At 38.6% G+C, this 72,089-nt stretch overlaps 1 protein-coding gene across 1 annotated transcript; it reads right to left on the reverse strand.

Moving 5' to 3' along the window:
- Window positions 1–4,523: 4,523 nt before the first annotated feature.
- LOC114296166 (WD-40 repeat family protein / notchless protein) lies at window positions 4,524–43,477 on the reverse strand. Its single transcript, XM_028240445.2, has 13 exons — window positions 43,069–43,477; window positions 41,547–41,628; window positions 41,325–41,414; window positions 39,273–39,398; window positions 33,262–33,389; window positions 26,579–26,778; window positions 24,461–24,524; window positions 14,890–15,000; window positions 8,830–8,967; window positions 5,529–5,671; window positions 5,373–5,427; window positions 5,003–5,059; window positions 4,524–4,880 (listed from the first exon to the last, which is right to left on the reverse strand). The coding sequence occupies exons 1-13, from the start codon at window positions 43,246–43,248 to the stop codon at window positions 4,797–4,799; spliced, it is 1,458 nt and encodes a 485-aa protein (XP_028096246.2). The 5' UTR covers window positions 43,249–43,477; the 3' UTR covers window positions 4,524–4,796.
- Between the last annotated feature and the right edge of the window lie 28,612 nt (window positions 43,478–72,089).

Consider the following 72,089-nt stretch of genomic DNA (forward strand, 5'->3'; position numbering starts at 1 on the left):
TAAATCATCTTCTATGGGATGGGATTGGATGGGCTGGGTAGTCAAGGGGGCTGGGATGAGTCATGGGACGAGTTGGACGAGTTGGGTAATACTAGATTTTTTGTCTGCGAGCCATTTGATGATCCCTAGTTCAAAGTTTACTTCTTGTTGCTGCCATTCAAAAATGGACATTATTTTAGATGGATGTCAAAAATGCCTTCTTGAATGGTTATTTTCAAGAGGAAGTCTATATACAACCACCTCCAAGATATCCTTACTTGCCTAATCAGATCTGTAAACTTCGAAAGACACTCTATGGACTCAAACAAGCTTCTCGTGCATGGTTTTCAAAGTTTAGTTCCACCATCCAGGCCCTTGGTTTCTCTTCCAGCTCTTATGATTCTGCTCTCTTTATCCGCAAATCTCAGCATGGTATTGTTCCTCTTCTTCTCTATGTAGATGATATGATTCTTGCCAGTAATGACGTTCACGAAATTTCTGTGCTCAAAAAGTCTCTTAGTGAACACTTTGAGATGAAGGATCTAGGTATTCTCAAATATTTCTTGGACCTTGAGATCTCCTCTAGCTCCGATTGCTATTATCTCTCTCAAGCCAAGTATGCTTTTGATCCTCTAGGAAAAGCTGGCCTCACTGATAACAAAACTGTCTCCCCTCCTCTCGAGCCTAATAGTTGCCTATCACCCCTAGATGGCACACCTCTTCCCAATGCCACCTTGTATCGACAGTTAGTGGGCAGTCTTGTTTATCTCACTATTACTCGACCTGACATTGCATATGTTGTCCACCCTGTTAGTCGAGTTTTGTCAGCTCCTTGATCTACACATTATGCTATTGTGCTCCGAATTCTTCGCTGTGTCAAAGGATCTTCATTTCATGGTCTCCAATACTCCTCTAGTTCTACACTCTCATTGCGTGCCTATTCAGATGCTGATTGGTCTGGTGATCTGACAGATCTTCACTGTACCACAAGATTCTGTTTCTTCTTGTGTCACTCTCTCATATGTTGGCGTAGCAAGAAACAAACCTTGGTCTCTCGCTCCAACACCAAATCCAAATATCGTGCTCTTGTTGATAACGCTTAGGAGCTCATTTAGCTTTGCTGGTTACTTTTAGATATAAGTGTTACTTCTTCCATTGCCACTTCTCTATACTATGACAATCGTAGTCCTATCCAAATTGCTCATAATGATATTTTCCATGATCAAACCAAACACATTGAGGTTGATTGTCATTTTGTTCGTCAACATGTTACTCAAGGCACTATTCATCTTCTTCCTATTTCTTTTGTTGATCAAATTGCTGACATCTTCAGCAAAACCCATCCACTAGGACGTTTTCAAAATTTGGTTTCCAAACTCAAGGCATTATTCTCTGTAAATATTCTATTGTATCTCTTTCATATTTAGATTATAGACTCCTCTCTATTAGGTATATTCAATCTTTACCTTTTTCTTCCCTTGCCCAACACTCGTACATAGCAAACATAGTTGTATATATACCCATAGTTTTGTGTTGTTAGTACATCAATTGAATACAATTCTCACTTTTCTCTTTCTCTTATTTTATCATATCATTATTCTGTTTTCACTTCCAGTAATTAGTCTCCTAATCTATCTACTTTATAATGATGCTCTTCTCTGCTTTTTTATAATCCAAATTAGAATGGATATTTCAAACACTACAAGCACTCGTTATGAGCACAAAACTATGCACACTATGGAAACAATTTCCAAGAGCATTTGAACCAAATGAGCCCAAACTAATACAGGGCCACTCCCATTCCATGGCTTGAATTCATTCAGTGTGCTAATCATAGTTTCAAGCAACATAAATTCATGAAGCAAGCAATGCCCAAATCGCAACTTTTTTCTACTACTTTCTAGAAATCAAGCAGGAAATAATAGAAAACAGTAGCTCCAAGTCTCACTCCACGGAGCCCGTTACTTTCATGTGTTTTTTCACCAATCCTGCTACGGACGCCCCTTAAAACCCCAATTTGACTACACTCGTGCTTTGCGGAGTGTCTCTAATCTTTTTGTTTTTTTCCACATATTGACTATATACTCTCTCCTTTTGGTCATACATGTAAATTCTAAAAGCAACACGGTCGTGCATTTACATCTATTCTATTATATAAAGTGTACAACTCAAGTTAGTGTAAATTGTCACTTTTTTCCATTCCCAAATTGCCCATATACAACTACCTCTATATAACTACCACAAAATTTGATTCTAATTGTCAAATCAAGATCAACCAGGACAAAAATAAATCATTTGGTCCAACTCTTCCCACAATCTATGCCACCATTTGAAAAGTGTGAACTTGATCTTTCACATGAGTTGCTATGGAACAAAAAGACCAAGCACAGACTAATTAGTTGGCCAGCCATTTGGCTTAAATAGTTGTCCTAAATCGTAGAAAGGATAGAGGTCTTGACCATCCTCCAGAAAATGACAGACTGTTGCCCGAGGGCCGGCAGCCCACCAACAGCAGAGACAATTTCAGGATTGGAAAAGATGATGCTAGAAATAAAGATTATTTATTGAGTTTGATGACAACTTTAGGTGAAATAAATAAATAATAAAAATAATAAAACCAACTGGTAACAAATATTATTTCCGTTTTCAAGTAACATGTGATGAGCCATCTTTCCAATGGAAAAGGACTTGGTAGTTCAAGAATTGAAGTTTAAAATACGCCTTGTAAGAGGGGATTGAAACTTAGCAAACCTCACCCACAGATTAAAATGCTATGCATCATTTCTGTAATGCCAACAATGGTAAATTAAATTGATAAAAAAATATTAATAAATAAAGGTGTAGCGCAAAATAATAGTGAATAACATAGATTTAAGGGTAAATTATACTGAACTCTCCTGAGATCTATAATAATTACAGAAACCTCTCTTGAAGTTTTTGAAATGACAATAACCTTCCTTGAGGTTCACTTTTCTATTTCACTTTCCCCCTTTTGTTTGTTGTCTGTTAATGATGCTAATAGAAGTTGCTAAGGTTAGCAAATATTTCCATTTCATTTCCTATTTTGCCCTTTTTTAATGTAGTGCAAATCAGAATAAAGAAGTTTAATACATCATAATTACAAAGGAATGCAAATCAGAATTACAAAGGAATGCAAGTGCAAAATGGATTTCAAGATTAGAGGCATCATAAGTCCAGCACGACAAAGATTTCAATGCTTGTCAAACATCAATCTGCATCCATCACAGCTAATTTGGATGTGAACTGCCTAATATGGTCTTCAGCTAATTTGGGTATGAACTACAAGCTCATCATGCCCATCACTGCATATCTTTCTGCTAATACAGTTTGCTCCAGCAGTAATCCTCAGCCACTGTTGCCACTACAATTGCAAACCACCACCATCTAATCACCCCCCAGAACTCCACTCTCTTCTCTCCATCTCCATAGGTGTTCGACAAAATGCCCCTATAGTGGCTGGACATTAGAAAAAAAAAATACAGAAAATGCCCAACCTCCTCCAAACTCTACCCCTCTCCACTGCGCACCATCACCTTCACACCAACATACCCATCTTGCACCACCACTATTACCACCAAAATCCAGCATCCACTACCAAAAATCTCACGCAACCCCACCACTCCAACCCTCACAATTACACCACCATAAGACCACCGCTGCAAATCCACCATCACAGATCCATAATCAATCTACAGTAAGCCCTCACAAATCCGTCAGACGTAGATGCACTGCAAATCGTGTGTGAGAGAGAGAGAGAGAGAGAGAGAAGTGAGATAGATCCGAAGCAACAGAGTTGCCACCAGCATAGTCATCATAGTCGATCGACCCATCACATTGCAACTATCACCGCCCACAGCCACCAATTCCCCTGTTTCTCTGTTTTCTTTCGATTTCTATAGTCTCAATCTCTTCCCAGTTCTTTGATTTCTACCATTTCTTCATAGGGGTTGATTGGTATAGAAAGGGATGGAGTGAAAAAAGGCAAAGATGAGCACATTGAGAAGAGATGAATACAGTGGGTGGAAAGAGTGACGAGTATGTGTAACAGTGTGAGAGGGTGGAGGGATACAGTCCTAGGGTCAAAAATGTAAAAAGACCTTTGTTAACGTTGGTTAGCTGACATCACTGACAAGGGAGGTCAGTGTTATTTCAAAAACCTCAAGGGAGGTTTTCATAATTATTATAAACCTCAGGAGAGGTCAGTGTAATTACCCTATTTAATAAAAGAAAATAATCTGGGAACAATCAATTTTACAGAAGGGATAATCTTATTTTGGATGCTTGACTTCCATCCTAATTGATCAGCCAAGCACACGAGTCTGGAAATATATTTCGACTTCATTTCTAAGATCTAAGAAAACTATGGTCTAATATGAACCTGCATTCATACGAGTTTTATGCAAATGATCACAAATGCAAAATCAAGCTCAAACCACCGACAAAAATACACCAAACAATGCCTCAATATCTAAAATAATAAATAATATACCAAGCCTGCTGGTTATTTAAAACAAAAGTTGCACTTGGCAGGGAAACGTTTAGTTGAAAACAATAATAAAAAATTTGAAAATTTCCTCAATGTGTAGACGTGCAAAAACTATTTTTACTCTTTCCGGCCAACTACCAAACAAAATTCCGGGCCTTTCATGCTATACTTGCATGTTTATCAAATATTGCTATGGGCAATTCAAACAGTCAAAATCATGATATAACATAACCAATTGTTACAAAACTACACTGGCAATCTCTGAAATGTCTTTTTCATGCATATACAAATCTGTTTCTGCTGATGTATTCTAACCCATCCATAACTTCAAAACTCTATCCCTTCCACCAGAGGCTACCTTCTCACCATCTGGACTCCAATCAACAGCAAAAACCTTTAAAAACAAAAAAAAAAACACAAAACCAAAACCAAAAAGTAAAATGATTAATTATAATCTTAATCTGAAAAAAAAAAAAGAATTTATTTGACTGAATAGTTTTTGCTGAGAAAATGTACCTCATCTGCATGGCCTGGCAGGTCTTGTTTCAACTTCTGTGTCCGGATGTCCCAAACCTGGAGAATAGACAGTTTTAATTTAAGTCAATTGCGTGTAGATATGTTCAAAGTAAATATATATATATACACACACTTGACAATGCACAGTTAATCCAATATAAGACAGCACAAAGACTCAAAAGGTTAAGGATCGAATGCATAGAATATTTCTTGACCATTAAAGGAAAAAAAAACAAATGCCATAAATTTTCAAATGAAATGTTTTTGATACAACAAATCAGATGAGGGCTTTGTTATTCTTAACAACAATATAACCTAACCCCAATAGAACGTGCAGAAACACATCAAATCAAACACCCCTTAACATTACCTTCAGTGTCGAGTCTTTGCTCCCACTTAAAAGAAGCCTACTGTCAGCAGACCAGCTACAGCACAACAGGAAATACAAGAATTAGCTGTTCAGAAATAGGATGGCATAAAGACACATAATAAAGACAATTCAAAACACAATAAAACCAATTCAAACCTTATTTGATAAACAGGCCCTACATGGCCACGAAAAGCAGCAACAAATTTTCCTGTAATACCATTCCATAACTTGACAGACTTATCAAATGACGCACTTGCTACCCATTGCCCATCAGGGGAAAAGTAAACATGGTTCACAAGCTGTAGAATGCACAAGTTGTGGTCAACTGCTGATCTTGAGGAAAAATACAGTGAAAATAGATATGTGACAAGTTTCAATGATCTCTTTATAAGATGTATGGTAGATACAACAGAGCAGATAGCTTTAATTTAAGAAATAATGCATTCTTGCAACAAGAAGTTGCCTTCAACATTCTATTCGTAATTCCTAAAACATGTGCAGGCCAAATTGTTTACATGAGACAGAGAGAGAGAGCGAGAGCGAGAGCGAGCGAGAGAGATGCTAAAAACATGCAGAGCAAGCAACTGATTGATCTGTCAGGAAGAAGGTTTCCACCTTAGCCACTAGTGTGCTAGCTATGTTTGAGCTCAGTATATGAGGCTAATTTGGAATAAAGACATCTATTTGTAAACAAGAAAGTAGCAGTAACCATCTTAAACAGGTCTGGATGTCAAGATCTAGGTTAGTTGGAAAGTTGACCTCATACAAAAACAATAGACACTCACCCATCTCATTCAATTTTAAATAGGTGAGGTTGAATCATTCTTTATATATTTTCAATTGCTATGCTCTAAGAAGTATGGATACAGACAGGAGAGATGGATAGGATACGATCCAAACATGTCAATACAGATATCTTCAAAAGCTTAGTACACAACATTCTCAAGGGCATGGACACTTTCCCTTTTTCTTTCTTTCTTTTTTTTTTTTTTTTTTTTTTTTTTTTTTTTTTTGGTAAGGCAGTTTTTAGAATAGAGGCATCAAAAGGAATGTTGTCCATGTTACAAATAGTGACATATTTTGATGTTAGATAGAATTTACATGAAACAAAAAATATATATATATTCTACATAATATACATGAAAATGTTCAACAATTTATTAATTTTTTATGTTACAAATACATCTACATTTTATTCTATCAAATTATAAAGAATTGATTTTCCAGATTCCATATATTAAAAAAAGTGTGGAGAAAGTCCTAATGTCATTTTGTGAAAGCTGTGTTCATAAAAAAGTTGGAACATTGTTTTTAGAAATCCTAAAATTAAAAAAAGCCTAAAGGAGGAAGGGTTAATGTGTATAAATCGATATTGTTTGATTTCAGCACGGCTCCCAAGTTAGTTTCTTCAATTAAAAGCAAGAGGAATAATTAAAAAGTATAAATCCATATTGTTTGGATTTCGATCATTGGGCCCCAAGTTATTTTCTTCAAACTCGTGATGAGTTTCATGTACATCTGAATGATAGAAGTGTGTCTCCACGTGTCCTAAATGAGTCCAGTTCTAAAAAATTTAAAAACTAATATGCTATGTTTGGATGCATGTCTAACAAGTGTCAAGGAGTGTCCAACACATGTTAGACATGGACACAGCATCTTCTTAGAATTGTCTAAGATTCTTAGGTTATGCTAGTGCCCATAATCTTAAGTTAATTTATTTTGAAGTATACACTAGCTCCAATATTATAATCTATAATTCTATATACAAAAATATGCTGTAATGCATAAACAATTGCTCAATCATATTTTGGAAGCAAAAACTAAGGTCCCAGCCACCTATATCTACCCCAGGATCACTATTCTAGTTGCTGCTTCAACCCCCCCCCCCCCCCCCCTCCTCCTCCTCTTCTCTAACTGATGCTCTGTGTGTGTGTGTGTGTGTGTGGTCTCTCTTTTTTTGTATGTTCACAGTGTTTCCTTTTAAGATTTTGCTTTAGCACCCATGTCCCTGTGTCTCTCTTCTCTCTCTTCTTTCTTTCCCCCTCTTTTTTTGTGTGTGTTCTACAGTGTTTCCTTTTAAGATTTTGCTTTAACACCCATGCTCCTGTCTCTCTCTTCTCAATTTATCGCTTGTCTTTATCTCCCCTCTGTGTTTCAGTGTATTCATATGAATGTGTATGTTGATTCAATCTGTCATAGATTGAAGTAATTATGAAGAAATCACAAATCTGAAACTCTCCTAGCCTCCTCTTCTGCATATGCTAATCACCAATGACCAAACCCTTTACTTCTATCTTATTTAAATTTTTTCCAACAATTTTTGGGGAAGTGTGCATGTGGGAGATTTTTTAGGTGGTCCAGTTATTATGATTTTTGTTTCTCAAAGAACTAGTTCATGGAAAATCAACCTGATTTCAACATGTTTCTTTGATCTTTGTCTTCTCTTTTATCTCCTATTATTCTTCTCATGGTTATTCTTCTTATTACGGTTCTTATAACTTATTAACAATAAACACTGTTTGCTGTCTCCAGCCTTTAAATATACTTTAAATAGCCCACAGAAATCCTGATTCTCTTCCTTATCCTACTCTATCAAAACCTCAACCATCTCCAACCAATTTATTTTCGAGCCCTAACCCTAATTTTCCACGCTGAATTTGGAAATTTCTGCATGACTTTCACAATACCAAGTCCTTCTCATCAATTTCTAGAGTAAGGAAGTATTACTGTAATCAAGCCAGGTTCTCAAATAATTTCAAGAAGTCAGACCAACACCATAGCTATGAGCCAGACTGAACAGGTGACTGGACCTTTCCTAGAGGTAAAGCAATTTCTAGCGAGTAGGAACACCACATGCTGCTTTAATAGGTGAAATGATGGCAGAATTTAGCTCTCTCATCAATCTTACCTATTCAACGGATGGGATCAGAATATAAATAATTTACCCATAGATGCTACTAGTGCAGCCAGTTAACCGACAGTAAAAAGGATAAGAGTTTTAAAATTCAGATATTGTATCTTCAACTAAAAGAATATATATATATATATAGATGTAACATCTGAAAGGGAGAAACATATGAAGGGCAGGTGGGAGGGGGAGAAGAATGCACAGCAGTGGGATTGGAAATCGGCCAGAGAAGAGGTGATGATATGTTATAAATGAAGAGAGAACAAAAGTCACATACTGTTATTGGCACAGAGTATGTATCTTCAACTAAAAGAACATATATATATGTGTGTGTAACATCTGAAAAGGAGCAACATATGAAGGGCAGGTGGGAGGGGGAGAAGAATGCACAGCAGTGGGATTGGAAATCGGCCAGAGAAGACGCAATGATATGTTATAAATGAAGAGAGAACAAAAATTACACACTGTTATTGGCAGACAGTGATGAACCACTGGGTGTGCAACTAGAGATGCAAACTAGCATAACGATCAATTATCAAATACTTGTACCTGCTGATGACCTGTCATACGAGTTTTGGGGTGTTTGCTAACAGCAGGTTCCCAAAGGAACATGGTGAAGTCATCAGACCCAGAAACCAATCTTTCAGGGGCGTTGCCTTTCATTTTGTTGTACCTTTCCAGAGCCACCTGTTGCACCAACAAGAGGCCATATAATCAGTCACAGAGAAAAATGAATTGTCAACTTTATAACAATGGTTGGATCACAGGACAACTTGAGCGGAGAGAACATCAAACCCATCCAGGTCAACTAATCCAACTTAGCTACACCCTCCAAATTTTGTATGCCGAGGATGTGTAATCTCTAGAGAGAAACTACAGAAGTCGAGACAATGACACCTCCTTGCCCCCTCCATTCTTCAGTTTTTGTGGTGTCCTATTAGAGCTTTTCAGATCGATTTGCTAGGGTTTCTAGTTTCTGGCTTACCTATTTGGCTTCCTTCAATTTGAAACATCAAAGTAGAATCTTTCATACTGTACAAAGGGAATCTCCCTCCTTCCAAGGATAAGTCCACGAAAACATCAATGAAATCAGGAAAAACCTGCGTAGCTAGAGATGGCAATTAGGGTCTGTGACACCCGACTGACCCGAACCCTATTAAAATTTGTTCCCCGCTCCCCGATCCGAAACCAAATGGGGACCACTGTGAACCCCTAAAACCCTACCCGAGCGGGGAACGGTTTTCGCAGCCCGAACCCAATCCCCGCTTTCCCATTATTTAAAGAATGCCCCCGACCCAATTCCTAGCCCCGATTCTCTTTTTCATTTTTTGCAATTCCATTTAGAAACAATTGAAAACTTTTTGAATAAAATATATAGAAAAATTAAGTTTGAAAGTATAAATTTGTAAACTTTTTCTATAAAATATATATTTATAAAAATTAAGCTTGACTATCAAATTACAAACAAATAATCCACTAAATATATATTTTAAACTTGACTATCAAAATAAATCATGCGCACTAATCCATTTGCTTATTTCTCAAATATATTCAAAATAAAATAACTCATCTATATCTAATGTTGTTGTTATGCAAGTATAACCTTATTCTTGTCCAACATCATCAAACAACAAAAATAAAATCCATCAATTGTCCAACTACATCACAAAGTTTCATAGTCTACCAAAAAAATAAAATTCAATAAGTGTCTAACCGCATCACAAGTTCCATAGTCCACCAAAACAAAACTAGATCTTAAATGAAAAAATGAAGTAGCAATAACAAAACTAGATTAACAAATAACATCATGCATTGCAGTCCAACAACCTACAAGCTCCAACAAGAAGTAGCAATTGTCCAACGACAACAAGTTCCAAAAGTAAGCAAGAAACTAAGCAAATACATGTGATGTCAACAAATGGGCAAAATGTTAATCCTCAAAATAACTTGTATTTATTAAAACAATTAAAAAACACATTTAACAGAATTATTAATATAAAATTCAATGTCACTCATCCATTTCATCATCGACTGTTGCAAAACCAATTGATTTTTTGGACTCCATTAACACCTCCTCTTTAAACCTATTAGAAGAATTATAAAAAATGGAGTGTAAATTTAGTGACAGTAGCAATGAAAGCAGAGGAGAAGTGAGAATTGAGAACCAAGAACTGTCTAAAAGTGAACATTTACGTTATTTAGGGTCGATTATCACAACAGCGGGGGAGATTGATGCGGATGTGGCCCATAGGATTAAGGTGGGACGGTGTAAATGGAGAAGTGCATCTACGGTACTGTGCGATAAACGAATACCCACTAGACTAAAAGGTATGTTCTATAGAACGACTGTTAGACTAGCAATGTTGTATGGGACGGAGTGTTGGGCAACCAAGAAACAACATATAAATAAGATGAGTGTGACTGAGATGAAGATGTTAAGGTAGATGTGTGGCAAGACTAGACAAGACATAATTAGGAATGAGTGTATTCGAAAATAGGTAGGAATAGCACCGATAGAAGATAAGTTGAGAGAGAATCGATTGAGATGGTTTGGTCATATTCAACGGAGACTAACAGAGACAGTAGTGAAGAGATGCGATACTGTAACGGTAGATGGAAGTGTTAGGGGATGGGGTAGGCCTAGATTAACGTTGGCTAACGTTGTAAATAGAGATATGGATCTACTTAATTTGACTAACGAAATGGCCTTTGATAGCGCCGCATGAAAAAAAATGATTCATGTAACCGATCTCATTTTATGGGACTTAAGGCTTGGCCTGGTTTAGTTTGGTTTGGTTTGGAAGACAAAACCAAATAAACAAATCAATTACACCATAACCAACTTTGAGCACACATCAAAGCTTCCAATGTCTTGGGATGAAGCCTACTACATTGTGGACTCACCACTCTACCGCTAGTCCTAAAAGCGGACTCTGAAGCAACCGTGGATACCGGTATATCTAACACATCCCTCGCTATGGCTTGCAAAGTTGGGTACTTGTCTCCATTTGACTTCCACCATGCCAAGATATCAAAATCTTGATTTCTTCGTAAGACATCCTCCTCCAAATAATTATCCATCTTCAATTTCACATCCAAAGTATTACGCCTCGTTTTGCGAGAAACAAATAAATCGAACCCTGAGAGATCATCTTGAGCACTAGAACCCAAGTCAAAATGGCTTGAACAATCACCAATATGACCAAGCTTAGATTGATAATTCTTAAGCAAGTCGTAACAAAATTGCTTAAACCTCTCAACCTCAAAATCATAGTTATCCCCATAAAATTCTTCAAAATAATATTTTATCAAATTCTATTTGTACCTTGGGTCCAACACTACTGCAACTCCTAAAATGTGAAGAATAACTGATCAATACTTGTCATATTTTTCAACCCTATGCAATGCCATAGTCTTTACCACATCGTCCGAACACACAATCCACTAAGATAATACAATTTTAATCTCACAAACCTTTCGGAGTCGCACTAAACAACTCAATGATGTCCTAAGATATTTTCAATTTCTCACTAACTTTCCTAGCAAAACACCCAATCACTCTCTTTTATTGAAATTTTATATTGGGAGTCACTGGTATTCAAACGGAATATAACATCTTTTGCATTCTATGGCAGTTTGAAGCATAAAAAAGGTAAGAGTTCCACCTTGTGACACAATCCAAACACAATTTCTTAGAACAAGAGATGCACAGATGTTGGGTTGTTTCTATAAATTTCTCCTCTCTATCTTTTTTATGCTTCAAACTTTCATAGAATACAAAACATGTTTTCTTCCGTTTGAATACCCGTAACTCCCAATAAAGATTTCAATAAAAGCGAGTGATTGGGTGTTTGTTACAAAAGTTTTGAGAAATTAAAAATATTTTAGGACATCACTGAGTTGTTTAGTGCAACTAAGTATCCAACTTCAAATTTGACTTCCCCAAAGGTTTGTGAGATTAAAATTGTATTATCTCAATGGATTGTGTTTTCGGACGAGGTGGTAAAAACAATGGCATTAAATATGTTTGAAAAATACGATAAGTATTGGTTAGTTATTCATCACATTTTAGGAGTTGTAGCAGTGTTGGATCCAAGATACAAACTGAATTTGATAGAACATTATCTTGAAAAAATTATGGGTACCTCTGATTTTAAGGTTGGGAGGATTAAGCAAATTTGTTATGACTTGCTTAAGCATTATCAATCTAACCTTGGCCATATTAGTGATTGTTCAAGCCATTTTGACTTGGGTTCTAGTGCTGAAGATGATCTCTCATACTTTGATTTATTGGTTTCTCACAAAAATAGGCGTAAAACTTTGGATGTAAAATCGGAGATGGATAATTATTTAGAGGAGGATGTCTGACGAAGAAATCAAGATGTTGATATCTTGGCATGGTAGAAGTCAAATGGAGACAAGTACCCAACTTTGCAAGCCATAGCAAGGGATGTGTTGCTTCAGAGTCCGCTTTTAGCACTAGCGGTAGTGTGGTGAGTCCACAACATAGTAGGCTTCATACCAAGACGTTGAAAGTTTTGATCTGTGCTCAAAGTTGGTTATGGTCTATTGAGAATGAAGGTAATTGATTTGTTTATTTGGTGTTGTCTTCCATTTTTTATAATTCTTCTAATAAGTTGAAATATTTTTGTTTTGTTTATTTTTATTTTTCTGATTTTTTTCTTTAAAGAGGAGGCATTAATGGAGTTCAAAAAATCAATTGATTTTGCAAGAGTCAATGATGAAATGGATGATGGTGGTGAGTCCACTTCAAGTGTTGATCACACAATAAGTGACATTAAATTTTATATTAACAATTATGTTAAATTTTTTTTAAATTTTTTTTTTTTAATAAATACAAGTTATTTTGAGGATTAACATTTTGCCCATTTGTTGACATCACAGGTACTTGCTTAGTTTCTTGCTTACTTTGGAACTTCTTGTCACTGGACAATGGCTACTTCTTGTTGGAGTTTGTAGGTTGATGGACTACAATGCATGATGTTATTTGGAAATCTAGTTTTGTTATTGCTACTTCATTTTTTTGGTGAACCATGGAACTTGTGATGCAGTTGGTAGATTATGAAACTTGTGATGTAGTTGGACAATTGATGGATTTTATTTTTGTTGTTTGATGATGTTGGACAAGAATAAGGTTATTTTGAACGTATTTGAACATATTTGAGAAATAAGCAAATGGATTAGTGCACATGATTTATTTTGATAGTCCAGTTTAAAATTTATATTTTGGAGATTATTTGTTTGTAATTTGATAGTCAAGCTTAATTTTTACAAATATATATTTTATAGAAAAAGTTTTCAAATTTATACTTTCAACCTTAATTTTTCCATATATTTTATACAAAAAGTTTTCAATTGTTTCTAAATGGAATTGCAAAAAATGAAAAAGAGAACCGGGGCTAGGAATCAGGTCGGGGGCATTCTTTAAACAATGGAAAAGCGGGGATCGGGATCGGGTTCGCGGTGTTGGAACCGTTTCCCGTTAGGGTCGGGTTTCGGGAGTTCATAACGGTACCCATCCATATTCGAATCGCAAAGCGGGGAACAAAATTCAATCGGGTTCAGGTCAGTTTGGGTGTCATAGACCCTAACTGCCATCTCTACGTATAGCCTTGTGACCAGAATGAACTATTAGTGAGTTTGGAGGAGGAGTGCTAAAATCATGTTTGTTTGCAAATTGGAGCTTAGGATTTGTAGTCCCTTGGGACTAGCATGAGCCTTGAAGGAGAGGATTAGCAAAGGCCTCCAAGGGTTAGGTTTCAAACTAGTGAGGGGATTAGCTTGGAAAAAGACTCTTTTGCCCATTTTGTATGTTTGTGTGTGGTTTTTCTCTTTTTTGGTATTACATCATTATATATATATATATATAAATAATATGGTACAAAAAAATATTTATAAAATATAATTTTTAATATTAAAATATATCAAAAAAAACCAAAGGGTATTTATGGTATTTGATATAGTTAATCCCCTCACTAAAATAGATCACAAACAAACACAATTTTTCTTAGTCCCCTCACTAACAATCCTCACACTAACAATCCCACCCAACCTAAATCTGAAAACAAACAGGCCCCAAGGGAGTTCCCAACTAGCTTGCGCCTAAGCCAACTCCTCCCAAAACTACAACTACATTTGTGTGCTCCCCCTATAAAGCCGTACACGCCTTTGACAGCCCATACAAAACCATCTTCTAAGTTCTTTATGTTGCACAAGACAGAAGAGTTCCCACTCCATATTTTCATGGGTTTTAGTTAAGATTTGCATACACCGTGTATAGAGGTTGTGCCCCTTTTGGCGCTTTTAGTGGATCTCTTTATCTACAAAATTGCTATATTAATTTGAAGAATATTTTTAAGGCTTTATTAAAAACATAGAAATGGCCTGATAAATTTCAGATTTTAGAACCCAATGTCCATGTGCACGAGCCAGGCTCTCAGGACTTCCTTGAGTTAATAAACCCGTAAATGTATACTTGCAGAAAACATAAGGGGCTTCAAAATACAGGGAAATGTAATAAATGTCCATTAAAATCAGATAAGAGATGTTCTTTTAACAGATTGAGGCACGTCAAACAAGCAACAGTACCTCTTTCACTTCCTCTGGAGAGGAATATTGCTTTCCAGTATGATCAAAAGCTCCAGTGCGAAGAACGTATTCAGTGCTCAATGCAAGGGAATTAACCCAATGACCATGCCCCTAAAATCATAAAAGAACATACAAAGAAAGGTTATAAAGGAAGTCAAATAGAAAAGGAAAAAATCATGCATCAACAATTGGAATTCATAGAAAAGAGTGTAATCATTAAAAGGGAATGAAAATCACGAGTCGGGACCAGTGCCTTCAATAGCCAAAGAAGAAGAATGATGAATCAAAAGTGAATTGACAGGCAAAATACAGAATATGATTCTACACTGTCATTTCAGCAGATGTAATCTGCAGATTCAACATAGCTTTCTTTTAGAAAGAAAACATAAGGAAATCCACAATAGGTCACTTTTATATATTCACCTTGACAATTGCATTACTTGCACAACCTAAAACTTAATACACTCCAACTTGGACAACATTACACAATTAAGGGATAAGAAAATTCGATAGCATCCATCATGATCAACATTAGAAAAAATCAAACAGACCATTTAGATATTCCATTACGCACATCAGTCGACTGTGAATTACATTAGTACAACACACAAGTTGACAGTGTAGTATGCAGGTGTTAGAACCTTGATATTTGGGAACTGGCGGCCTGACACTTGGTGGCACCTTGCTCCTATGTTAGACCTGGACCATGACATGAGGGAGGCATGCCAAAACAAGAAGGTGGGCAATCAGCTATGCCATTCAGCTGCGGCACTCAACCCTTGGCCAAAGTATGGGCAGCATGGCACATGAAGGCATTAATATGACCTTAATGCTGAGTTGCCGTATACTTGTGGGTTTAACACAATCAGATGGCTTGACTTGGCTAGATAGCAAGGTGTGGTGCACACTTGGCTGGTTAGCAAGGCGGATGGGCTTGACCAAGACCAACAGATGGCACTTAGGGCTCTATTTGGTTGGTGGCTTGAGCAATTCGAATTGTCTAAGGCAAGACAAAAGCTTCCTAAAACATAGGGGCGGTTATGGGCGGTTATGCACAGAACAAGACATGCTAGCGAGGAACAAGGAAGGCTGAAATAAAGGAGCATTTAGTGGCAGTTATTTCTGTACATGTGTCCCTTATGTTTAGTTGCCTGTTTGAATTTCAAATGTTCTGATTGTAGCCTATATATAGGCATGGCCATGCAAACTCGACATTATTAAGTGTTTAGGAGTTCGGCATTTGGTTTCCCTTTGCAATAGTCGGTGCAATAATAAAGGTTGGATTTTCCTGTAATTGTTGTGTTGCTTATCTTGTATGCTTGACGAAATTTAGTTGTGTGTATGAGTTGCCTACATTGGCTGAGACCCAGTATTAGGCCTTAGTGCCATTGCAAGAAAATTTTATAGTCTGAAAACTAGCCCTATGACAGCAGGCATGGCCACAGTGAACAAATGTAAAATTTGTTAACGTTATTTATTTAAATTCTAAAGCAATTTTGTCATATTAAGTCACAAACAAAAAAAATTATAACTCAATTCAACAAGCCTTTGTCCCAATTACTTGAGGTCTGCTACATGGATCCTTTTCCTCCAATTGGTCTCATCCGCAGCCGCAGCCACAATTAAATTTAAATAGTCAGGTTCTTTCTAATCACTTCAACCCATGTTCTCCTAGGCCTTCCTCTATATCTGTCACTACCCTCTTGTGGATCAAATCACTACTCCTAACTTGTGCAGTAATTAGTCAACGATGGGCATGACCTTATGATCTCAAAAGACACTCCATTTTATCTTCATGTTGTGCCACTTCTAACTTTTTCCTAATGGATTCATTTCTTATTTTATCTATCTTTGTACCACCACTAATCTATCTCAACATTCTCATTTCGGCCACACTCATAACATATTTTTTCGTAACCGCCTAACATTCATTACCATACATGATGATAAGTCTTATACCAGTCATATAATATTTCATTTAAGTTAGTAGGAATCCTCAATACTCCTGAAGCACTCTTCCATTATATCCATCCCGCCATAATTCTATAGGTCAAGCCCTCAATCTCTCCATCTTTATCAATAATTGACCCAATATATAAAAAATTATCTCTCTTAGGTATCTCATGCCCATCAAATTTTACTATATCTTCATCCCTATTTCTAGTTTTGCTAAAATTACACTCCATATATTTTGTCTTACTACTACTTAACTTAATCCCTTTAGATTCTTAAGTACATTCTAGCTCAAAATTTACCCATACTTTGTTAACTATAATCAACAAAATAACATACACCCAGAGATATCCTCTTCAATGGTTCTAGTAAGCTCAACAATAACTAATGCAAAAAGGTAAGCACTAAATGTCAATCCTTGATGTAAACCTATTTTTACTAGAAATTCACTAGTTTGTCGCATAATGTTCTCAATTTAGTCACAGCTCCAATAATGTCTTTAATTATACAAGTATATCTCACTAAAACTGTCCATATTGTATCTCTAGGAACCATATCATATGATTTTCCGAGTCAATAAACAAAAAAGTCAATAAACACTGTTAGAATTTTCCATCTTTACCTTCACCTACTCCACTACACACTCCACTTCACCTACCTCTACTCCACTACACACTCCACTTCACCTAACCCACTATCACCTCCACTACACCTACTACCACATTACCTTCACCTACTCCACTACACACTCCACTTCACCTACCTCTACTCCACTACACACTCCACTTCACCTAACCCACTATCACCTCCACTACACCTACTACCACATTTTCTTCTATATATAGATTGTATAGGAATTGTAATTAATGCATCTTGTAATCTATCAATCAAGACATCAATCAATAATACATAAATTCTTACATGGTATCAGAGCAAGGTTAAGAATTTAATATTTTTTCGCTTCACCGGCGGGCGGCAACCTCGCCTTGGCCGCCCGCCGGACCTCAACCTAGTCCGCTAGAATTGTCTACTACATACCTACCTCCTCATCATATCTTCATAACATCTCATTCTCTCTCGGCATCATAGTAGCCGTGATACTGCTCATACTTCTGGACAGCGGAGAGAACATCGTCTTTCTCGATCTTTCCGCCGACGCCGGTGGCGAGATCCAAGGCTCCGGCTTTCGACATCACTCTCCCCAAATAGTCCATAGCAGCTTTTCCGAACATCGTCTTTCTCGATCTTTCCGCCGACGCCGGTGGCGAGATCCAAGGCTCCGGCTTTCGACATCACTCTCCCCAAATAGTCCATAGCAGCTTCTCCACCGGAAAGATACTCCTAACAGCAGCGGAAAAAAGGTGTTTCCCTCAGCCAAACAAGGCTCAATAGCTGTGGTCCTCATCAAAATACGTGTAATTGCTACTCCTGAAATAGTCGGCTTTCGACATCACTCTCCCCAAATAGTCCATAGCAGCTTTTCCGAACATCGTCTTTCTCGATCTTTCCGCCGACGCCGGTGGCGAGATCCAAGGCTCCGGCTTTCGACATCACTCTCCCCAAATAGTCCATAGCAGCTTCTCCACCGGAAAGATACTCCTAACAGCAGCGGAAAAAAGGTGTTTCCCTCAGCCAAACAAGGCTCAATAGCTGTGGTCCTCATCAAAATACGTGTAATTGCTACTCCTGAACTTGGTTTCCCTATCCTTGCTAACAAGCTTCTCAAATGCTTCCGGGCCATGTTCTTCTATGTACTTCTCAGCAGCAGTTAGAATGTCATCTGGCTTACTGAAGATGTCCTTCTTCCTTGGGACATACTAGACGTTAACAGTCTGCTGTGGGTTAAGAAAGAAAGGCCTCAAATAATGCTCATAAACATATGCAGCACCACTGATACTCTTTATGATGGTGGATATTTCAATGCCATTACAACACAGCACCTTGAAATTTATTTTATTTTATTTTCTTATCTCTCTTTCTGACCATTACAACACAGCACCAGCACACTTGTTCCCACCTTTCATCATGGTCTCCACTTTCTTTTTCTTTTTTTATATTTATTTTAATCCATCTTTTTTGAAAACAAAACCAATATCACTTTTTTTAATTCCTTAATTTATTTTAATAACATGAGTGGCCTCTCTTTTCCACCATCTCCCTCTTTTTCTACACAATATTTTTGTACCACCGCCCACTCCATGATTTCCATATTAATATTATTATTATTATTATTATTATTATTTTCACAAAAAAAATAAAATAAAATAAAATAAAATAAAATAAAATTCATTCCAGTTGATTTTTCTGCCTTACCACACCTACCATTCGAGTTTGCCAAACACACTTATTTTATTCATGTCAGGATCAACCCCGATCATAATTTTACACGAGAAAAAAAAAAAAAAAAAAAAAAAAAAAAAAAAAAAACCACCATAACACACCCAACACCCACAGTGGGATTTTTCTTCTCTACTCTGCTGCAGATCTCTTCTTCTTTCCTCCGTCCTGGGCGGCCCTTGACGGTGCTGCCTCCGTGTTTCCTACGCCGCCGAGCACGTTCACTCCTCCATACTCCTCCACTGCAGCATACGGCGGACCTCCAAATCGGAACATCACAGTGGCCTTCCGCTTCAGCTCCTTATTTTCTGCTTTCAGCACACTTATCTCTGCTCGCGCATCCTTATACATGCGTTGGAGCAGAGCCAGCTGGGAATTTAAATGCTGCACCTCATTTGTCCTACTCTGCAGCCGGTTCGACAAATTTGTGACCGCCGTCATGGTTTCCACGCATGACTTCAGAGTATACTGATTAGCCTCAATATCAGTTTGCATCGCCATTTTTTGCTCCACCGACCGCATCGGAAAGTTCAATGGAGCAAAACCAGAGGTGTTTGGTTGCGGTTCGCTGGCCACCGCACCAGTTATTTCTCTTGTGGGCTCGTTCAGTTCTGGAAAGAGCGTGAGCAGGTTCTGGGTAACTGGACGGGAAGAAGAGGCCATGTTTTTGAGTTGCTAGGTGTTTCAGAGAAGGGTTGGTTTCCGGGTGTTTCAAGATTTGCAGAGACAAGCTCTCCGAGCGTTCAGAGGTTTCAGACTCGTATGCACAGCCTTCGCCTCAACCTTGTTTTAAATAGCCAGGGCCAGCCACGCGCATCGCGCGCCTCTTGCCGCCCGACAAACTGGCACGCCTTTTCATGGCACATCTTTTGATAAAGTGGACACGCCTTTTGATGGCACGCCTTTTGATGAATTGGGCACGCCTTTTGATGGCACGCCTTTTGACAAAATTGGGCACACCTTTTGAGGGTGCAACTTTTTAAGAGTCCGACAAGACTCTGTAAACTGTCCCGACATTGATTCCGGTTAGCTCCTTTATGGGTCCGACAAGACTCTGTAAACTGTCCCGACATTGATTCCGGTTAGCTCCTTTATGGGTCCGACAAGACTCTGTAAACTGTCCCGACATTGATTCCGGTTAGTTTCTACAAGGGTCCAGCAAGACTCCGTAAACTGTCACAACATTGTCTTCTACAACGGTCCGACATGACCCCATAAACTGTCTTCTACATCGGTCTGACACCACCATACAGTGTCCTCTACAACGTTATGACACCCCATACAGTGTCTTCACCAACGGTCTGACACGACCATACAGTGTCTCCTATCCTTTTTTATTTTTATGTATTTTCTTGTTTTGTTACTCTCTCCAAACTCAAGTTGGTTAGTTTCTCTCCTCCTTGAGTTTGCGGGGGGCTGTTAGAATTTTCCATCTTTACCTTCACCTACTCCACTACACACTCCACTTCACCTACCTCTACTCCACTACACACTCCACTTCACCTAACCCACTATCACCTCCACTACACCTACTACCACATTACCTTCACCTACTCCACTACACACTCCACTTCACCTACCTCTACTCCACTACACACTCCACTTCACCTAACCCACTATCACCTCCACTACACCTACTACCACATTTTCTTCTATATATAGATTGTATAGGAATTGTAATTAATGCATCTTGTAATCTATCAATCAAGACATCAATCAATAATACATAAATTCTTACAAACACCATATGGACCTCCTTGTTCTTTCCCCTATATTTACCCATTATTCGCTTAAGTAGACAAAATAGTTCCCATTGTAGATCTCCCAAGCATAAAACCAAATTGATTTTGTAAAAGTATCTCATCTCTTAATCTCTGTTCAATTACTCTCCTAAAGTTGCATTATATGACTCATATAAGTTTACTACAAGGGTTAATTTCACTTTCTACTCTAGAACTATTGCCAAATTGTCTACTTGATCCCTCAACTATCGATTGAGTCTACTTGACCCCTAAAACATATAATCAAAGTCTACTTAAACTATTGACTGAATCTATTACGTCTCTAAAGTATTTAATCTCAACCTAGTTAGTCCTTGAAAGAATTACAAAAATAAAATACAAGCCCACAAGTATTATAAAGGGTTAATTTCACTTTTACCCCCTAAAGTATCACAACTTTGTCTACTCCATACCTAAAGTTTTAATTTGATCCGAGTGGTCCTTAAACTTTTGAATTTCAGTCCAAGTTGTCCAATTCTAAACAGCCATTTGGAACAAGTAAAGGCAACCACTCCACATGACTTGCACATGGTGGGCAGCACATAACAACATGTCCAAAAATGGACATTTCACAACAGGATCACGGTTGTTAAATCGTGAATCAAATCCTTAAAAAAAAATGAATCGTGAATCAAATCGAATCGAATCGAATCGTGAAGTAAGATTCACTTTATTTAATATATTATTTATATATAATATTACATATATTTTATAATTTTTTTTTGATAATATTTTATATAAAAAAAATCATAATATATATAATTTTATATATTATATAATATAGTTTTAATCTGCATAAAATATATATATAAATAATATGTATTAAAGTGCAAGTGTGCAAGTGCAACAGGATATACATACATAAATAATATAAGATGTATTAAAGTGCAAGTGTGCAAGTGCAACAGCACAGCAAACGAAGAGACAAAAAAGACTCAGAAGGCTCTCTTTAATGCTCTTCTCAGCAACTGAAGAGACACACGAAGACCAACAGGCTCTCGCATCTAACGAAGAGACCCACACAAAGGGATTCAAATACTTACAAACAGCTGGTAAGAGAGAAGAATAGGAAACCCATGAGAAGCAACAATAGGAAGAAGACAAGATTCATCAAATAAACTGTACATACCTTCAGATTTTGGGTAAAAAAAGCAATATTGTTGCTTAATCTCTTGGGACTAGTTTGCTCCACTACTGGTATGTATTGATTTCCTTTTTTTTTTTCGTTTTAAGACTCCAAACGATCGCTGGGAGGGTAAAAACAGCACACGAACTGAATCGTTCGACTCGTGTGTATCGTTGATTCAAAGAGATTCACACGATTCAAAATATGAATCAAACGATTCCTTCGAATTTACGATTCCAAGTCGCAATTTGAATCGTGGTGTGCAAAAATCGTATCGCGAATCGTACGATTCAAACAACCATGAACAGGACTAGTAGGATAAAACTTTCCTGCCAATGGCCATTACATACAGCTATATATCTATAACATTTACAGGGTAAAACAGAGCCCCAGGGAGAGAGAGAGAGAGAGAGGAAAAAGAAGGTATCACATGGCTTCAACTCACTGTTCAAAGCAAGTTATTCCAGGGCTGCTATGAAAAATCAGTAAGATGGAGGAACACGTTTCAAAATGTAGAGTGAAGGAAAGGATGTTATAGAATTGTTTGTTTGTCTTGGGTCATTATTTTGGTTTTATTGTTGTACTAGAGGGAGAGGAAATGAGGAGCAGGTTGTGTTTTATGTGTGTTATTATGTTGTTTTTGGGTCACTATAGTTAGTTTGTGTGTGGTTATGTTGCTTTTGTAATGGCAGAAAATTGTATGAAGTCTCGAAGGCAAAAAAATGTATGAAGCATTGTGTTGATTTTATACTAAAACCTGTTCTGTTATGAAGTTAAACATTCTGAAATTTGTCCAATATGAAACTTGTTTAGTATTATAAATTGATCAAATGCTAGTAATTATCTAGTGCTATAAAAAGGAATTTGACAGTTATCTTTTAACAAAAAATCAGTAACTGTCTGTTATGTTGCTATCATGAAACCAGGAAAAATATGTATAAAGAAAATATATTCCAAGGCAGCAAACATTCTCAACAAACCCACCCCAAAAAAAAAAAAAAAAAAAAAAAAAAACATTCTCAACAAGACCCTAATGTTGGGATTACACCAAAGGCATAAGATCCTCAATAGAAATAGGGCCTCTAATTGTTCATACTCTCTGTCCCTACAATGGCAATGACCTTAAGCAGTAAACATAACATCTGTTGCCAAAAGCTCTATCATTCTTTATAATCCTGATTAAAATTCACTGATCAGAAAAACAATCAAACATAAGGAAGCAAACATCCAGGGCTCTGTTTTACCCTGTATATTTTATACATATATAGCTGTATGTAATGGCCATTGGCAGGAAAGTTTCATCCCACTAGTCCTGTTGTGAAATGTCCATTTTGGACATGTTGTTATATGCTGCCCACCATGTGCAAGTCACGTGGAGTGGTTGCCATTACTTGTTCCAAACAGTTGTGAAGAATTGTACAACTTGGACTGAAATTCAAAAACCACCATTGATATGATATTGGGGTGATTTTCCTTAAATTGCCTTGTGAATTCTTACATAAAGATGAAAAAAGCACCAACATGCTTTTCAGGTAAACATTTTGCTCCAGGAGTAGTCTTCTCCATCCCAATGGAAGACAACACCTCATAACTACCTTCAATTTCTTCAGAAGTTAACTCATTCATTAAATAGCTTTTCAAAACAACACCACCATTCCTTAATTCCATTTTCTTTAACTAACACTTATGTCATTTTCACCTTTATATCTCTACATTTTTTTACTCTTAGCTTGGCAAGTTTATATATATTTCTTTCTCCATCCTTAGAATTTCACTCAAGATAAAGATTATCATAAGTCTTCAACTTAAGCTCCCTCTCTGCTCTTTTAGCTTCGGTTTTTAGATTCTTTATCAAAAAATTTTGCTATTCTTACAGCTACAAAAAAATATATATAAATAAATAAATTGAGACAGTCTCTTTCTGTTTTGATTGCTTTTTGAACCTCTTCATTCCACCACCAAGTTTCTTTAGATGGTGGCCCACTTCCATTAAATTTACTAAGTTCCCGTTTTGGTAATTTTTTAATAAAACTGGCCATCTCACACCACATAGAATTGGTGTCCTCAATTGAAGTCCATTATCCTTCCTCAATCACTGTATCCCTTGGGAAGCCCCAACTAAAGTATAAAAGTTCAAACAACACAAGTTACACTATTACATCTCCCCCACTACTCCATGATTTCTCAAGCCCACTTAAAAATGATTTCATTTGAATCAGATACCTAGTCCATTACTTGAAATGTGCAGATGGATCCTAATGTTGGACAGATAATCGTAATAATGAAAACAGTACACATATAGCAGCTACCAGCAAGCATGCAAAAAAAGTGAGACCCAATAAAACCACAAGTTCCGAAAGATGTATTTATTTACCTTCAGTTCACGAATTAGCTTCCCCTGTGAAGTTTCCCAGACTTTGATTGTACAATCTTGAGAGCTGCAGTATGAGTGGAAGGACCATAAAAAATCTGAAGCATACTGACAAGCTTCATTATTCACTATAAAACTGCTAAAATTGAAGTCAGATATAATCCATAACAATTCAGAGAAACCAGTTCACAAATATACATGCCATATTGTGCATGTTTATTTGTTTGCTTTTCTACAAGACCCAAAAGAGGCTAAGAAAAAGGGGCAAGAAGGATGAGCTACCCTTTTCAGCAACCAAAAAGAGAAGGCTTATCAACACAACTAAAAGAGAAGGCTTATCAACACTAAGCTAAAGTTAGCCTGAAAAAACGACACGTGCGAAACTAGAGGAACCAAAGTAGAATTGGAAAAAATTATAAGGACCACCGGTGTAATTTATTCATTTTTCTTTCTGGGGCAGGAATTGCCAAATTGCCCATGTGAGTTGCACATGGCTTTATTCCGTCCAAAATGCTGACGGCAACTGAATGAGGGACCACATTGACACGCAATTGAAAGTGTGGCGTTTAAATTGATAAAACCTCACTCAAACTAGAGGGACCAACAGTGTAATTTATCCATAAAGCTATGTCAGACAATTTGCCAAACTTCTCAAATACTCCTAAGCACAACCCAAAGCACCCAACGTTTATTAATTTCCTATGAAACACATATAGCACTAGTATAGATATAGGATAACAGCACAATACAACACAGATATGACAAAATCTTAAAGAACAGTTTATGGATACAGTTAGGATACATAATAAATATAGAGCAAATTGCATCAGTGATCTATGTAGTTTGCACTTTGTGTCAATTTAGTCCATGTAGTTTACTACATCAATTTTGCCTCAACTTCTAATTTGTGTCATTTGGTCTGATCAATAAAGGTTGTTAGTATTTTTAACAGAAAATGGTCATGAGCCGCACACGTGACCACTACAAAGGAGTATTTTAGACATTATGCTCCTTGCTCCTCAATCTAAATAGACATAGATATATTCTGTCTATCTCCATAGAAGTAGTAGTTGTAGGATGTGGTTCGTGGTGGTGTTGGAGTTGGGTTTGGATGGTGATGGTGATGGTGGGGTTGGGGCTGGGTTTCGGAGCTTGGTTTGGATGGCGAGGGTGGGGGTGGGGGTGGGGGTCAAGACCACACAAACTCACCATCACTCACACAAGGTTGAAACCTCTATGAGACATGATCTAGAAAGTATTAAGAGTGTTTAGGAACACTAGAAGTTATTTATCATCAAAAAATACCAAGTGGAGGACCCTTGGTATTTAAAGATTACCAAATAACGACTAGCCTTTTGAAAAACTGTCTTCATGGGCCGACCCATGGTCAGCCCGCAGACTCAAGAAAATCTTAACATGAGATCTGAGTGGGTCAGCCCATTCTCACTATAGTGTTCCACACTCTTGATCTCAACATGGGTTGGCTCATACTATTTGCATGGTCAGCTAACACATAGAATCTTGTCAGACAGCCAAAATATTTGGATCTAGTTGGTCAACCAACCTATTTAGCTTGTTGCCAGTGAACTAACAACCCTGGTCAACAAACCTCCGATGTTGGTCGACCAATATAACCAAATGCGCAGTCTTTTTCATTCTTCAAAGTCTTCCTGGTTCTAACCGTCTCCAAAGAAAATTTGAGGTTGTTGAAGCTCTGCCACACATCTTCCATACTGATGAAATTCTCTCATGGCATCCATGCTTCCGAGGCTTTAAGCCTTGTCCAATGTGCAATCCAAAGTGGTAGTGGCTTGGGCTCTACCAAAGGTGCACATTACATAGTCATAAAATTACTACCTATGCAGCTATGCTAGTCCGCTAGCAAGCTAGCGCTAACAAAAAATTTATTTCCATTATAAATGAACAACGATTTATGGAAAAATTCATTTCCAAAGAGATAGATGGTCTGGTTATTAATCAGAGAATATCTTTGCTGACCTGGATGTTGCATATTGACATTTAAATAGTCTGAGATAGCATATTCAAATAGTAAAGCTTATTAACTTTCTCCCTAGATCAAAGAAATACTTAAATAAAATCAGAACTTAAAGCAATGTATACCCTGTATATATCACTCCATCTCCACCCCATTTCACACAAGTTACAGCTAGTGTGTGGCCACTAAGACAAATAACACATTTCCTTGTTGAAACGTCCCATATTCGTGCATCACCATCTTTACTAGAACTTACAAAGCGGCGACATGGAGCTTTTAGGTGTACTGGTTCCCAAGATATACCAGTAATCCATTTCTTGTGCCCCTGAAACATGATAAATTTCAACCATTAGTCCCAGGTTATTTTTTTGGATAGACTAACTAAAAGAGTATTTCAGTTATTATGAATTTATTACAACTTTCAAGTAGGAGACATGCCAAAAAAAAATAATATTCTAAATGCAACTCACTACAGCAAATAACGCAAAGCTTTAGAAATTATTTAATAAACATTATCAACTCAAACAATTGCATAATAGTGAGCTCCTACTATCTAGGAAGAAAGAATTTTTCGTAGTTATGTTACTAAGAAGTTCTCCAAACACTTACATGGCGAGAAGAAAACCAAGACAAAGCAAGCAAATAGCACAGACATCCCACCAAAATATATAACCAGTGACAGTATGATGTTTATTGAGTAAAAGTTCATGGACAAAAGTGAGTGTGAGATATTTAAGGGACACCAAGAAGCAACCAAGCATACAAGTACAACAAATAAATCTATTTTTTATAAACAAAAATAAGACATACCAAAGGGGTGCAGCCTCTATACAACAAAATATATCATAACTATACATCAAAAACCTATTCAAAGGCATCTACAAAGTCCATAAATTGGTTCAATGATGGGTTAACCACCCTCAAAAACCAAACTATACAAAAAGACAAAACCAAGGGGACCAAACATCAAACCTTCCTCTTCTTTCTACCAACTGTAGCTACGCTCCAAGAAAAAAGCAATTCCCCAATCGTCCTAAGGAACACATATGAAACACCAAACAAGAAAATAGACAAAAACCATGACTCCCTTGTCACCTCAAAATGCATAAGATGGCTCATCGACAGAGTCTTTCTCGCACATGCAGCACTAGTTAACATGCACTTGCCTTCTTTCAATCAAATTATCAACTATAAAGATCTAACCATTGGCTGCACACCACACAAAAAAATCCACTTTAGAGGTTGCCTTTTTATGTCACACCCCTTTCCAAGGAAAAAGACCCCATAAGACCCATAAGAGCCTCATAGAAAGGCTTAACAGTAAAAATGCCAAAAGTGGATTGAGACGTGTCACCTCCATCCCCAGCACACACAGAATATAAGCAACCAAGAAGGACCACCAACTCTCAATCATTCAAGTCTCACTGGAAGGCAATGTCCCACAGAGCTTGATCACCAAAGTGCAGATAATTACCAACTGCTGATACCCTATTCAGCACAATGAAAGCAACATTAGGACAAGTGACCTCCAACTTGTCATCACCACACCATCTATGGCTTCAAAATCTCACCCATTCCCAACCACAAACTGAATATGATAGGCGAAAGAATCTCATTTGTTCCTAATACCCTTCCACAAACTTAAACCTTCAAGAAAACCATGCTGCACTGCCTTCTTAATCATTCTGCTAAAAACCACCATAGTCAAGATAAAAGTAACAGAGATAGAGGGTCTCCTTAATGCAAGTCCCTCGAAGTTTGAAAAAACCAGTTGGTGAGCCATTAACCAAAACCGACATCCTGATAGTAGAGATCCAACAACAAATCCAACCCCTCTATTTCTACCTAAACCCTATCTGTTCCAAACAATAGAATGAAATCCCAATGCACATCGTAGGCATTCTCAATGTGAAGCTTACAAATAACCTCAGGTCAACCATTTCTACCCCCCATTAGCCACCAAAACCATATCCAAAATTTGTCTACCACCTACACAAGAGTTCTAAGACTTGATCACCCCCTAGGCATCACATACTTACGGTAAATGGCAAGAACTATGGCCAAAAGTTTATATGCCACCCTACCAATCAAACTAATAGTCCTAAAGTCTCCAACATCCTCCACCCTTCTTTCTTAGGGAACAAGGCAAGGAAGGTAACATTAAAAAGCTTCTCTCGAATTAGCACAATGGAAGTTTGTGACCATCCACAAGATATCATTCCTCGGCACATTCCAACCCTTTTGAAAAAAGGCAATAGCCATCTCATTTAGCCCTAACATCGTGTCCATCCAAAGATTATAAGGTCGTGACAATCTCCTCTAAGAAATGCTGCTCCAGCCAACCTCCTCATCTCTTGAAATCTAAGAAAGCTCCAAACTTTCAAACTTGGGCATCCGACTAGTATCCACTAAATGGAGATGTTCATAGAACCCCACAATTCCTTGATCTCATCATATGAGCATTAGTCATATCTAATGAAAGAAACGAGCACACCTATCACCTTCCTTAAGCCACAATTGCCCTTGATTTTGTCCCCAATTAATTTCTTCCGTCTTAGCAATCTTCCCAAATTTCACTTTCAATTGGAATCTAAGAAAAGAGGTTTCAACCATCAAACGTACAACCCCTCTTTTTCATCCAACATGTGGATCTCCCCCAACACTCGCCTTTTGAACCCCCAAATCCAAACATCCGCCTATTCTATGTCCTCAAATCCTCCTTAAATTTAAGTTTCTTTGCCACCACGAAACTTGAGATCCCAACTACACAATAGCTACTCCACCGGCACTACCCCAAAAATTGCAGCCATATGCAATGTTTTAAAAACCGGACCGGTGAGCGAACCGGAAAAGGGATCGGGTGGACGGGTCACCGGTTCAACCGTCGGGTTGAACCGGAATCAAACCGTGACGTAATAAATATATTAAAATTATATTTAAATAAAAATATATGTAATAAAATTATAAATTAAAAATATTAAAAATATTAAATTATCTTAAATATTTGTCCTAATATTTTTTTTACTGAAAAATATAATAATATATTTTAAAATATTATTAATTTTAATTTTGGAAGATGAAATCAAATATTTAATATTCCCTCCATATGATTTTAATTCAAATAGTTTGATTGAAAGGAGAGCAAAAATTTTGGAGGGACATCAAAATTTCAATATTCCATCCAATACATTTGATTGAATCCCACATGGATTTTTTGAGTCTTTTTGAAAGAATTTTTTTCTTATAAATAAGTGAAGACTTTCACAATAATTTCATCAAGGTTTTAATGGGATTGCTCACAAGAGGAGACCCTTGAAAAAGAGTTTCAAATTAAAATTTTCTTATATTCTTATATTATATTATATATATATATATATATATATAATAAGAAAGAAAGAAAGAAAGAAAGAAAATAAAAAAAAAAAAGAAAGAAAAACTATAAAAAATAAAAAAACGAGCCAGACAACGGCGAACCGGCTCCGGGTCAACCGGTTCGCCGGTTCAACCGCCGGTTTTTCTGGTTCTCATTAAATACGCCAATTTTGAGTTTTGGCCGGTTCAGAGGGTATGTCCGGACCGGAACCCCGACCGGTCGACAGTTCAACCGATCGAACCGGCCGGTCCGGTCCGGTCCGGTTTTCAAAACCTTGGCCATATGTTTTCAAATCTAAAAAGGCCCCTCCCCCTCCTAATAGCTCAACAATCCAAACAAGATAGGGCAAAGATCTGGCACAAACCTCAGAAGAACGGACTACATTACCTCCAGAAAGGTTCATCCCAATCCGCTGAAACCAAAAAATCTATTAATACGAAACAAAGAGGTCTCCACATTACCACAAGACTAGGGAAAGTGACCTCCCAAAAGGAGCAAATCTATAAGGTCCAACTCATCAATAAAATATGAGAAATCTCTCATCAACCTGAAAAGATTACTACAATTCAACCTTTTAGCCAAGAACCATACAATGTTAAAAAAAAAACCCTCTAATACACTAGGGACCATCACATCTACAAGGAATGTCCACTAGCTGAATCCACATACCCTTCCCTAACCATACCATCCGATGGGCCAACTAACCCCATAAAGGTCCATCTACAATCCTACTCCACACACCTAAAGATGCAAAAAATGGAAAAACTCTATTTCGCTATCAACCCGGCTCCAAGACCCTATTTTCCACACTAACAAGATACCACCAGAACTACCCACAACTCCTAAAAAATCTCAATCCACAAACCGACCACCCCATAAGGTCCTAGCCACCATCATCTCTATATCTTCCATCTTTGTTTCTTGAAAGCAAATTAAATCTAGCTTCCACACCTTAAAAAAAACCTTCAACACCTTTCTATAATCAATGGTGTCAAGCCCCTTCTCATTCCAACTAATGATTTTAACTTCATTAACAATTGCAACAATTCTTTGCCCTTTCCTTTCTCACCCCCATCTCCCTCCTTTGCCTTCCCTTCGTAGTTAACGAACCACTCCAATTTTTATAACTCCCTATCTAGCGTTCTTCTTTGGATTCCTTTTTTCCAAAGACCTTTGTTATGAGTCAAACTATGTCGTCTTGCTTTAATCAATTCAAATAATCACGTTATCTCTTCCTCAACACCCATAATCCACAAAAGCCCTCAATTTTCTTTAAACCCATTCAAAGACTTTGCTATGATCAACTCCAATCCCCCTCATCCGCAGGCAAAACAACTACAGGTGGACAAACCAAAGTCATTCCCAAAACATCCTCTACCCCACCCCCACCACCACACCCTTTGATCATCCAGTTGAACTAAATCACAGTCCACAACCAAGCACTATCATAAGTGGGCAAGCAACACATCCAGACTCTCCTTCAACACAATCACCAACAAATTGGAGCAGCCATCTATCTCCTTGAAAGAGTCAACATCGATGCTAAAGGCCAACCATCCTACCAACGAGTAAACCTAAAAATATTAAACTAAACAAGAAAGAGAAGCTGACAATGCAAACATGCTAAAAAAGAAAAAAGAGAATTAACCCTTGACAGCTCCATGATTTGCTTGATGGGGCTTGTGTTGCTTCCCTCAAGGGAGGTTAGTGCAATTGAAGTAAACTATAGGAGTCTAAAAGGGTGCAATTTTTGTACAAAAAAGCTCTATGAACGTATAGAAGCTCGACACCAAAATTGAGCTCTCATATAAAATATACAAGAGCATAAGAGGATTCACAAAAATTCCCGTAACATCAAAAATGGAAACTATAAATAAACACATCCTTAACTTTTGCTTCACCATCTCAATATCTTTACAATTTCCCTCCACAAGCACCACATGACACAAGCATCACCCTCCAAGATTTCTTCTTCCTCTCCAACTGACACCCATCCAACAACTAGAGAATGGAAGCTGACATCACCCACTAAACATAAAAAGAGTCAAAAATGAAGAACACAATTCCTTAGCAACAAAACCCAAGTTACCTTCTGGTTATAATTCTTCAAAACTCAAACAAGTATCACACAAAGCAAACAAATTCCAACCTAACTATAACTAGAAACAAATGACCCGCCATCAGAACAAAATTAATTTCAACCTTTCTCAACTAGAAATCTTGAAACTTTCATCCACTATTCTAGACCACATGCTTTTACAACCAATCATAAAACCAATATCGACAGAAATATATTGAGTATTCCCATGCCGTTCAACATAAGGTTGAGTTGAAACAAGAAAGGTTAGAAGCTCTGGGTGACAAATACATTCAAAAGATTGGAGCCCTTTGGCCATAAAAGCGAAGCCTTTATTTCCTTGGGTAGGACTGTAAATGCAGTCAGAAAACTGAAACCTGAAACTTCATCTTTGGTGCAAGGGCAACAACAAAACTCTGCTGCAAGAGAAATCTATGCCCATCTAAACAGTGCATGAAAAGGGGGAAAAAAAAAAGGACAAAATTGACCTTCTAACTCTTATAAAGCCTGAGTTATCCACAAATGATTAGCTTTAGCCTATGTTAACAGAAGTACATACAGCTAACAGACTAGAGGATAAATTACAAACAATTTTACAGATTGCTGCTCCCTACTTGAAGTTTTAGAGGCACCTAAAAACTCTAAGCTGATTATTTTATCAATAAATCTTGGACCTCTGAAATTTTCATGCCACTTGATCAACAAGGCTGGCCCCATAAAGAAAATTTGAAGGATAAATAAATATTGATCGTAATATTACGAGAACCACACTAGCAACAGTGCAAAAACAATCTCAAAAAATTCCTCTACGTGTACCAGTAGGCAGTAGATTTGTAGCCAATAATACGTAAGCTGATGCAGCGGCATCAAGATGATAAAAACTTCACAGAAATTAAAAATGCATTGTACTGCACAGTGGCTTTTGTTCCCAGCGCACATGCTTCAGTCAGTGGCTGCCACAAAGACACATGTAATGGCTATGAATTACAGGAGACAAAATTTGATTGCATTCCCTATTCCACATGTTATATTCTCCTAATGATGGACAAAGCAGCAGCAGCATACAGCACAGTGCCAAATCAGGGAAAGCAAAGGTTTTTATAGGAGTTGAGATTTCAATCAAATGTAAGTAGAATCATTTGAGCATGAATGCAGCCAAAAGAGGCCACTCAAGAGAGGCAAAACACACACACATCCAAATCAAGCACAAGGAATTATGATATGAAATGCTCGAGGTCCATATGACAAGGGCACCAAGATCGGATTTCTTAGTTTTCCAAAAGCACATTGTAGTAAGCATTTAAAGCAACAAAGAATGATAATATACAACGGAAGGCATTTGAATGCGAAGACATTACAATAAGTGGATTGCCAGATGGCTTTCCTGTTTGAGGGTCCCAGCATTGAAGCTCTCCAGCCTTACTTCCACTGACAAGATGCTTACCGTCAGGTGACCACGCAATACAAAGAACCCAATTCTTGTGACCTGATAACATGAAAAAATAGTGGTCCTATTAGGACTCTTTCTATATATTAAAACCCAGAATTAAAAAGAGAGGGGGGAGGGAGGGGAAGCAATACGCTACCAAAAACATCATCCTAAAATCTCCTATGCCACACTTAAATCACTACCAATTCAAATCTAAGAAATAAAAAAATTTAAATTGTTCTCTATTCAAGAGGGGAAAAGGCAAACATAAAATTTTTAAGGCAATAACCATATTAAAATGAAAAAACAACAAAGAAAAAGAAAAATATGGTAACCACATTAACTAATATCAAGCATGGATACGTATACAAGATAAGGATACGATATTAATACGACGATACTCCAAAATCTAAAAAAAAAATAGGATAACGGGCATAGCTAGGATACGTTTGTTAAAAAATAGATTTTTTTTTTTAAAAAAATAGATTTTTTTTTAAAAAAAAATTATTAGTAGTGAGTTACATAGAAGCTAAAGAATGTTGAGAAATCACACTATAATTTTATCATGCAAAATACTAACCTTTAAGAATTAGGTATTTATTGTTTATCTTTTAAATTTTTAATAGGTCTTGTAAATATTTCATTTCAATATCGACTCTAATATGTTTATATTTTATTAATAGAACAATCACAACTTGTCCTTTCGCCTTTTCCTTTAGCACTAATAAAAAATGTTGTATTCAAGTTTACTTGTTTATTTATTTATTGATATTTAATTATTTTGCCTTTTCCTTATTGTTTCATGAATGTCCCCTATAATAAATTCAATTACTTTAACTCACTATGTTCTTCTTATCAAAAAACTAAACAAAGTATTAGAAAAAAAATTCGCGTATTTATCCTTGCATTTATATTATATTACAATGCTATGCAAGAAATACTATCATTCTAATTTTGTAAAAAAATAAAAACTTGACTTGGAGTATCCGATACTTCAAAATTAAGTATCCGATACTCCAAAATTAATGAAAAATTACTTAAGAAGTATCCGATATGTATCCGCGAGTATCGAAGGAGTATCGGTATCTAATACGGATATGATATGGATACGTCACCCTCTTTGAAGTATCCGTGCTTCATATCAGATGTCTAACGAATTCTGTTAACATAATTAAAATCTATTGTATAAGTAAAATAAAAATATAAAAAAAGGGTAATAACCAAAACAAAGCATGTCAGACTGCTGAAGAATACTGCAGTTTTGCAACATTTTTAATCATCACACCCTTGAGTTCACAGATATTCTGTAGCAGGTGATGACAATTAATCAATAAAACAAACTCCTTTTATGGATTTAAAAACGAAAAGAGGCCAAAGAAATATAGACAAGCAAGAGATGTATCCTCCTACAACAATTCAGATATCATACAGGTAGCTCTAAGTAGAGACCTAAATCCCTGAAAATTAGTAAACACTAATTAGCATATTTCATCTGCAACCCCTCTCACACGCACATAAATAGAGACTAAATTGGGTTTCAAGTTTCTAATGAGAGGATGAATGTCATTATACTCGAGTCAAGGTCAGAGAGGAATGTTCCCTCTCTGTCTGCTGTTAGCAGCTAGAAACACTAAATCAGGAAGCCTTCCTTCGAACCTAGATGACAGAATTCCCCTACTTTTCAGGGTATCACAAACAGAAGATTGAACGAAATATGCCTTCAGTAAAAGGCAGTATAACATGGTATGCACCAGGCATGTAGTTTTCAAAAATGGGATCTAATGTTCCATGCTACTCATTTTCATAACCACAAAGAGAATCTTTTAGTACTAATTGACATTCTATCTGGTATACCATCAACATAAATGATATAACAAATAAATATTAGGGTGAATTCAGACAGGTGAAGGACTTCAAAAGCTTGAAATTAAAATTTATAAACATTTTTTAATTTAATTTATGATTCGGTCACAACCACTTTTCCAAAATTGCAATTTAGTCAAGATTCACAAATGTACCGGTCACATATTTGGGAATTATATAGTTGCAACAACCTCCCATTGCGGAGTGCAAATTCACTTCAGAACAGCAGTTCCACACCTCAAAGTAAGAATCACATTACAACCTCGCTCTCATCAGAAAGAACCGCACTCCCAACTGGGATGGAACCTCTTAAAAGTATAAATCACAACAAAAAGACAAAACAATAGCTACCAAGCAAGAGAAAGTCTGTAGTGGGCACAAGATCTGTAATGACCCCGGTCTTTAAAATCCATTTATTATAAATTATTAAAGTCACTCTAGTATCTTATTAACATGTGGTTGAATTTTGTTGGTTGTGGGTTGACCATTTCAACTCCTCGCCAATTTATTTTGAGTTCCGAAAATGTATCCAGAGTTACTGTTGTTGAGTTTTGAATATAGGTGTTGATACAATTTTTGGTGAGGGTTAACCTTGGAAACTACTCCAGCAGTGGTGATGCTGCTCGAGCCATCTTTTCATACTCCCGGTATCTCAGGCCTAAAGCAAAGATCTTGGAAGCTTGCATTCACTGATCAAGAAGTGAAATGTTCACTCAAGCAGTCATGTCGAGACAGACTGCTCGTTTCACATGATCTAAGAGCAAACAGCTACTTATGTGCACTACAAACTTTCTCGTGTGTGTGATTAAGTTTGTGGTTGTGATATGAATTTTATCTAAATAGAGTTTGAGAAAATCAGGAAGTTGGTTTATTTCTTCTAAAGGCATAGTGGTCGGGTTTCAAAGATAGTAAGTGAAAATTTTATCTTTGCTATACAAAAATGTTGTTTCAAATTATATACTTGAATTTTTTGCCCATGATCACTCGCACGTCACCATAGAAATGAATAGGATTGTAAGATGTTTCCATGTAGTCAGTTGATCTGTTTCCTACCAAATAGACGGCTTAATTTGACTATTCAACAATTTTCTAATCACCCACATGGCTAAATCGAATAACATGTTCATTTAAACTATTATTCCAAAAACCCTAGGTGTGACAAGATCGTAGGAAAACATTAACTCTAATTTATTCTAGTACTTCATATTTACATAGTATTGATTCATAATTATAAAAATAAAAAATTGCAATTGATGATAATCTCAAGTGAGTGGTACATTTTGTAACACTTGAATAACACATTCCTTTTTTCAAAAGTGAATAGAATTTGTATTAAAAGTGTGCCAAGCAGGCACCAACAAATACATTCAAGGAAATAAAAAGGCAAACAAACAAAGGAAACGAAACGAAAATCCTCTTCAACAACCCACAATAGCTAGATTCTCATTATCTTTCCTGTAGTTATAATTGATCAAGAACTGCAGGCCTTTTAACTCCTCTCCTTCCAAGATGCAAAGGAGCCCCTACCCTTGCACTTCCTGTTAGCTTCTTGCATCCACCTCTTTTATCAATATCCTCCTTTAGTCGAAGACCTTCTTTCTCAAAACCTCCAAATTATATCCCCAACAAATCACAAACTCCATTCATTCATCCAAGTGTTCCATTCCTCCTTAGCCTTCAAAACCTCCTCAATCACGACCTCCTCAACTCTAAAGGTAAAGCAACCAATGAAGGACAAGGCATATATAACCCACTTTCATCAATATTGCCCAACACTCCCACAGCCTTTCTTTGCTTTAGGAGCAGATACGTTTGACAGAAATTATCATCAAACCACAACTCTTCGAACTCCACCTCACTATTTAACTGAAGTACCATATAACCCTCCCGTCTCCAAGACCTTACCCTCTTGCAAAACCTCAATTCCCACATCACCCTTGACTTACACCACCACCACCACCACCACCACCACCCCACTCCAATCCACCCTTGCCTTCTTGCTTGGCTTCAACTAAGGCCCACCACTTTTTTTATCAGTAACAATAGAACTCAAGTTCACCATTTGTTACTACTAAAATTTTGGTTCAAACCCTCGTTAACAAATTGTTGTGAAGAGGTCAGAGATTTCGATGACCCTTAAACCACCCTTCTATCTCAAGAAGTTGCAGGCCACCTTCTCCTCTGACTATGCTTCTCCCTCCTTACCTTCCTTTATCAATGGGCTTTTTAACTTTACCCAACTAAAACCAACCTGCTTAGAAAGAACCCAACTCTAAACCGCCAAGGCCCAAATAGAAATTAGGCCTCCCATCTTTAGAGTCATCAAAGCACCTCTCAAAGACATAAGGCCTAAGAGAAGACGTTGACCAAGACCATGGAAAACCAAACTCGACCCAATTGCATGAATTTCCCAAACCCAATTCCTCATATCTACACCACGTGGCCTCCTCCCATCTACATCCCATGTCAAACACCCATCTATAAACCACTCCTTCACATTTCAAATCTCACCTCCACATTTCCCATAACCCAAATGTCATGAACATGTGCCTTCAACAAATGAGCTACAAACACCATTGCCACTCATTCGACCAATCATGAAACCCTTCCTCATCCTTCATTACAAAGTTGTCGATTCTAAACCACACTACCACCAGTCCCCTCGTGCTCGCCCTTCACTTAAGAGGTAGGACCCTCCATCTTCTCAAGTTTCGTCGATGTCGCCAATCCTGCACCAAACCAAACTACGGCCCCCATAACAACCTTATCCAACCAATCCCAGATTACCCTAGCCTTCTTCACTAACAAAATGAACTCCTTGGAGCGAACCATCAAACACAAGGCAAAGCACTTGATAGCTAAATTGTCAAAGTAACCTCCTCAGCTTCTACTACCCTAATGTCAAGTCTACAACCTCTTTGTGGCTCCTCTTCAAAGCCATGGTCATCTAGAAATTAGGTCTCAACACACACACACACACACACACACCCCCTCCCCCCCCCAAAAAAAAAAAAAAAAAAAAAAAAAAAAAAAAAAAATATCCCCATTTGAAACTCCATAAAAACCTCCCTCCTTGGAGACCGATGTGATGCATCCTTCAATTTCTTACCCAACCAGACCACTCATAGCCCAGCCACTACAGAGTTTTGGGAAAAACCTCTTCCTCGCTCTACCACAACCAAAGTTCTCACCAGCCCCCTCCTCATCCTACAACCATGGGTATCATCACCATTGATTTTAGGATAAATAGTGACTAATGTGTTCCTTACTATTGGATAACTTGATATAGGGGGTGTTTGGGATGGGCTAAAATAGCCAATAAAACAAAACACCCCATCACATCACTCTCTCTACTTTTTTACACATATTTTCGTAAAAAGCCAAATAGCCAACTAAAATAGCCTATTCCCAAACAGGGCCATAAATTGATAGGCCTATTTCCTAAAAACTTAAGCTTTTGAGAGGATTAGTATCTTAACACAATATCAAAACTAGGTTTTAGGAAGTTTTAGGTTCAACTGTTGGCATCTGTCCCCATTTGCATTATGCTTTCTCTCTACGTATGTATGTTTGCGTCTTCAAATACATGAGGGGGTTGCGCATGAAGGAAAGTGTTGGATAGCTTAATAGATATACATTATTGGACTCATTTCCATATAACTTAAGCTTTTAGGACAATTAGGTTCCTTAACACCAACAAGTGGTTGGCACATTTGTGATCGTGACTAAATCGTAGTAAAAAAAAAATTCATAAATTTTCAATTTCAAGCTTTCCCATGTTCTAAACATAAATTCTCCCTCACAATATACCTAGCCACACCCAAATCGATTATATTATGTTCTCAAAAGCCTACTCTCTTTAGTGTAAATGTTCTCTGTGTCATATTAGCTTTTCTGCCTAACTAAAATCCACGTGAAATACATGAACATAAGCTCCTACAATGATGTACTTTTAGCCACTTTGTAATCCGTTAGAAATGTTCTCTAACATTACATTGTTTTCAAGGATGACAATGCTGTTAGGTAACAAGTTAACAAAAACAAGGTAGGACTTTATTACAAATATGAGCCTCTAACCTGTACATGTAAACATCGGTGTTTGGGTGGTCAAGTCCCACAATCGGACAGTGGTGTCACCTGAACCACTTGCCAAATGTCTACCATCAGGACTAAATGCAACTGAAAGTACAGCTTCCGTGTGACCTGCAGTGACAAAACTATTAGTAAAAAGGAGAAAAGACAATGGACAGAACTGTTATATAGTTAGCATAAGAATAGAACTAAACTATCATCACATATTAAATTTGGTAAACCAGAATATTCATAACATTAGAATAAAAAATATTGATATGGAAGATTAAGCATAGTAAAGCGGTTTTATGATAAAATCCTCAAGGGGACACCCCACAGCTATGGATTGGTCACTCCCCAAGTAAAAGCCTCAGGTTTAAGTCCTCTTAACAATGTAAAAGTATATTTCCACGAGGCATATAACAAGACACCTTTTTGAATAAGTTGTATTCAAATCAATATTTACACCCAAAAAAAAAAAAAAAATACTGCAGTAGATCCACATTGCCTGAAAGAACAGAAAATATTTTCTCACTATTGCAGAACTTTCGTAAAGAAACACTCTTTTTTTCCTTTGTGAATGCTAAGTTGTCCAACTGCAAAGCAATAAAGGCTGCAAACAAAATGGAACTCTTCCAACAAAATTTTCTATCCACCTTTTAGCTAGTGCAATGCCAATGATGACTCGTAGTTCTTTTTGTCTGTAAAACTTTCTACATAATAGATAAATAGATAGAATATTCTAGCCCCTCCCTATTTGCACACAAATTCTAGTTACTGTTTTGCCTAACCCTTTTGGAACTGCTCTTGGCTTGAGTAGGTATGATACTCATGTTTGGGCTTCGGTAAGCTTTGTAGTTAGTCATGATATACTTGTGGATTTGTCGAGTCCTACAAATCACGGAAACGGACACGTGACACAACACGGACATGCCGACATGAAAATTTTCAAAAATGTAAGACACGACACATGGCCAACACATGGAAAATATAAAATTGTATATATCCATATTATTTTTTTTGGTGACATAGATTTATAATATCATATATATAAGGATAAATAATAATTATGTCATATATATGAATATTAAAGTCAAAGATAATAATTTTTTGAAGTTTAAAGAAGAAAAATGAGTATATTTTCTTCTTTATCATGGGATTCCAAGTTAGTTTATTCCTTAGTAGCAAGAATCATGGAAGGGACTCACATTTCTAGGGAAGAAGCGCAATTTTGCGCTTCTGAGGAAGAATCGTATAAGAATTGCACTTCTGATGCAAGAGAAACATGATCTCAATATCTCGATCTCTCTGTCTCTCTCGATCTTCTTCTCTCTCACAATCTCTATCTCAATCTCCTCTCTCTCAATCTCTCTGTCTCTCGATCGTGTTGTACGTGTGTAAGAGAAGAGAATAGAGTCTCCATCGTGTTGTGCTGTGTTACAGAGAGGAGAAGAGTGAGAGTTTGACTGACTGGTTTGTACACTAAACCCTAATGGGCTGGACCCAAATAAATAAATAAAAAGTTTGGACCTATATATAAACTTTGTTCAACAATAAAAATTTAGGCCTTTTAGTTGGGATAACTTTTTCTATATATATTAAAAATATTATCAATAAAAATAATACATAAGCACTCCCAACCCAACCTACGACTCTTCTAAGTAGCCACGCTCCCGCTCCCGCTCCCGCTTCATGCAACTAAACTTGTAAACTTGCAATATGTTTCATGTTTGTATAGTCTTGGGAAGTGTTTGACGAGTGTCGTGTCCTGTCGTGTCAATGTCCGACACGACGTGTTACTTTCTTAGATTGTCCGTGCTTCACATGTCCATGGTTTTTCTCATTAGATTTTTCCTCAAATATTGTTGTCTCTCTCTCTCTCTCTGTGTGACTAGTATTTCCTCGTTTATTTTATTGGGAAATCTTCTTTTTTTTTAATTAATCTAAAGATTCATGTTCAGCTTTGAAATTGATGAAGTACAAAGGCTACTAGTCTCTACATACTCTAGTTGAAAACTTGTTTTCTTAAATTTTCCACCTCTCGAACAAAAAAATTACCTGCAATTGTTGCAGTACAACGACTAACTGGACGAATTCGAAAAACAGCTTGAGGTTGATAAACTATTGTCAGTACCTTCTCCACAGAAACTGCATAAATAGTCAGTAAAAAAATTAATAAAACCTCATATTAAGCATGTAGGAGTCCAAAATTAATTAAAATTTATGACCACATCATTGTAGATGCTAGAAAGTCACCATTTTTAATTTATTTCACTAAACCTTGGTTTTCCTGTAAATATGATCCAAGTTGCACAACAAGCTCTTGGTCTGATACATAGAAAGCATAAGGTAACTTTTCCTCCTGAACAAACCAAAAGCTAAAAGTTTATTACTGGTTAGTTCATAGAAAGCATAATCATCTCCACAATCCTCAAATACAAGGCAAAACATTATTCCTAATAAATCCGTTTAAAAATCCCTGAAAACCAAATTGTTCATTTGGTACAAACTTCTAAAGATGAACCTTTTGATGACACTTACAAGAATCAAATCCATCTCCAAAAATGGGCTGTTTAGAGTAAATGGGAGTTGTCACTACTACTTATGGCAGAGGATCATATCTAAAAATTTGCCAATTGATGTAGTATTATCATTTAATTGTCATGTAAGGCAGCCAATTTCGGTAATGAAAGATTTCTCAATAATTAATTTGCATCAGTGACACGAAGAAACAAATAAATAAATAAATAATTGAAACAATCAAGTTCCACACGTCAACCAAACAAGTACTTCATTCAGCATATATTTTCCAACCCACCACTTCAACAAACTATAATATATTTTGGAACCTGCATCTATATGAACAAACTAGAATGATCTCATCATGCTTATTTTTGCTCTGTTTGTGTCCACACTAGGATCATGGTTTGCAGTCAAACTTGGAAATGAATTCACTAATGAAATCAAATCAGAGTATATTCCACCACATATTGACAAAATTCAACCAAAATAAGGGAAAATCTACATTCGTAATTTCAAACGACAATTTCCCCTCTTTTTTTTTTTGGGGGGGGGGGGGGGGGGGTGTAATTGGCGAAACTTTGGTCAAAATAGCTCATGAATCCAATGTAATTTAACCAATTATATTTTCAAAAATAAAAATAATGAGCTAAGTTAACCGATTTCACATTTCCGACCCAATAAAAAAAAATACAGAAATAGCTTTCAAAAGCAATAAAAGCACTTCTCGCATCAATTAAGGGCCCATTTGCAGTCCCAAAAAATGCACACACACACACAAAATGATAATTCAAAAAAAAAATTGCCTGCATCTTTTTAGCCATTGTAATGGTTCAAATTAGCAAATTTTGAATTAGTTAATCCAAACAAAATAATTCAATATGCCCATAAAAAATCAAAAAAAAAAATTAAAAATTAAAAAGTACCCGACTATCATCAGCCCCGTTCGGCATTGCTTGTTTAAGCTAAAAGTAAAAAATTTACTAAAAAAAAACTAAAAAGCCTGTAACATATACCAAAAAGTAAAAATTCTATTTTTTCTCTACTTTTTGCATATATTTTCGGAAAAAATAAAAAACTCATCCCAACCTTACTAATTTTTTTTAGCTCATATTTTAGCCAAAAACTAAAAAATTACTAGAAAAATCTGTTCGCAAAGGAGGCTTAATAAGTAGTTTTTCTAATTTTCTGCTCAGAAGCGAAATTTTAAACCCAAAAAAAAAAAATTTACTTATGTGAAAGCAAAAACACTTGTTGTAGAGTAGAAAAAAAGAGAGCTTACGTTGTTGAGGAGCTTATTGACCATTATTTGAAGCTCTTTACGACCGGCACTCTGAGGAAGGTACATGGCAACGCCCAATGGATTTCCCTCTGGGTCCGTCAATTGGCACATCACGTTGCTGCTGCTGTTGTTGCTGTTCATCTCTCCCTGTTCTTCCTCGACTACCTCCGTTGCTGCCATCTCCCTACACGATCTGGTAACCTAAAACAGCACTTGTCGGGGGGCTTCACGCCCTCAACTTCTGCAAATGTGCAAGCAAATAAACGATTAGGGGTTCTAGGGTTTTAGTAGGGGATTTGGGTTTCGATCTTCTGTGTCGCTAGAACACGCCCATTATTTATTCCAAATTAAATGACTGAATGCTTTTTAAACAAATGTTAGGAATGGGTCAAAACGCTGCAAGTGTTACGGCGCGGTTGGGTAACTTAGGTTTTCAGTTTTTTATTTATATTTATAAAAATTTAAAATTTTAAATAAAAATTTATTTGATAAAATTTTTAATTTATTAATTAATGGTCTCAGTTCATAAATTTGGTTAAAAAATAAAAACACAAAAAATATATTTCCGTTTTAAGTTTTGAGTTTTTTTTTTACCACCCAACGCTAGTCACCACCCGTTACCATTTTTCACCACTGTCTTCCGTCACCACTACCCACCCCACCACCACCACTCACTACCCACCAGCCACCCCCCGCCACCACCACCCACCTGCCACTCACTTGCCACCACCACCCACCTATCAACCACCCGCCACCTGCCGCCGCCGCCACCACCCGCCACTTACTTGCCACCACCACTTACCACCCACCTGCCACCACCATCCACAACCTGCTACCACTAGCCACCCACCACCACCAGCCACCTGCCACCCATCCGCCACCACCACCACCTACCAGCCACCACTACCACCATCACCCACCACCCACCCTCCACCCACCTGCGACCACCACCCACCACTTACCATCACCACCATCATCACCCACTCGCTACCACTTACCACTCGCCACCATCACCAACCCACCACCACCACCCACCCGTCACCTACCTGCCACCACCCGCCATCCGCCGCCCACCTGCCGCCGCCATCCACCACCCGCCACTGCCACCACCACCACCCACTCGCTACCACCCTGCCACCATCACCCACCTGCCGCCACCACCACCGCCACCCACTCACTACCACCGACCCACCCACCCACCACCCGCCACCACCACCACCACCACCACCACCACCCACCCGCCACCACCCACCACCACCACCAGCTACCCACCACCTATCGTCACCACTTTCCACCACCGTAGTCCGCCACCACTTGCCATTTCTCACTGTTTTTTATATTTTTAAAATTTTTTAAACATTTTGTCAATTACCAAACACGTTTGTAGTTTATGTTTTTCTAAAAATAAACAAAAAATAAACAAAAACCAGTTTATAAAATTTTTGTAAATATGAATTGAAAACGTAAACGTGACCAAACACATCCTACACTTTAGGTTGTTGGGGAAGTTGGACATTAGTACCATTTTTTATTTCTTTTATTTTTTTTATTATTATTATTATTTTTTTTTTTTGTAAAAAGTGAAAAATTATATTTATTTAGTATTTTTAAAAAAAAAATTAATACTCTCCACATTTTATTATTGTTACTTTCTGTTAATAAAAATTTAGTTTAAACCCAATCGACAGTAATTGATCGACAAACTTAAACAAATTTTTGAATAAACATAAAAAATCAGGCTTTGTGGTTAAGTTTTATGCCTAAAACAAATTAAAGACTTTCTTGGAGGGAATTAAATAAAAAAGCAATGGAATATAACAGAATATCTATTTATTCAATTAAATTGTCACTGGTTACTAGTTATAGGAACTTAAATAAGAACAAAGAAATGGAAAAATATAGCAATTGACAGAAAGAATAAAAATTGGGGTTGGAAAACTATTACTTAATCTATTCCTAAAATGGCAAACTTAAACTATTCCTAAATAATTCTTCACAATTTGTGAGTGGTTGCTGGATTATTTTCTTGGAATCTCTCTTGGCCTATTTATAGGCTTTACTACATGAGAAAACAAGATAACCTAAGCCCATGATTTCCTCAACAATTCCATGATTTCTACAACATTATTCATATCATGTGTTTCATAGGAACCATTTTGTAGATTTGGTGCTTGATTTGATCTTGTCTCCTTGATCTTAGCAACTAACTTTCAAATTACTGCAATAACTAACTTTTTAACCCTTCATTTAACATATCATCATGCAATGTCCTTAACACATCTGTCATACCACGTTACTATGCATGTCGATAGAAATAATAATAATAATAATAAATGTGGTCAAAATTATTCTTTAAAAATAGTTTATGATTTCAAACAGACCATAATCAAAACTTAACCATAATTAATAAGCCACAATCGGGGGGAAAAAACAAAAAATGTGGTGCAAACACTTTCAAAACAATTTTTTTTTTAATAGAAACAAACTTTCAACATATATTTTTTAAACAAACTTTCAACACAAGTTTTTTTTTTATTATTATTATTTTTAAATAGAAATTTCAACATAAATTTTTTTACATTGAAAAAGACACTTTGAAAAAAAAAATTAAAGCATGTTTTTTTTAATAGAAAATGTTTTTACTTTTTGCTTTTTATTATTTTAATAAAATTTGCGTTATGTTTTTAAAAAAATTATGTTGAATTTTATATTTAAAAATAAAAATAAAAAAACTTGTGACGAAACCTGTTTAGAAAAATTATGTTGAAACCTTCTATTTAAACAAATATTTCTGTTGAAAGTAATGATAATAAAATGTTAAAAACATTAAAAAAAAAAAATAAGTTGAAAGCGTATTTACAAAGCACGTTTTTATTAGGAAAAATTAGTCTAAGATCTCTCTCCCATTTTTAATAATGGAAGAAATTCACGATATTATTTTATGATGTCTAAGATCTCTCAACCCCCGACACCTATATATCACAGAGAAATTTGGTTCCCTCAAATTAAACTGCCTCTCCCTCTCTTCCTCTCTTTCTTTGCTCTTCTCTCTCCGACGAACTCCACCTCCATCGCCAGAGTTCATCGTCATCGTCATCGTCGTCTTCTCTAACTCTCTCTCCTTCGTCAAGCGAAGCTCAAAGCATCTTTATCCATGGACGATTTCACCGATATCAGAATCGAAACGTACTGCGATGAGAAGACAACCCAATGGTGGGAGTGAACAATGATATCATCACCATCAAGGCCGATGATGGAAGTGATGCTATCACTTTCATGTTCGAAAAGCCCTAATAAGCTTCTCTTAGTTGTTTCTCATCCGGCTTCATCCTCTACTGGTCTTGGAACAAAGTCTCCATCTCTCACAACTCATGCACACGCAAACATCTATATATATAGCATGAAGTTAAGTTGTTCGACAAAATGCTTCTTAGAACTCCAAAACACATAACTGTGAAATTTGATTTAACAAAACTCTTCTTAGAACTGTAAAACATATGGTTGTGAGCTTTGAAGCTAACCTATTTGATAAAATGCTTTTTAGAAAAACAATCATAGAGAAAAACAATCATAATTTTCTCTGGTTTGTTCAAAACACAGAGAAAATTATGATTGTTTTTGGTTTATAAGTAGCCCAATTTTCTCTAGTTTGGTTTGACTTTGAATAACCAATAATAAAGGAGTTTAGATAACCAAGAAATCTTTCATGGTAGGTAACCAAAGAAATTCTTTGATTTTGAGATTTTGAATGACCAATAATAGCTGTGAGAAATTTGGAGAATCAGAAGTTTCTTCTGTAACCATACATCCAAAGACAAAAAATATTAGAGAGAGAGAGAGTTTAGGCCAAGCTAAGACTTGAACTTACTTTGACTAGAGAAATTTAGAGAGAATTTCTCTGGAGAGTTGGAGGTTTAGAGAAATTTGGAAAGAAGTCCGGAAAAATTTGGAGAGAATTTCTCTGGACAATGGGATGTCCAGAGAGATTTGGAGAAAAGTCCAAGGAAATTTGGAGAGAATTTCTCTGGACAATGGGAAGTCTAGAGAAATTTGGAGAGAAATTCAGAGAGAATTTCTTTGGGGATTGAAATCTCTCTAGATTGATGTGTGTTGGACCTTAGACATTATGAAAATATTTGATGTCATTTATGCTATAAAATCTTAATATCATGGATCCTGAGAGGGTAATTTTTGGTAAAAACTGGGCCGAGCTATGTGATGGGCTTTGTGGCCCAAATTGCCAAGGGCTAGGTAAAAAAGGCTGCAATGTTACTCCAGCCCAGGAGAAGTGTAGTGACTCCGGCTCAAGAAGGGATAGTTGCTTCGGCCCAAGGAAGAGTAAAGCTACTCCGGTCCGGAGGCAACTTGGAGTTAGGCCGGTCTCAGAGTTAGTCCGGTCGCAGTATGTTCTGGTTAGGCCGGTTTCAGAACTAGTCCGGTGGCAGTTTGAAGTAAGTCCGACCTTGCATCTAGTCCGGTCGTGACGTACTATGGTTAGGTCGGTCAGAACTTGCTACTTGGAAGTTTGATCTAAACATACCAAGGTTGAACAAGGGCAGCCGAGGTAAGGAGTTAGAGGAGAAGACCGAGCTAAGGAGAGTTCGGCCCTCTGTGGCTCGGCATAGCCAATTTTACTTCGGTCACATGGAAGTTCGGCCATGGAGAAAACCATCCCACTTGGTTTAAGCAGTGGGGGAGGGTGTAAAAGGATAAGCATTATCCTTTGGAGTATGAATCCTAGGAGGACTCTGTGTGGAGAAATACAAGTCCTACCAGGATTGTGCCACGGGAAACTTATAAAAGCCCACAAACATCACCTTGGAGGAGGTAATTGAACACAACCTTCCTGAGAACTTAGAGCTTTTTGTCAAGTTTTCTGACTTAGGCATCAGAGAGGTTTCCGGCACACACCCGCCGGCTAGCTCACGTTTGTGTTTTCAGGTGATAAAGCGACGTCGTACGGAGGAGCGTGGACTTGGTCAACAGGATTATACGAGGAGAATTATTTCCTCCCCGTACAATTGGCGCCGTCTGTGGGAAGAACAGACAAGAACAAAAACCTCTTGACTAAGCTTCTCATTTCTCTCAAGTCAATGGCACACATTGAAGAACTACCACAGTCCGCCGTCGACGGACTAACTCCAGATGGGGGCGCAAGGCGAGAAGGATTACCCTCTGTCCCTCCTATGGCAGATCTGGAGCCCCAACAACATAACTTCAGGAGGAGTGGCAGGGGAAGGCGGAATAGCAGCCCTCGTCACTCTCAAAGTCCTGACAGGCAAAGGAGGAGGATTGATCCTCAGGCCCTGGAAGACCGCGTGAAGGAGCAAGATGAACTAATTCGGAAGATGGCGGCGGACATGGAAGCATTAAAACGCTAGATGAAGACTAAAGATGTGGCGACAGGAGAGGGGCGCAAGCACAAGACGCCCCATCGCCACTCAGAGAATCGAAGTAGGAATACTACACCCTCCCAAGGAGAGAGCAGAAGCCTCAGGACAGGCGACACTCATTCCTTATCTTCCAGAACTCGTCACTCCAGGTCTGAGAGGACGAGATCCGAAAGATCCTACACTGAAGGAAGCACGTATTGGCCTTCACATTCACACCAAACCAGATCTAGACAAACAGAGCTGCCCAGGTCATCCGACTTACGAACCGTGCTAGAAGAAAAAGCACGATGCAAGGAGGATGCCAGGGCAAGGGATCCACACCGAGTTTCGGCCTTACAACGGTTGGCTCCTCGGACGCATGAAAGCGTCGAGGTTGGAATGCCAATACCGCAACCAGCCTACGAACCAACGGACAAGGCATTGGCAAGACTACAGACTTCGCCGTTTGTCCCAGCGATCGAAAACGCGCCCCTACCATCAGGCTTCCTTCAGCCGAAATTCAATACATATGAAGGGAAGACGGACCCGTATTCACACCTGAGCCACTTTCGCCAAGTCATGGCTGTGTACAGGCGAAACGAGGCCTTAATGTGCATACTCTTCCCGTCAAGTCTTGGCGACCTAGGCTTGACTTGGTTCGAAAAGCTCCCAGAGGGCAGCATAGCCTCCTGGGCCCAATTGGCAGAAGCGTTCGTAACGAGGTTTCGGACAAATACTAAAACACCGGTGGAGATAGACCAGTTACTCTCCATCGACATGGGTGAAAAAGAGACCCTCAGATCTTACAACAGTCGCTACTGGGAGACATTCAACCAGATTGGAGACTGCCCCACGAATCTAGCCATTGCGCAATATAAAAGAGGCCTACCAGTGGGTAACAAACTAAGGGATTCGATTACCATGACGCCACCCCTCACTATGGAGGCCCTGATGGAAAGAGTGCATCAGCACATCAGGGTAGAAGAGGATGGCGCACGTGCAAAGGCAAAATCTAGTACAACCACAGTACTAGAAAAGAAGACCTCGGCAAAGGTCAATACAGTGGATCGGCAGAATAAAAACGGGCGTGGCAGACGAGATAACGGAGAAGACCCAGACAAAAGATGGTTGAGAATCCGCACTGCCATAACAACGGTGTTCAAAAAACCAATATATCGGATTCTGAGCAAAATAAAAGATGAGCCTTTTGTCAAGTGGCCAGCCAAGCTTGGGGAAGCTCAGAAAAATTACGACGATAGATCACGGTGCACCTTCCACAAAGAAAAGGGGCACCGAACTGAGAATTGCACGCCACTGAGACAGCACTTGGAAGAATTGGTGGCAGTAGGCCACTTGGACAAATACATTGAAGGATGAGCGCAACCGGCCCTCCAAGATCATAATGACCATCCCAACAGAATGCCAATCGATGCACCGCCTCAAGGCATTATCAATGTAATTCATGGAGTTTTTGAACCTGAGCGCGTATGCGAGCTCAGAGGTTCAATCAAGAAAGCTGAGCACTTTAGGGAAGTACTAAGTGCCCAACCTGCCATCAAGAAGGGGAGGACAGAGGCAACAAACGTCATGTCCTTTTCAGATAAGGACTTGGAACGAATTTACTGCCCCCATAATGACGCCCTGGTTGTCACTCTCCGAGTCAAGGATTTTGACGTCAAGCGGATTCTGATTGACCAGGGTAGTTCATGTGAGATCATGTATTACGACACATTCAAGCAACTAAAGCTGCAAGACAAAGACTTGGCGCCTGCAGTTTCTCCCCTGATTGGATTCAACTCCATGCCAGAGTGGCCTGTCGGCAAAATAATCCTTCCGGTCAGAGCAGGAAATGTAACAAAACAAGTGGAGTTCTGGGTATTGAAGGTCCCCTCCACATACAACATCATCTTGGGCAGAACATGGCTGCATGCCATGCGTTCGGTAGCGTCATCATACCATCAGGTAATGCGGTTCCCCAATGACACCGGCATAATTGAAGAAGTCTATGACGATCAGATCATGTCAAAACAATGCTTTGCCACAGCGAATGGAAGCCGAGCTGCCAAAGGATACGTTCACTCGGTGGAAGAACCAGAGAGTAATGAACTATTCGCGGACGTCGGCAAAGAGGCTGATCAGAAAGCGGTGGAGGACTTGGTGGAGGTAAAAATAGATGAGAAGAACCCGGATAAGTTCTTCTTACTTGGCTCATCATTGTCCAGCACTGAGAGATTAGAGGTCTTGGAATTCTTGACCTCTAATATTGAAGTGTTTGCCTGGACGCCCTACGACATGCCAGGCATTGATCCAAATTTCATCAGTCACCAACTCAATGTCCACCCATCCGCCAGACCAGTCATCCAACGCACACGCAGATCGGCACTCCACCACGCCGAAATAGTGGCAGAAGAGGTAGGCAACCTGCTGGAGGCAGGAGCAATAAGGGAAGTGCACTACCCAAGATGGATCTCCAACACAGTCGTAGTGCCAAAAAAGAATGGTAAATGGCGTGTCTGCGTCGACTACAAAACAGTCAACAAGGCGTGCCCAAAAGATAGCTTTCCTCTACCAAGGATAGATCAACTGGTGGACCTAACGGCAGGGCATAACCGACTTAGCTTTCTGGATGCATACAGAGGCTACCACCAGATCGCCATGCATGAACCAGACCAGTAGGTCACATCCTTCACAACACCAAGGGGGTTATATTGCTACAAGGTCATGCCCTTTGGCCTAAAGAACGCAGGGGCGACATTCCAAAGGATGGTCACCAAGATGTTCGAACCATTGTTAGGCAGAACAATGGAGGCTTACATCGACGGCATGGTGGTCAAAAGCAAGGATGAGAATGACCATCTTAAAGATCTAGGCGAGATGTTCCAGATCCGGAAGAAACACAAGCTGCGCCTCAATGCGTCCAAATGCGCATTCGGAGTTGGATCTGGCAAATTCTTGGGCTTCCTGGTGACCAACCGAGGTATAGAAGCGGACCCCTCTCAGATCAAAGCAATCCAGGAGTTGGAGAGACCTAACTCAGTCAAAGAAGTGCAGCATCTCACTGGTATGGCGGCTGCACTCAACCGGTTCATAAGCAGGTCATCAGACAGACTACGACCATTCTTCCAAGCTTTAAAGGCCAAGTTTGAGTGGGATGAAGAATGCGACCGAGCTCTGGAAAGCTTGAAGGAGTACATGTCTTCCCCACCACTACTTGTTACTCCAGTACCTGGTGAAGAACTCTTTTTGTACCTGGCAGTCTCTCAGCACGCAGTCAGCGCAGTGTTGGTTCGTGCAGAAGGAATACAACACTTGCCCATCTTTTATGTCAGTAAGACATTGTTGGGAGCCGAAACAAGGTACTTGCCCTTGGAGAAACTAGCATTAGCATTAATAATGGCATCCAGAAAATTGGCACACTACTTTCACGCCCACACCATAGTCGTCCTCACAGCCTTTCCACTAAAAGCTCTATTTGAAAGGGTGAACTTCAGTGGGCGAATCTTAAAGTGGGCAGTGGAGTTGGGACAATTCGACATTAAGTTCCAACCCAAGACCGCAATAAAAGCCCAATCTTTGGCAGACTTCGTCGCAGAGTTTACTCCTGGAAGTCATCATATCTGCCTAGTCGACCTAACTGACACAACCGAACTAGGGATGGAAGTTGACGCCGGAATAGCGCAACCCCTAGTGGAAGGTAGTCAATCAAGCACCAAGGCAGACCATACTAAGGACAGCAAGGAAGAGACAAACAAAGGCTCACCAGCAGTTCAAACAGAGGACAAAGGATAGACAGCCAACATGGACCTTGAAGAAAACACCATTCTTGACCTCACGACATCGTCTGATCCTTCCACTTGCTGGAAACTATTCGTTGGAGAGATGTGGAAGCTCTTTGTGGATGGAGCATCCAACCGACATGGTGCAGGGCTTGGCATAGTCCTCATCTCTCCAGACGGCCTGGTTATAGAGCAAGCAATCAACCTTGGCTTCCCAGCATCCAACAATGAAGCGGAGTATGAGGCGCTTCTCGCAGGACTCAAGTCAGCACACTTCATGAAAGCAACCGAACTAATGGTATACAGTGACTCTCTGCTGGTGGTAAACCAAATTTCTGGCGAATACGAAGCAAAGGACGACAGAATGGCCAAGTACCAAGAGTTAGTCAGAACAGAGATCAAGAAGTTTGATGTGGTAAGGATAGAACAAATTGGCAGGAAGGAAAACAGCCGAGCGGACGAGCTAGCAGGCCTTGCCTCAATGGCAGATACATCAATCCCTCATCCATTACTCGTCGACTTCTTACCAAGACCAAGCATAGAAGACCCCGAAGCAGAAGAAGTATGTTGCACAAAATTAGGCCCTTCTTGGATGGACCCTATCATCCTATTCCTAAAAGACGGCATCCTACCAGAAGAGAAAAAAGAAGCCAACAGAATAAGGGCAAAGTCGCAGCGATTTTGGCTATCTCCATCTTTGGCATTATATAAGAAGTCGTTCTCTGGGCCTTACCTCAAGTGCGTTCATCCCAGCAAAGTAGAAGCATTCCTGTACGAAATACACGAAGGGGTGTGTGGAAGTCATCAAGGGGGAAGGTCGCTCGCTTACAGGGCTATCTCGCAAGGATATTGGTGGCCATATATGCAAGCAGACTCAGAGAAATATATGAAGAAGTGTGAAAAATGCCAGAAATTCGCACACCAAATACATCAACCAGCAAGAGAACCCCTACCCTTAACTAGCCTATGGCCTTTCGCAATGTGGGGCTTGGACATAGTAGGACCACTTCCAACAGCACCCGGCGGCAGAAAATTCTTTCTCGCAGTAACAGACTACTTCACAAAGTGGGTGGAAGCAGAAGCATTGGCGTCAATCAAAGAAAAAGATGTGAAAAAGTTTGTTTGGCAGAATATCATCACTCGGTTTGGCATACCAAAAGCACTAATCTCAGACAATGGCACTCAGTTCGACGGCAGAATCTTCAGAAGCTTTTGTGAAGAGTACAAGATAGAGTTCTACAACTCCACACCGGCATATCCTCAAGCAAATGGGCAAGCTGAAGCTTCAAATAAAGTCGTCTTGGATGGACTAAAGAAAAGGCTAGAGAGAGCAAAAGGCAAGTGGGCAGATGAACTTCCTCACGTCTTATGGGCTTACCGCACCACGCCCCGGCGATCAACTGGAGAAACACCATTCTCCTTAGCCTACGGAATGGAAGCAGTAATCCCACTAGAAGTTGGCCTCCCCACAATTCGAAGCGAGAATTTTGATCCTGACTTGAATGGAGAAGCCATAGCCTTAGAACTCGACCTTGCAGAAGAAAGAAGAGAAAGAGCACTAGTCCACATCGCCTCATACCAACGAGAGTTAATCAGAAAATACAGCAAAAAGGTTCATCCAAGACAATTCAAGATTGGGGATTGGGTACTACGCAAAGTAATGGGAAACACCTTGATCCCAGGAGACGGCAAGTTAGGCCCAAATTGGGAAGGTCCTTATAAGGTGGTTGGGTTAGCAGGCAAAGGGGCATACCACCTAGAAGACAAGGATGGCAAGGCAATCCCTAGGTCATGGAATACGGCCAATCTCAAGTTATTTTACTTTTAGCTTTTCTTTTTCAAACATATGTAATTTTCTCTTCCTTCAATAAAATGAGAAATTCTTTTTAGCACAAGTTGTTCCTTGTAAAAGTTAGCTTTAGTAAAGATTAGGCGCATTGCAAGCATTTTTTTCATTCTAAGTTAGCCGGAAAAACTAACTTAGAGGTTGGCTGGAATAAACCAACACCCTTCCTAAGCCCAGGATAAGGATCCAGGCTGCAGGACATTTGGTCGGAATAACCAAATACTATAAGTTAGCTGGAAAAACTAACTTCGATGGTTGGCTGGAATAAACCAACTCTTGTTACTCTTCAGCCAAAGTAAGTGTATGGCTGAAGAGTGGTTGGCTGGAATAAACCAACTCTTGTCACTCTTCAGCCGCAGTAAGTGTATGGCTGAAGAGTGGTTGGCTGGAATAAACCAACTCTTGTTACTCTTCAGCCGAAGTAAGTGCAAGGCTGAAGAGTGGTTGGCTGGAATAAACCAACTCTTGTCACTCTTCAGCCGAAGTAAGTGTATGGCTGAAGAGTGGTTGGCTGGAATAAACCAACACTTGTCACTCTTCAGCCGAAGTAAGTGCAAGGCTGGAGAGTGGTTGGCTGGAATAAACCAACTCTTGTCACTCTTCAGCCGAAGTAAGTGTATGGCTGAAGAATGGTTGGCTGGAATAAACCAACACTTGTTACTCTTCAGCCGAAGTAAGTGCATGGCTGAAGAGTGGTTGGCTGGAATAAACCAACTTTTGTTACTCTTCAGCCGAAGTAAGTGCAAGGCTGAAGAGTGGTTGGCTGGAATAAACCAACACTTGTTACTCTTCAGCCGAAGTAAATGCAAGGCTGAAGAGTGGTTGGCTGGAATAAACCAACTTTTGTTACTCTTCAGCCGAAGTAAGTGCATGGCTGAAGAGTGGTTGGCTGGAATAAACCAACACTTGTTACTCTTCAGCCGAAGTAAGTACAAGGCTGAAGAGTGGTTGGCTGGAATAAACCAACACTTGTTACTCTTCAGCCGAAGTAAGTGCATGGCTGAAGAGTGGTTGGCTGGAATAAGTCAACTCTACTTACTCCTCAGCCGAAGTAAGCATATCGGCTACGGAGTGGTTGGCTGGAATAAGTCAACTCTACTTACTCCTCAGCCGAAGTAAGCATATCGGCTAAGGAGTGGTTGGCTGGCAAGTATAGTCTAACCATCTAAAACCGAAATAACAGTTGGAGTAATAGAAGACATTACAAAGCACAGGCATACATATCACAACCGGAATAAGAGTTGAAGCAAATTTTTCATTCACTAAAAAGTCATTACAGAAGGGCACAGCCCGGTTACAAAGACAAGGTAACAAAAAATAGAGAAAAAAGTACAAAGTCAAGAAAAAAGATCTTCAATCTCGGCGTCGAAGGCAGCATCGGCGTCAACCCGAAGACCGGTTTCGGGCGTAAGGACGTTTTCAGAAGGAAGAATGGTTTCGGCCGGAGCCACGGTTTCACTTGGTTGATCAGTAGTTAGATCTTCCACCATGGGCTCCGACCGAACTACCTGATCTGCATTCACAACCGAAGTATCCTCAGGGGTAGAGTCTTCATCAGAATCTTCATCGTCTGAGCCCTCAAGGAACTGCTGTTGCATGGCTTTGGCATATTCCATCAGGGAGTTCGGTATAAAGTAGGCTGGAGGGTTGAAAACCTCGGTCTGAGGATCATGACCGAGCTTCTCAACGGCTCCCCTCCAGCCGCACTTAAAGAACAGCTCCTTGGCAGCATTGCATTGTTGGGCATAAGCATCCTCTGCCCTCTTGAAGCCTTGTTTGTCAGCTTCCTTTACCTTCTCCTTTATTTCGGCATCTTTCTTTCTTTCGAGCTTCACCAGCTCGCGCAGGTATTTGTCCTTAAGAGCTATGGCAGTCTTCTGCCTTTCTGCCTCAGCCGAACTAACTAGTCCGGTCAGCCTGCTGTTCTCAGCTTGAAGCTCAGCCATTTGCTTCTTGATTTCTTCTACTTCGGCCGCCTTCACTTCGGCTTCTGCAACAGCATCCCTTGCAGTTTTTCTGAGTTCCAGCACCTTCTTGTGAGTATTGTAGTTTTTTTGAATTGCCTGGCAAAAAAAAAAAAAAAACAAAACGAGGACTTCCCATGAGCCGAGATAAAAGTTAACAAAATTAGACAGAAAAATGGACAGAGCGGCATACCAGGATCATGGACTTCGTTGCAGACCGAATGGACTTTAATTCGGTGTTTAGCTGCTTTCTGTGGTGCTCCATATCCTTGGGGAGGCACACTCCCTTAGCCAGATTAAAGGCCAACTCGTGATCTTTTTCGGCAACAACCGAATTAGCATCCTCGACATCTCGGTTTTTCAAAGTCAATTTTGGTACCCAAGTGGTGGTAGTTCGGTCGGTAGGTTCCGGTTGGGGGCTCGGTGGCAGGATTGGTGGAGTAACAGTCTCATCTTCATCAACCAAACTTGGTTCGGACTCGCTGGTTCGGGCGCGCTTGGTTCGGCGCGATGAAGACGGTTGTTGAGAGGGGAGGGCCACAACGGCAGGCTGCGTTTGGCTTGGTGACGGTACTTCGGCCCTGCTTGTTTCGGTCAGAAGCGCCCTTACTCTGCTTTTCTTGGCCATTTCCTCTTCGGCAGTTAAAGGAATTAATCTTATTTGCGGCAAGTTTGGGTCCGGCTCTGGGGCTTCTTCAAGAAGAAAGTCAGTTACTCTTGCTTTTCGCCGACCGCTGTACCGGTAGGTCGGCTCAAAGTTCAGAAGCTTAGCCCAGCTTCTTTCTTTAATTCGTAGTGCGGCTCGCAAAATTGCAAGGTTTGGATAACTATATAAGGAATGAAGATGGGCGAAATCTGCGAAAAAAAAAAAGAGAAGTGTTAGTTCGGTCAATAGACTAAAAAACCGAGATAACATACAAGAAAGAAGACTGAAGTTAAATTACCAGGCTCTCCCTTTTTCCAATTTATAGGTCGGCCAGGAATTTGGGCTTGAAAATCCTCAAAATTCCCAGAGACCCAGAAGAAGTCATCATCATTAAGGTCTTTGTCCGGTGTGTGCTTAACTATCTTCTCTCGGCGGCGGCGGATCCTAAGGTAATAGACCCACCCAGCATCTTTCGAGCCGATGGAATATTGATGGAATATTTCGGCCAGACCAAGGTTTAAACCGGTTTGGTGGTTCAGTGCGGCTATCCCCATTATAATGCAGTAGGTATTGGTGGACAGTTGAGTGGGGCATAACCTAGTCTGCCTAAGAAATTCGCAGATCAACGGTTGGACAGGAAACCGTAGTCCGGTTTCTATTATGGATTGAAGGGTAAAAGGGACGAAGTCTTCGTTTTCCCAAGGAATAACATCCTTTTTGGCCAACGTCAGATGGACGTCATCTGGAATTTGGTAGTCTTTCCTAAATTCGGCCATGCCACCAGGGGTCTCAACTAGATACCTATACTTACCCATCTGATGTATAATTTACTTATAAGTTATATCGGTGCAAAAATCGTGCTCAGTAGCTCGGTTGAGCGCACACAGGAGTGCCTGGGTAACCTAAGTCTGCAAAGTAAAAAAACAGAGGGGGGTTAAAGCACTGATCAACGGACCGTGCTACAATTTAAAAGCAAGGTATAAAAGCCCTACTTCGACCTCAAAAAACTGGTTCTATCTCGGTTCATCAAAAGGTTGGGTAGCTTGGTTTGAGCAGTTTGCTCGGTAGACCAGTTTAACATCTAGGGGCAGCTTTCTGAGTTCGGTCTAAAAAACTAAGAAAGCTGGTTTAGCCCCAAGGCCTAAATCGATTGCAGTGTGAATAGAGTTACTTCGGTTAAGCCTCTAGGGGCGGCTTTCTGAGATTGGTTTAGGAACCAAGAAAGCCGGCTTGGCCCCAAAAGCTTAGTTCAGTTGAAAACCGAGGTTCCTAGTTTGATATGTTCAAAACTCGGTGATCTTATTTCGGCTAGAGTGAAGTGAGACGTTAATGACTCTTTGAGCCTTTCAAGTTCTAGTTCGGTTATTGACTATAGTGATCTACCTATTTGGGGCAAACAGGATCCTAGTTCGGTTGCTATGTGATTTTGGATCTAAGACTGGTTTTTCTACATAAAAGTTCATACACACATGAAGTTCTACTGGTTTTTTCACAAAAATACGGAAACAAAAGTAGCAAATGGAAGAAAGTATTGGCAAAAAACATACAAAACAAGTTATACAGATGCAAAAGCAAAATAAAGGAAGCAAAGTGAGTATACTTACCAGGTGGAAGAAGTGGGATCTGATGATGGGAAAGTGGCAGCAGAATCAGTTCTCAAAAGTGAAGGCAGAACACGAACGGCAAGAACACAGAGAGAGGAGATGAAGAATGGAAGGTGAATAATCCGAGAAAAAGAAGGGTTGTTTTGTGAAAGAGGAGAGAGAAAAACGCGGCAAAAAGAGGCGGGAACTGTACAAAATTTCTGTAGGGCGGCATGACAGTTGGCCACAGCTTATCAGAGCTTGCCACGTGTCACTGGAATGGGAAGCGTTACAGACGCTATGATTGAAGAGACGTTTTTGACCGGACAAAACGGAGCCCGGAGTAAAATTAGCTCGGCTTAAAAGTTCGAGAGTTTTTAGCTCAGCTGGAGAAGCTAAAGTATTTTTAGCTCGGCTGGAAAAGCTTAAAACGACGCCAGCTCGGCTGGTGGACTGGTAATCCCAATCATGCTATGCAGATGGAATTAAGGGGCAATTGAGAGGATAATTTTTGGTAAAAACTGGGCCGAGCTATGTGATGGGCTTTGTGGCCCAAATTGCCAAGGGCTAGGTAAAAAAGGCTGCAATGTTACTCCAGCCCAGGAGAAGTGTAGTGACTCCGGCTCAAGAAGGGATAGTTGTTTCGGCCCAAGGAAGAGTAAAGCTACTCCGGTCCGGAGGCAACTTGGAGTTAGGCTGGTCTCAGAGTTAGTCCGGTCGCAGTATGTTCTGGTTAGGCCGGTTTCAGAACTAGTCCGGTGGCAGTTTGAAGTAAGTCCGACCTTGCATCTAGTCCGGTCGTGACGTACTATGGTTAGGTCGGTCAGAACTTGCTACTTGGAAGTTTGATCTAAACATACCAAGGTTGAACAAGGGCAGCCGAGGTAAGGAGTTAGAGGAGAAGACCGAGCTAAGGAGAGTTCGGCCCTCTGTGGCTCGGCATAGCCAATTTTACTTCGGTCACATGGAAGTTCGGCCATGGAGAAAACCATCCCACTTGGTTTAAGCAGTGAGGGAGGGTGTAAAAGGATAAGCATTATCCTTTGGAGTATGAATCCTAGGAGGACTCTGCATGGAGAAATACAAGTCCTACCAGGATTGTGCCACGGGAAACTTATAAAAGCCCACAAACATCACCTTGGAGGAGGTAATTGAACACAACCTTCCTGAGAACTTAGAGCTTTTTGTCAAGTTTTCTGACTTAGGCATCAGAGAGGTTTCCGGCACACACCCGCCGGCTAGCTCACGTTTGTGTTTTCAGGTGATAAAGCGACGTCGTACGGAGGAGCGTGGACTTGGTCAACAGGATTATACGAGGAGAATTATTTCCTCCCCGTACAGATCCTAAAAAAAATCCCCTTTTTATTAATAAAAAAAAAAAACTTATGTGAAAGCGTGCTTTGCAAACACATTTTCTATTTTTTTTTTAATTTTAAATATTGTACTTAAAGCAACGGTAATAAAATGCTGAAAGCGTTTAGAAAAATTGAAAAACATGCTTTCAATTTAAAAAAAAAAAAGAAGTTTATGTGGAAATCGTGTTTTGTAAGCAAGTTTTTTATTTATATTTTTTATAACAAAATTAAAAGCATGTTTCGTACACTTTCATGAAAGTATGTTTACAAGACATGTTTTGATCCATTTTTGGAATTCCTTTCAAAAACAACCTAGTTATTTAATTTACGAATAAATAAAACCCAAAAGAATTGATGACCCAAGAACTCCTCTTCAGACAAGAGCCAAACGACAAAATCGCCACGCCATGAGTTTTTAGCTTGGGAATTAATTATTTTAATAAATTTTGGTGTTTTTAATAAAATGACATATAAAAACCAAAGAGAAAAATTTAACAAGTTGCACTGATTTTTTGGTTTTATAACTAAAAATCTATCATCCCAAACAAGGCCTGAGTTTCTTTTTTTATAGTTTGATTTTTTATTCAAAATATATATGCTTTATGGGTCATATCAATGTAGGGGTCATCAATGGGATGAGTTGGACTTACCAAGCTTGCAACTATTGTGTCCACATCACATATATTAAGAGTAATTTTTTTTTATTAATGTATTATGGGTTTAAAATTTTGCGAAGTTGAATTTGGAAAAAGTTTATTTATATATACAAGACAAAACATAAATATGGACTTATGAAAATTTTTATGGAAGTATATATGTGACACATTGAGTTATAGAAGGTTGATAGCTGATGATGATTATATAGTATGTATATAAGTGTATCATTCTCTTTCGCAACGTACAATTGTCTTGATTTATTTTGGCAGGGTATTATCATCCTATTGGAAGTTGTCATGTCTTCCTTTTATGTTGTTGCGTAATGTGTCTGCTGCTGAGTTGCCTTATCGATGAATAAATGTGATTTTGCAATGGTTGAACAATTGCATCATCTTTTGAATCCTACTAATTAGGTGTCATACGGTACTATCATAATCTCTTTGAGTGTTGTTAAGAATTGTTTCAATTAGAATTTTCGCATCACCTTTTGTCTATATATTTGGTCATTCATTTTCTTTTGCGATCTGGAGACCTTGACATAAAGACCACCATCAAAATTCAATTTGATTCATCATTCTTTTTGGTGGATTCCAATAAACAAGTTGTTGGTGTTAAGGTATGGTGTTAACAGATGTTGTTGCAATAGTTTGTATTTGTGATGAATAATTTTGGGATTTTGGTTTATAGATTTGGGTTATTTGATTAGATAGTTGTTAGGGGCTGTAAGTAAGGGTATGGACTATAAAATATGGGAATTGTCATTGTAGTAGGTGAGATGTATGGGTCTGGATTGTATTGAATTTGTGGGTTGTACTTTGAAATGGTAGGTGATATTAATATGGATTCGGTTTATTTTTGGTTCAATATAAGAGACAATTGGGTTTCGGTATTAGTTGTGAAGGTTTGGATATGGTAAGTTATAATAATTGTTTGGAACTTCAAAGGTGTTATAGGTGGGGAGAGTGTTGTTGAAAATGGTAGAAAAATTTTGGGTAAAATCAGATTTTTTTCTCAAGTTTGGTCTATTTTTTAGGTGGGCCCCGAGCGTCGATTTACTCGGGTCAAAGTGGTAACGCGTTCTATGCCGCATTGTGATTCACGTGGTATATTTGGTTGCTCAAAACTATTACCGAGTGAATGGGAAATTGAAGCCAAAGTGTGCTCCATGGAAATGGAGTTTTTGTGAAAATTCCTTAAGGTTGTAAAATGGCTTGTCCCACATTGATTTGGTGGGAAGTTTTGAAAGGGTTTATAAGGCATAGGTTTGGTACCCAAGTGTTTTAGAAGGAGAGGTTATGGGCAAAATAGGCTAGACCCATTGGACCCAAAAATCACCACACGCGCGCGCCACCGTCGCCGTCCGTCCGCTCGGGCGAGCTGGGCTTGGGCTCGGGTGTGTGGTTGGGTTGGGCTTGTTCGACCCAATACTAATCTTTTTGGGTCAAAAACATTTGAATTTATTTTTATTTTTCGGTTTTTTCTGTACATCCAAACAGGGCCCTTCCGTTTTTTGAACCTAATAGCTCTAAATCTGTTTGAATTTCAAACCAAACAGTGCCTAAACAGTTTGTATCTGTTTAATTCAAATTGAACAGGTACAGTACCTGTTTAATTCAAAATGGAAAGCCACCAATCTATCTATAAATAGACTAAGCCCCCCATTTGAAAAAATACTCCAATTTTCGTACTCCATCTTCTGCTATAAATTTATTGTTCATTTTGCATTAAGTTCTTGTTACAAAGAGTATAAACACTTAGTGTGTTCGACGAACGAATAAATTATAGTGCTGCTTTTATTTGTTGATAGATCATTTTATCCTGGGAGATAGATGTCTAGATTTTGAAAGTACCGTGGAGAGGACGAATCTGTCTTAAGGACACAGTGTTAAACACTGGACTTGATCAGATAGTTATTCAAAAGAAATTAACCAAGTAAGTTGTTTAATTTTTATCAGATTTTAATTTTGTTTATTTAATCAGATTTTAATTTTGTTTTTGTAACAAAATAAAATCTGTTTTTATTTATTTATTTTTATTTCGAGTTTAATTTTTGTAATCAAACAAATTCTCTCATTTTCTTTATTTCTTTATATTCTTGTTGTTGTTTTGTACACAACAGAATTTAATCTTATTTAAATACAGTGAAGATTGTCCAACAAGTATTACCTAATAAGCTTATGTCAAATGGTGTATCATTGGGTTGCTCTATGTAAGAAAGTGGAATTTAGTAATGGAGTATGGAGTAAACGATTCCCTCTTTTTTTTTTTTTTTTTTTGTTTTTTTTTGTTTTGTGTGATTGGAAACTGTTTCTAAGTTATGTGGTTTTATTGCCTTTTATAGTGAGGTTGCATGATATTCTTATGTTTGTGTGGTAACATATTTGCTATATATAACTGTGGGTGTTGATTTCTGACCATACAACCGAACAGGGAACTTAGCTGGAGAGCATAAGGTAGAATAGATTAAGCCAACAACCTGCCAATAAGAAAATGAGAATACTGCGGTGGTTCATCCACCCGGGGTACTCCGACGATCAAGTCAATCAAATAATCTCTCAAAGATATCACACAAGTACTCAATGCGTAAATTAAAACATACCTTAGACCCACGAGGGTACCTCACTTTTATAGCCAGCAATGACATAGTCCCTTAGTAGTCTCACTTCATAGGACTCAAGTACAATGCTCATCTCAGACTCTCGACTAGATAGGGATAAACTCCTCAAGAGCCTTATCCTTATCCAGACTAAGAGCTTCCTTTTATCTAGGACTCTTGTCCTTTATCCAGATATCCCATAATCCTGGTATTACCGTACCGTACCGAACCTTGGCAATACGGCAATCATCTCGGCAACTACGACTCACCCACGTGGCACCCTAGTCAACATCTAAGAGCTACCTCGACCACGTGGTGTCATTTACAAAATACAGCCCCACAACTGCCCCTAGGTTCTATTAGCTCAGTAACCTGAGGTGATGGAACCTACAAATGTACTTCTTTGACCGAGATCATGATTCATCAGTTTTAGGTAACCAGGACTCAGATGCCCCTTTTATCAAGAATCAAGAACCAAGTACCAAGTTCTTTCAACATCTCAATTGAGATCCCTTCTCTAGCCGAGGTCATTACCCCACTAGTAACTGAATTTCAAGAGCCCCCTATGCGCATGAGTTGTCACGTTCCATTACCCCAACTTTTTCTCCCATCACCTTATTGGTTCGTACCTGTCATGCGTCATCAAGTCACATCGATTCTGCTACGCCACTTACTAGACACGTCATCCAAGGTAGTTTCATCATGTTTTGTCGCCTTTTTCATTTTTGATAAGAACTTCTTCCTTCTCTCTCCATCTCTTCATTTTTACATACAAAGCTTTTCAGACTTTGTCTCTCTAAAAATTTCTTTCTTTCCACCATTTTCAAATCTCTTCAAACTCTACAATTGCTCTGTTTGTCTCCTCCCGCAAGCCTTCCACTGTTTTGTTCTGATTGAAATCATCATTTGACTTTGGCGCATCTCATTCTGGCTTTTACTTCCTTGGCTCCACTCAGTAAGTTCCTTATTTCTTTTATTTCATTTTTGTCTTTCTTTACTGTTCTTGGACAAATTTCTTTTTTGAACTATTGCACACACCGTAACTGTATTAAATCTCTATCCATGTTCAAAAATACTCCCCTTATTCCCTTATTTGTTTGTTGTTCTTTATGCTCTTGGTTCTTCATGTGCATACGTACAAGGTTCATGCTTGGTAGAGCCAGTTTTGGTAATACAATCTTGGTGCAATATTGTAGAGAGGTGGCAAGAGGAAGCAATGGAAATCTTAGAGGAGCTCTAGAAGCTTCCCCTCTGCCTATAAAAGGAGCCCCTGCCTCTCTTTTTCAAATGGTCAGATTTTTTAAGCTTTCTGTGAATTTGAGAGTGAAATCAACCATCATCTCCCCCCATTGCCTTAGCTCTGAAAACAACCCACCAAACAGCAACTCCTAACACTGAAAATCATTCAAAGACTTGAAGGACCTGAACTATAATCAGAACCTTTACTTGAGGGAGGCTTGAAAGTAAGAAACTTGAGTTTCTTTGCATTTTTCTTCGCGTGCTCTTCGGTTGAATCAAACTAGTAGGTAAACCCTCTCATTTTCTGTATTTCAGTACTTCTTTTAATCTTTATTTTAATAGTTAATCATAGTTAGGATATCCATTCATCATCTTATCATGTAGTTTGTCGGTTTTTCTCACTTTCTCGTCTATCTTAGCTTGACTTCTCTATTTTTAATAGATTTGAATTACCATATAGTTAATTTATACTTTTACTTTTATTTGCTATTTGCTTTTTATGCATAAATATCATTTTAGTAGTCTCAAACCGGGCCTAGGTTCACATTTTGTATGATTAGTAGCATATTAAGTCATATTTAATTTATGTACCGCATGAAAGACACTGAAAGTGGCACCCTGGTAAGTCATCTAAATCTTTATAGCATTTGTACGTTATTGGTTACATTATCTTTTGATGGACTTGGGTTTCAGTGTTGATGGACTTCATATCCAGATTTCCTAAAATCAATAGAATGCGTTCCATCATGGTAGTTGTTGACCGCTTTTCTAAGTATGTTGTATTCATTAATGCTCCTCATGTTTGTCCTACTGATACTCTTGTTGATTCGTTTTACAAGTATGTTGTAGAATACTTTGGCTTGCCTGAGGACATAATTAGTGACAAAGATACTGTCACAACCCAAACCCGCCGCTAAAAGTTTGGCGTCGTAACTGGTCAGTAGTCCGAGATTACCAAAGGTCTTCCTGTACAATCAAAAATAATCGGAGCTAGCAGAAGCAATATGCAAAAATACCAATGGTTCAATGAACTGTGCATCTATATGAACAAATATGTACACATATAAACGTTAATTTACCCACAAAACAATACATAACTTATAACATAATATTGTATATAAGACATATGCACTTGTCGAAAGTATACACCATGATCAAAAGCTTGACAACGGCCTTCCAGGCCTAGCCCTAACTCAGAGGCACTCAAAACTCGGTAGGCTTCAAAATGGTGGCTCAGCTAAAGACCCTTCTAAGCTTGTCCTCTGGAACGCTCACCTGTACATAGATATATAAAAAAATAGTGAGCTAAAGTCCAATGAATAATATTAAAGTAAAGAGGTTAGTGAACGAATTCCAAATATATCATATCCATAAAACAAATCATATCACAATCATTCTCATATCTTAACATAATAATGGTACATCCAACAGGACATAACATATCGTCTTCTAACTAGAGTAATTGGTTCTAAATACCGATTAAACACATATCACCACAATGAGATGGCTAATGAGATCTCGTATCACATATATGTCAAGGACCCGCATTTACATGTCATCCCTTATGACTTGGGACTATCCGTGGATGCCATAATAGATTCGCAAATAGGACATTCATTCACATGATTAAAATAGCATCTTAGAAATTATAACTTATCGATAACTGTTAAAACATGAGTTATATTAACATATCTTTACAAAAATGTTACTCAAAGTGGGCTTCCAAAATCGGTTGTTCAGTCTTCGAGCCTTGACCTACACACATAAACATCATAGCACAATTTCTCAATACACATTCGAGTCATTTAGTTGATTCTTAACTTTATTCGGTTATCCGTTATTCATTCATTCAGTTACTTCTATTCTTCTTTTAATTTAGTTCATACTTATGAGATGCTTATGGATGTAAATTACACATGAAAACCATGAAAATGAAGGCCCGGAAGTCAGAAAACGAAAAAAAAACAAAATTAGAAGATTTGCCTTGTTTGGTTGCACGTACGGTGGCCTGGCTACTCGTGCGGTGGCCTTGGCTGCACGAGCGGGCGAACTTTAGATATAATTTTGGCCAAAAAGGGATTGGTCGCTCGAGCGATAGCCCAGGCCGCTTGAGCAGTCTAGGTACAATTCAATCCGAAATTCTGCTCTTGAATGGAACCTCATTCTTTCCAAAATCAAACTTCATTTCTACGTATTTCAAGACCAAAAACTTATAAAAACATGTTAAAAAATTTCCATTAGCATGTCCATGTACTCAATTTCGGTTTCTGCACCTATTAAGGTCATCAATTTCAGTTCAGAAGTCGTAGTCCCGATAGATATTGTTTCAATTCAGACAAATATTCTCAAATTAATTCATATTAACGCATAATTAAATAAGGATAATTGTGACGCATATTTTGGGGTCATTATAGATACCTGGTTTATGGGAAGGTTTTGGACTGTGCTCTTTAATTTGTTGGGTTTATAATTAAAGTCTCCACAACAAATCACCCTCAGACAGCTAGCCAGACCGAGAGAATGAATGGGTTACTTGAGGAGTACCTCCAACATTATGTGACCGCAAGTCAAAAAAATTAGGTCGAATTGTTGGATAATGCATAATTTTGCTACAATTTGCATAGGTTATCTACAACTGGGATGAGCCCGTTTGAGTTGGCCATGGGATAGTAGCCCCTGACTCCTCATGAAATGACTAAAACAGACACTGGTAGTAGATGTCCAACAGCATACCGTTTTGTAAGAGTTAAACAGGAGTTGTCGGAGGAAGCACAAGATAGTTTGGTTAAAGCAAGCAAAAGAATGAAGAAGTACGTTGACTTAGAATTCAAAGTAGGAGACAAAGTGTTACTGAAGCTTACTACTCAAATTTGGAAGAAGATAAGCAGTAAGGTAGTGCACCATGGTCTAATTCTGAAATACGATGGCCTCTTTGAAATCTTAAAATGTGTGGGAAATATTGCATACAAGCTAATGTTGCCTGATTGGTTGAAAATCCACCTAACTTTCCATGTTAGTTTTCTGAAACCTTTTCATGAGAATCGAACTAACTTGACAATGACGCCGGCTCGGAGGGCACTTATAGTGATTAGAAAGCAGTTTGACAGAGAGGTAAAACAAATTCTTAATCACAAGATCGAGGGACAGAGTAAAAAGAATCGAAGGACCCATTACTTGGTGAAATGGAAGGGTTCTCAGAATCTGATACAAGTTGAGAAAAAGATGTAATATTATGGCAGTTTGAAAAACAAGTCAAAGAGTACTTGAAGATCCTACCAACGAGGATGTTGGCTTCTTCTGGTGGGGATGGTCTGTTAGCAACTTGATGTTTGGGAGCTGGTGGCCTAATACTTGGTGGCACCTTACATCTATGTTAGTCCTAAACTGCGACATGAGGGAGGCATGCTAAAACAACAAGATGGGCAATCAACTGTGTCATTCGGCAGTAGCACTCAACCCTTGGCCAAAGTATAGGCAGCATGGCACATGCAAGGCATTGATATGACCTTAATGCTAGGTTGTAACATACTTAGAGGTTTAGCATAATTAGATGGCTTGAATTGGCTAGACAGCAAGGTGTGGTACACAACTTGGCTGGTTAGCAAGGCGGTTATGCTTGACCAAGACCAATAGATGGAACTCCAGACTCAATTTGACTAGTGGCTTGAGAAATTTGAATTGTCCAAGGCAAGACAAAGGCTTCCTAAAATAAAAGGGTAGCTTTGGGAGGTTATGTATAGAACAAGACATGTTGGCAATGAACAAGGAATGCGAAAATAAAGGAGCAGTTGGTGACAATTATTTCTATAGACTTGTTTCAAATCTATTTAAACCCTTTAGCAGTTGGGGGTGTCAACTGTCATGCCAGGTGGCATGTGTCGCTTATGTTTTGTAGCTTTTTTGAATTTCAAAGTTCTGATTGTAGCCTATATATAGATATAGCCATGCAAACTCGAATTAATCAAGTGTTTGAGAATTTGGCATTTGGTTTTCCTTTGTAATTGTAGGTGCAATAATAAAGTTTGGATTTCCCGTAATCACTGGGTTGCTTATCTTGTATGCTTAACGAAATTTAATTTGTGTATGTAAGTTGCATTCATTAGTTGAGATTAAGTATTGAGACTTAGTACCATCACATGAAAATTTTATAGACTGAAAATTAGCCCTGTGAAACCATACATAGTTATCTCCATGTAACAACCCCGAATTGTGATTCGCTACTAATCCACGATTAAGAGTGCCTAATCAGTAATTAAGAAGAAATTTTTAATTAATTGCATGTGTATTGCATTATTTCTGTTTGTATCTGTTTGTCGTAGAAATATCTGTCTGTGTTTCTGTTCTATTTTGCGAATTGAAGACCTTATCGACATCTGATCACGAAATTGACTTGGGTTATTTGTTATTTGAAATTTTTAGAATTTTATGGTAGGTTTAATTGAAATTCGATTCAAAATCAAATACTTACATTAAATTAATCATAATCGATTAATTCTTAACTTAATTTAATTAAGTCTCATTAATCAAGCCAATATAAGGCACAAGTGACCTATAGAATACACTTTACAGTCTCATTTCATCATTTTTGAAGCTACAAATGTGTGAGAGAGAGAGAGAACAAGAGAGAAAATGAGATTGTCACGACCCAAACCCGCCCCTACGGGTTTAGCACCGTAACCGGCTATGGCCTGCTTAACAGTAATACAGTAAAACAGAGTACAAGGGCCTGGCGGAAGCCAATACAGTAAATAAACAATGTCCAATGAGCTGTGACAGTCTGAATGCCAAAAAGACTTTTCATATATACATATACACAGTGCAGAACAGTATGTACACCATTTATAATCATCCAGATCAGGGACCTAATCCCTATTAAACAGTACAGTAACAGTCTATACAGTCTACAAAACAGTTACAGAGACAGACGGGGGAAATCAAAACACCCCTAAGCCATAGCTTGACAAGCTCGGAACCTCACAGTGAGGCACAGTGGTTGGCTTGACAAAACTGGAGCTTAACCCCGACGCTTCTAGCCGCGGTCTAGTGCCTGTACACCTACATATATATATGAGCAGTGAGCTAAAGCCCAGTGAATAACATAATGCGTAAAGGGGTTTAGAATGAATGTCCTTACAGTAATGAAAACAGTTCATTAAATCAGTATTTCAGTCGTTCAGTCAGTACAGTCATATGTGGTACATCTATTAGCATAACAGTACAGTAAATAGTAGGTCTTGAAAGACCGAACAGTCAATGATGGCCATCAATCAGTAAACAGTAGTGGTTCCAACAAGGGAACCGACAGAGATCTCTGTAACAGTAACAGTCAGTAACAGTAGTTGCCAAGGATGCCACAATACAGTTCAGAATAGAGGACATACATTCATTCTATTAACAGTATCAATTCAGAAACAGTACAGTTCAATTGTTCAGAAGATAATCATTTTTTAACATATCTTTACATAGTTGTTACTCACAGAGTTCTGGGCTACAGTTAGGCTAGAGTGCGTTCCCCGTCACCAACCCTACACAGTTTACAGATTGAACACACACTAAGCTACACAATTGGGAAAAATAATAACTTAATCCCTAATTTGCCTCGGTGTGGTTTTACATCTATATCCTCATTAAGATGCCTTAAACTAGGCCTAAGAATGCCTAAGATGAAATGAGGATGCAAAGATGCACTTTAAAAGTATTTTCAGAATTTTTAGAATTTTCAGAAAACAGGGGTCCCGCTCGAGCGTAGGTTAATCCGCTCGAGCGGACATGCAGACAAAGGTTTCCGCTCGAGCGCAAACTCAACCGCTCGAGCGTACTGCAAAATAGTCAAAAGTGCTGGATAGGTGAAATCCACGCTCGATTGGGCGCTCGACATCCACTCGAGCGTAAGACACAAGGTCCCGCTCGAGCGTAAATTACCCTGCTCGAGCTGACTTAAAAACATAACAAAATGCTGGGAGCACGATTTCCACGCTCGAGCGCCAATCACCCCGCTCGAGCGTGAGTTCAAAATCTGGAATTCCCCGATTCGAACCTCAAGCTCAAAATCAAGTTTCAAACGTATCAAATTCGATTCCTTTGGGCCCATTTCCTATAAAACACTTCAAAACTCATAGTTTAACATGATTCAAAGCTCAATTTGTAAAATCAAAACCCAAAAGAAGATCAATTAAACTCATTTTCAAACCAAAGTTCAAGAAAATAATCCAAGCATGACATGCATGAGGTAAAACCACTTCAAAGCTTCAATCACTTGCTTAAATGAGCCAATTCCTTCAAAACCAAGATGAGTTCATGGTCCAATGCAAAAATATAAACATACATGTACCAAATTCCATGTATTCAACCTCAAAATGCTAGGATATAAGCATGCATGCATGATTTATGCTACAATTCAACATTATAAGCCAATTCTAGACTTGGACCACTCATTAACCATGGACTATGCAAGATACAACTCAATTACACAAATAAGAGGGTAAAACACCAACCTTAAATCTTCAAGCTCAAGAAAATAAGCTCAATTGCAAAGAAACCTTCAATTCTTCAAGTCCTCTAAGCCAAACTCTCAAGAACAACTCAATTCCTCTCACTCTCTCCTCTTAGTCGGCTATGTTCTCAAGGAATGGCTGAAGAAAATGTTTTGTGGTCAAGTGTAATAAGGCTCAACATGTTTAGTTAGTGGGTCACTAGGCATGGCAAGGTTGTGATTAAGTCCAAGTTTGCAATTTATCAATATTTGATCTAATTTAACCATACCAAATCGAATTTCAGATAAATACAGCATAAAATTACATAAATTATGATGATCATGAAACACTAATCGATCTCTGGTTCGACCGCCAATAAGGCCTTAAATTCGCAATTTAAATATAAAACATGAACAGATAATCAAACAGGCAGCAGATAGAAATGCAATATAACAGATATATTTAATCAATTCAGTTTCAGATTCCAGTCAGTCAGTCCAGTATTTCAGTCAGTTCAATTACCAATCATAATCAGTCTCAGTTTAGCAGTAATCGGTAGTTTATCGGTAAACAGTGGTGAGGATTGTTACAGTCTCCCCTCCTTAAAAAGAGTTTAGTGCTCTAAACTTGAGTTACCTTCGTTTTGGAAGAAAATAGGATTCAGTGGAAACAGTTCAGGATATCTTTTAGCCATGTCATCTTCTCTTTCCCAAGTGGCATACACGCCACCATGGTTTTTCCAGTCGACTTTCACTAACGGGATCTCTTTGTTTCTTAACTTCTTGATCCGTCTGTTTACAATCTGAATAGGCCGTTCCTCGTAAGTGTAGTCATCACTCAGCACTACACGAGTAGGCTCTATCATATGGAAAGGATCCCGGAGGTAATCCCTCAACATAGAAATGTGGAAGACGTTGTGCATATGCTCCATTTCAGGAGGAAGCGCAACTTGATACGCCACCGGATTGATTTTCTCAATAATTTCATACGGTCCGACATATCTTGGCGCTAACTTGTCTTTGACTCCAAAACGAGTCTGGCCTTTCATCGGTGTCACTTTCACAAAAACGTGATCACCTACTTCATATTCTCTGTCTCGTCTTCTGACATCAGCATAACTTTTCTGCCTGCTCTGTGCAGTTTTCAGTCTCTGTTGTATCAGTTTCACTTTCTCAGTCGTTTCATATACAATCTCGGGCCCAAGCAATGGCCCATCTCCAACTTCTGCCCAACAAATCGGAGACCTACATTTTCTGCCATACAATGCCTCGAAAGGCGCCATACGAATACTTGAGTGATAACTGTTGTTGTAGACGAATTCGACTAAGGGCAAATGGCTTTCCCAGTTTCCCTGAAAATCAAAGACACATTCTCAGTAAATCCTCCAGAGTCTGGATGGTCCTTTCTGACTGGCCATCTGTCTGAGGATGGTAAGCACTACTCAGGCTTAATTCAGTACCCAATGCAGTCTGTAAGCTTTGCCAAAAACTTCGAATCCCTGTCAGAAACAATGG

Source organism: Camellia sinensis, chromosome 2 (assembly GCF_055761805.1).
Source record: "Camellia sinensis isolate YWXY chromosome 2, ASM5576180v1, whole genome shotgun sequence".
Lineage (NCBI taxonomy): Eukaryota > Viridiplantae > Streptophyta > Magnoliopsida > Ericales > Theaceae > Camellia > Camellia sinensis.

Coding starts and splice junctions, on each gene's coding strand:
- LOC114296166 (XM_028240445.2), bottom strand. CDS start 43,248: ATGGCAGCAACGGAGGTAGTCGAGGAAGAACAGGGAGAGATGAACAGC. Junction 33,390..39,272: donor ACCGATGTTTACATGTACAG/GTTAGAGGCTCA, acceptor TCATGTTATCAG/GTCACAAGAATTGGGTTCTT. Junction 8,968..14,889: donor CTCCAGAGGAAGTGAAAGAG/GTACTGTTGCTT, acceptor TTGGTGCAACAG/GTGGCTCTGGAAAGGTACAA.